This window comes from Rhinolophus ferrumequinum, chromosome 18 (genome assembly GCF_004115265.2).
Source record: "Rhinolophus ferrumequinum isolate MPI-CBG mRhiFer1 chromosome 18, mRhiFer1_v1.p, whole genome shotgun sequence".
In the NCBI taxonomy this organism is placed as follows: Eukaryota; Metazoa; Chordata; class Mammalia; order Chiroptera; family Rhinolophidae; genus Rhinolophus; species Rhinolophus ferrumequinum.
The window spans coordinates 57,491,831-57,563,919 of record NC_046301.1 but is presented as its reverse complement, the minus strand read 5'-3'; the positions used below and the strand labels follow the sequence as shown (position 1 = coordinate 57,563,919).

At 41.7% G+C, this 72,089-nt stretch overlaps 2 protein-coding genes across 4 annotated transcripts in view; both read left to right on the top strand.

Annotated features, from left to right (window-relative positions):
• Positions 1-18,830, top strand: part of ADGRE1 (adhesion G protein-coupled receptor E1) — a 67,126-nt gene extending 48,296 nt beyond the window's left edge. Inside the window, exons 17-27 of the mRNA XM_033134949.1 lie at positions 1,015-1,192; positions 2,897-3,016; positions 4,046-4,236; positions 4,663-4,833; positions 6,897-7,091; positions 8,390-8,625; positions 12,018-12,084; positions 14,701-14,792; positions 15,326-15,494; positions 15,613-15,717; positions 17,935-18,830. Of these exons, the coding sequence (XP_032990840.1) occupies positions 1,015-1,192; positions 2,897-3,016; positions 4,046-4,236; positions 4,663-4,833; positions 6,897-7,091; positions 8,390-8,625; positions 12,018-12,084; positions 14,701-14,792; positions 15,326-15,494; positions 15,613-15,717; positions 17,935-17,940 (1,530 nt within the window). The 3' untranslated portion in view covers positions 17,941-18,830. The remainder of the gene's footprint in view (positions 1-1,014; positions 1,193-2,896; positions 3,017-4,045; positions 4,237-4,662; positions 4,834-6,896; positions 7,092-8,389; positions 8,626-12,017; positions 12,085-14,700; positions 14,793-15,325; positions 15,495-15,612; positions 15,718-17,934) is intronic.
• Positions 18,831-29,614: 10,784 nt separating this feature from the next.
• On the top strand, positions 29,615-68,694 carry LOC117038221 (adhesion G protein-coupled receptor E4-like). Of its 3 annotated transcripts, none has more exons than XM_033134946.1 (17): positions 29,615-29,696; positions 42,250-42,340; positions 45,671-45,721; positions 47,475-47,597; positions 51,267-51,419; positions 54,011-54,039; positions 54,851-54,986; positions 55,481-55,588; positions 55,764-55,948; positions 56,518-56,685; positions 58,214-58,408; positions 60,150-60,385; positions 62,304-62,370; positions 62,968-63,059; positions 64,139-64,319; positions 66,320-66,415; positions 68,278-68,694. In XM_033134946.1, the coding sequence occupies exons 2-17, from the start codon at positions 42,310-42,312 to the stop codon at positions 68,386-68,388; spliced, it is 1,962 nt and encodes a 653-aa protein (XP_032990837.1). In that variant the 5' UTR covers positions 29,615-29,696; positions 42,250-42,309; the 3' UTR covers positions 68,389-68,694. The 3 variants fall into 3 exon arrangements, with proteins under 3 accessions (XP_032990837.1, XP_032990839.1, XP_032990838.1); XM_033134948.1 differs by having other exon boundaries at positions 68,275-68,412; XM_033134947.1 differs by lacking the exon at positions 64,139-64,319 and having other exon boundaries at positions 68,275-68,694.
• Positions 68,695-72,089: the final 3,395 nt, after the last annotated feature.

Sequence of the window (72,089 nt, the reverse complement as noted above, 5' to 3'; positions counted from 1 at the left end):
CCCCTTCCCCTCTGGTAACCGCTGAACTATTGTCTGTGTCTATGAGTTTTTGTTTCTTTCTTTGTTTGTCTTGTTCCTTTGTTGCTTTCAGTTTTATATCCCACATATCAGTGAAATCATATGGTTCTTGACTTTTTCTGTCTGACTTCTTTCTTTTTTTTTCTTTAAATTAAAGTTTCTTGGGGCGACTATTTTTAGTAAAGTTACATAGATTTTAGGTGTATAATTCTGTAATACATTATCTATATCTCACACTGTGTATTCACCCCCAAGAGTCAGTTCTCTTTCCATCACCATATATTAGACCCTGTTTACCCTCTTCTAGAGCCCCTCTCTCGTCTCCCCCTTACCCTCTGGTAATCCCTAAACTATTGTCCATGTCTATGAGTTTTTGTTCTTTCAGTTGTTTGTCTTGTTCTTTTGTTGTTTTTGGTTTATATACCACATATCAGTGAAATCATATGGTTCTCTACTTTTTCTGTCTGACTTATTTCACTTAGCATAATAATCTCAAGATCCATCCATGTTGTTGGAAATGGTCCTATTTTATCTTTTCTTATGGCAGAATAGTATTCCATTGTGTATATATACCACATCTTCTTTATCTAATCATCTATCAAAGAACACTTTGGTTGTTTCCCGTCTTGGCCACTGTAAATAAAGCTGCAATGACCATCAGAGCACATATATTTTAACGGATAAATGTTTTCAGATTTGGGGGGTAAATATCCGGGCGAGGGATTGCTGGGTCATATGGTAATTCTATTCTTAACTTTTGAGGAGCCTCCACACTGCCTTCCATAGTGGCTGTGCCAATCTGCATTCAGGATGCCCTTTTAATTCTTCATTTGTCTAGACCGTCAACACACTCTCTTGATGAAAGAGAGAGGACAGCTACTATTTCACTGATGAGAGACAGAGAAGAAGAAAGAGAGAGAGGGGGAGAAAGACAGAGAGAGAGAGAGAGATAGAAAGTGAGAGCAAGTGTGCATGCAAACACCACTTTCCTTGCAGAGTATGGCTGAGAGATTTGCCTCTGTGCTTGAACAAATATCCACGTGGTCCAACCTCACCAAAAACGAGACATCCACCTTGGTCACAGTCTTACTGGAGAGCGTGGAGAGCACCACGCTGGCAGCTCTTCTGAAATCCTCAGCGAATGGCAGTCAGATTATTCAGACGGAACACTTGGGTAGGCTGTATCCTTCATGGCAAGGTCACACCTGGGTGCTGATTCTGAGGGGTGACTTTAGCAATGTGATTCTCCATGGTTTTCCCATCTACCATTACCCCAACTGTTTCAAACCTCTGAACTCACAGCGAAGCAAGTCTAATCATATTAACAACATCTCCTATGTATTGCGAGTCATTTGCTGTGTTCAAATATTTCCAGCTCTCTCTTCTGGGCACATTGTGGAATGGTACTTCCTGGCTTGGAGTTAGGTGGGATTTTGTGATAGTTCTGAGTTGTGAATGGAATAGTTGCCAGTGTGAGACCTTCCAGAGCTTTCTTTCCCTTTGCTCTGGTGGCAGGCCATGTTTCAGGTCACAATTTCTCCATCTTTGCAGGTCCCAGATAATACAGAGCACAGTCCCAAGTCAGTGTGTTAATGAGAAATACTTGTTATTTTTAATTCACTAAGATTCGGGGTTGTTACTGCTGCATGACCGATACTTTCCTGACTAATATAGCTTGGCTTTACCACCCCGAACATGCCTGATCTGTGACCACTTGGGGATCCTGGGTGCTATAGACCTTTTACAGCAGCACCCTATTCCTGGTACTAGTTCCAGTATCAGTCACATAACCTAAGAAATTCCATCTTGATGGGTTCCCAGGAGGCCAAGAGGTGGAAATAGAGTATTTGGTGGACTGCCTCCAGCAGTGAACAAGGCTGGCCTCGTGAGTCTTATATTTTAGGGAGTTGAGTCAGATAATAAACAGACATCTGGTATACCAGATAGAGCTAGTGCTACTGAGAAAAATAAAGCAGGCTGAGGGGACTACAGAGCGTCAGGATTAGGGGGAGCATTGCTGTCTTACACAGGGTGGCTAAAGGAAGGCTTATTGGGGCAGGGACCTGAGGGAAGGGAGCCCTGTAGATAATTTGGAGAAAAAGCAAGTTCAGGAATACTTGGTGAGTTCGGGGAACACTGAGAAGGCCAGTGTGGCTGAAGTGGAGTAGAGGACTGTAAAAGCTGTAAGGGGAAGGAATCAGAAAAACAGGGAGAGGAGATTTTGTAGACAAATACAGGGACACAGGATTTTATTTGAAATAAGAAGCGGAGGGCAGAATTGGAGAGTCAGAATAGGCATGGCATTTTCTGGCTTACATTTTTAAAAAGTACCTCTGGTTCCATTATCTATTACGTTTTCACAAAGAGTCCTGTAATGAAGGCCATGATACAGGCGAGAAGTCTGGGGCTCAAAGAGGTTAAGACATTGCTCAAGTTTACACAGCTGGTGAGAAACAGAGCATGTGGGCATCCTAGGTAGTGTCACTGCAGAACCCGAGCCCTTGTCCACTATGCTGGGCTTGTCACAGTCCCTTTCTATTTCCTTTGGCTTTGGAAAACGTGTCCAAATTTGGAGTTGCCAAAGGGCCACAGCTCTATTGCCTTCCATCACTGTTGGCTTCAACCCCATTTTTCCCTGGTGTTTCTCCTAAGATGTGAGAGTTCACTCATTAAGCTCCTCCAATTGGGTTTCTCATTTATTAAATGCTACCATCCGTCTATCATTCATGAAGGGGCTCAAGGTCATTCCAAGGATGAATTGGTCTTTCCATCCTTTCCTTGGCTTGCAACCGGGGATGTGAACCTGTGTCAGAGAGAAACCAAATTCACAACCCACTTTCTGGGTGACATCATGCAAAGTCTCCCTTTCTCCTTTTAGACATCGAGAGCAAAGTTATCAAGGACGAATGCACTGAAGAGAATGTGGCCTTTAACTTGAAAGCCAAAGGGGATAGGATGAACATTGGCTGTTCTATAATTGAAGCATCTGAATCCACAGGTACAGACCAGCTCATGAGACTCAAGGAGGGTAGTCTGGGTGCATTCAACCAGCAAATCACCTCTTAGGTTTCAAGACATGTGCCAGGTGGTGAAAGAATCAGTGATGGTAGAGGCGGAAAGAGCCCATACCCTCAGAGATTTCCATCTGCTAGGGAGGTCAGATGCTGCATAAACAATATCATAATACTGGAGTATCAAGCCCTTCACTCTCCGATACAGTAGCTACCGGCCATCTTTGATCATTGAGCTCTTGAAATGTGGCTAGGCCGTGAGTGTAAATACATACCAGATCCCAAAGGCTTGGTACAAAAAACAAAGCATGTAAGGTATCTCATTAATAATTTTTTATATTTATTACATGTTGAAATGATAATATTTTGCATGTGAGTTAAAAATTATTAAAATTAATTTTACCGGTTTCTTACTTTTCTAAAATGTGGCTATTACAAAATTTAAAATTATATATGTGGCCCATACTATGCTTCTATCGGACAGTGCTATTCTGTATCGCGGTTGGCAAGCTTTTCCTGTAGAGGGCTGGTTAGTAAATATTTCAGGCATTGAGCGCAGTACAATCTGTCACAACTATTCAACTCTGTCGTCATAATGCAAAAGCATTCATAGATAATCGGTAAGTGAATGCATGTGGCTGTGTTATAATACAACTTTTATTCACAAAACAAACCAAAAAACCAGACACTGGCCCGATTGGCCCGTAGACTGTTAAATGTGGAAACTTTGTTCCCACCGCTGAGTCAAACTGTCCTTTAGAAATGCACATTCAAATTTATTTTTAAATGTAGCCTAGATTTCTCCAGGTGATAATACCTCAGGCTCTTTTTTTTTTTTTTTTTTTTTATGATTCTGTTGAGGGTCACTGACCTGAAGTCACTGGTGTTTCAATTTTCAGTGCAGAGATGCATGCGATATTAAAGTGTGTACATGTGTGTATATGTTGGGTCATCTGTAATACCTGCTGAGCAGATGATTTTTTTTTTTTTTTTTTTTGCACTTGGGGAATTTGCAGGGGCTACTGGAGTGGCTTTTGTCTCCTTTGTGGGTATGGAGTCTGTTCTAGATAAGAGCCTCTTCCAAGACCCGTTGGCCGACTCCAAGATGGAGCTGAAGATGAATTCTCACGTCGTTGCGGGCATCATGACAGGGGAGAAGAAAGACGGGTTCTCTGACCAAATCATCTACACTCTGGAGAATCTCCAGGTTTGTGATGATGTCTCCACTGGGCCCCCACTACCTATCCCCACTGGGCTTAATTCTCATTTCTGATGGGGACCCTTTAAGGCAGCAAGCGTCCACAATTTCTAGTGACTCGAGCCAATCCTAGAAGAATGAGCTCTTGTATTTGTATGTGGCATTCTTCCACTCCTCAACAGGCAAGACTTAGGTTAGATTAAGTAACACTGATGCACGGGCAGATACATGGATTTTATTTACACTAGCTATGACCAAGTAAGTAGTAGAGACAGGTCTGGCATCCAAGACATTTCTTTTCATCACTACACATCGAAATATCAGCATCTTTCTCCATCCCCAACAGAATATACCTGTATCTTTGTATCCCATGAGTGGTCATCTTGACTCCATTTGAGAGGGATTCTCAGGTGACCAGGGCCTTTCAATTTTCAGCCAAAGCAGAAGTTTGAAAGGCCCATCTGTGTGTCCTGGAGCACAGACTTGGGCGTTGGTAGGTGGACGTCGTCTGGCTGCGTGGTCCTGGAAGCCTCCGAGATGCATACCGTCTGCAGCTGTAATCGAATGGCAAACTTAGCCATCATCATGGCTTCTGGGGAACTCACGGTCAGTATTGATACTCTGTGCTCGGGTTCCCCAAATTCAATGGGAAAATACTGACTAAACGTCCATGTGTGCCTCTCATGATGTTGTGTATTATAGGGGGCGGGGTGGGAGTCATGGGGACAGAAGGTAGTGTGCCGTGCCTCTGCCCTTGGGGAATTCATGGTCTGGTTGGGAAGCCATGACACTCATACATCAAATGAGGAATGACTCTAAATAGGTACAGGCACAATACCAATCACAGATCCTATTTAATGAACATCCTACTATATTCTGGACTCTTTATTTTAAAATGTTTTTTAAGGCCCTTTTTATAGAATGGGAGGCTCGGTAGTCTGCCAAACCATGAAGCTAGTAATTGATGGAGGTGAGATTTGAACCCAGGATAGTCTGGCTCCAGAGGTCACTTTCCACTAAACCAGAGGTTATGCTGTGGGAATTCAGAGGTGTTTCCGTGAGAGCTGGTGCTAGATCAGGAAGGAAATAGAGTATGAAATGAACGTTGGTGAGTGGGTGGACTTGGTAGAGAGGAAATACATCCTCATTTGTGCTGTTGTGAGTATCCTTGCCTATCACACCAGATCTGAGGTTCAGTTTTCCGGCAGGAGGACCAAAGTGCTATTTAGAGGAATATAAGGCTTAGGACTTAGAATTGGATCCAGAGCAAGACTGACCTAGTTTCAAGTCCCATCTCAATCACTTCTTAGCTGTGTTTCCTTGGGCAAGTCACTCAACCTCTCTGAGCCTGAGCCCAGTTCTTTCATCTCAAAAATGAGAACAAGAAAAAAAATGGTGATGACAACTAACATTTCTATAGCATGTAATATGTTTCTGACACAGTTGTGAGTACTTTAAGTATTTTAGTAAAATCCTCCTAAAATCCTAAAACAATCCTATAAGGTAGTTACTATTAGTCTCCTCTTCTGAACAGATGAGGAAAGTGAGGCACAGAGCAGTTAAGTGTCTTGTCCAAGCTCGTATAGCTAGAAACCGGTAGAACTGTAGTCACTTTTCTTAACCACTATGTCACAATATCGTAGTGAGGAGCTCATGAGATGGTATCTTGCATATCTTTAACATATCTTTGTTTAAAATGTTTTTTTTTTAATTGGGGAATATTGGGGACCAGTGTGTTTCTCCAGGGCCCATCAGCTCCAAGTCGTTGTCCTTCAATCTAGTTGTGGAGGGCACAGCTCAGCTCCAAGTCCAGTTGCCATGGTTTTCAATCTTTAGTTGCAGGGGGCACAGCCCACCATCCCATGCAGGAATCGAACTGGCAACCTTGTTGCTGAGAGCTCGCGCTCTAACCAGCTGAGCCATCCGGCCACCCAGGTTAACATATCTTTAACACAGAGGTTCAAATAAGTTTAGAATTAATTAAAAATTAACTATGAATAATGGTACAGGGGAAGTGCTCAGCTCATCATACTACTCCCAGAAGCTGAGGCGTCTCTGAATACCTGTGTATCAGGCCTGATTCAGTACAGGAAATAGGAGCTGCTCTAGGTGTTTCAAGCAGGAAGGAATTCAACACATGGAATGGAGTACTCCCAAAATTGCTGGAAGGAATAGAAGAGTTGAAGTCAGGGGGCTGCCTCTTGAATTTTGCCTTCAAGATCATCTGTCTGCAGTTTGATACAGAGGTCAGAAATTGCTACTGTCAGGTCACCCCACATCCATGGAATTAAAGATCGGACAGTTGGAATGTGGAGTCCAGCCACAGCTCACTTCTGTTTGCAGAAAGTTGGTATCTGCCTTCCCAAACTTTCATCTTCTTAGAGAATTTAAATGATATCCAGGAACTTAGCCTCAAGAGATTCTGGGAAATGTAGTTTGTAGATATCCTGCCTTAGGAATACATGGGGTGGGGTGTAGGACAGGGTGCTGATGGATGCCAATAGAAGCCAAAGAATGATGATGGATAATATCTAGTGTACTCTGAGTGTCAGAGGGAGGAAAGGTCCCCAGGCTCTTTCTGCCCAAGTCAGTAAGAAGTCTGGATAATTCCTTTTCCTGCTTGGAGGAATGTTGGTCTCTGTCTGAATGGCGTATCTCTTTCCTGACAGATGGAGTTCTCCTTGTATATCATTAGCCACGTGGGCATGATCATCTCCCTGGTGTGTCTCGTCTTGGCCATCGCCACCTTCCTGCTGTGTCGAGCCATCCGTAACCACAACACTTACCTCCACCTGCATCTCTGCGTGTGCCTCTTCTTGGCTAAGATTCTCTTTCTCACCAGTGTAGACAAGACGGACAACCAGGTCTCACATCCCTCAGACTATGCCCCCGTCCAGCCCCATCATCTCCACATCTGCCTCTGCTCATCCCTACCCAACACCTTCTATAGTAGTCCCCGCCTCAGGACCTTTGAACGTGCTATGCCCTCTTTTCATAATAGTCATCCTCCAGCACCTCACCTGGTTGACTCCTTCTTGTCATAGGTCTCAGTTTAAAATCGTCTACTGTGGCGGTCCCTCCTATTACTCTTTAAACCATTGGTTCTCACTTGGGATGATTCTGCCCCCTAGGGGACACTTGGCCCTATTTGAAGACATTATTGGTTGTCACCACTAGGTGGGGGTGCTGCTGGCATTTAGTGGGTGCAGGCCAGGGATGCTGCTAAACATCCTGTAGTACACAGGACAAGCCCCCACAACAGAAAATAATCTGGCGATAATGTTACAACTGTCACTACTGCTACAGCGGAGAAGCTCTACTTATCACTTTATTCTGCTTTCTTTCCCAGCACTTACTTGAAACCATATCGATTATTTGTTGTTTTACTTGTGTACCTACTTTTGCCACTAGACTGTGTGCCCCACGAGAGCAAGAATTTTGGCCAGTTTACCTCCAGAAGTGTGCCAGAAACATGCTAGGCTCTCGGGGTTTTCCCAAAGGAGCACTGCTAACGTGTTGGGTGCCGCCCCATTCTCTGGGCACAGCTTCCCCTCTCACTGTGGGGTGTTTAGCGTCCCAGCCCTTTGAGAACTAAATGCTAGTGGGATACCCCACTCCCATCGTGTGACCAAGGGTGGGCAAACTTTTTCTATGAAGACACAGATATAAGTATTTGCGGCTTTGTAGATCCTACAGTCTTTGTCATAACTACTCAACTCTGCTGTTATAGCGTGAAAATAGCCATAGAGAATACATAGACGGGCGTGGCTGTGTGGCCATGAAACATTACTTACAAAACAGGCAGCCAGCCCAATGGCTGTAGTTTGCAGGACCCACCCCCGCCCCCACATATTCAAACGTCTCCTAAAGTAGGGTGATCGTCTACTCGTTTCTCCCCCAAAATTCTCCCAGCTTTAGCTTTGACAGTCACGTGTCCTGGGATAACTCAGTCCCAGGCAAACCAGGACCATCAGTCACCCTACCAAAGGGATGGTGCCACCTGTGGTAAAGAATATCTCTATAAATATTTGTCGAATGAATGCATGGGCAGTGTTTAGGGGAATGCCAATCACAGAAGGCCCTCCCCTGCCCTCTTCCTCTGAACCTGCTCCTTGGAGGCAGGGAGGTGAGGATCCTGAGTGCGCATGCTTCTCCTCTCCAGGTGGGCTGCGCCATCATCGCGGGCTTTCTGCACTACCTTTTCCTCGCCTGCTTCTTCTGGATGCTGATAGAAGCCATGATGCTCTTCCTTATGGTCAGGAACCTGAAGGTGGTGAATTACTTCAGCTCACGCAACATCAAGATGCTGTACCTCTGTGCCTTTGCCTATGGGGTCCCAGGGCTGGTGGTGCTCATCTCCGCCAGCGTACAGCCACAGGGCTACGGGATGCATAATCTGTGAGTGACACCCCCCTCTCTCCTGGAAGACCCTGCTGCCAGGGTTCCTGATGATATGTACATGAACCACAAGAAGAGCAATGATAATATGAGTTGTGTGGCTACCATTTATTGAGCTCTTTATGTACTGTTGGTCTCGGGGCTGCCATGTACAGTAACACAGTTGTGCACTGCACAATTTCAGGAGCCACTGTTTTCATTATAGATGAATGGTGGTGATGTAAACAGTGGACTTGATTGTAAAGTTTTAAAATCATGGACTTTGGAGCCAACCTGCTTGGGTTTGAGTCCTGGCTCCACTTACTTTCTAGCTGTGCTATCTTGGGTAAGTTACTTAACCTCTGCATGCTTCCATGTTCTCATCTATAAAATGGGCGCAAATAACAATGCTTACATCATAGTGTCGTTGTGAGGGTTAAATTAGTTATTATCAGCAAAACATCTAGAACAGTGTCTGGCGCAGAGTAAAGCCTTACTCTTGCCATTATTATAACCATTATTATTACTGTTGTTTGTTTTAAAGCAAAATATGTTTGTTACATGGTTCCGTGCGAGATGCCGGTAAGTACTAATTTTAAAAAAATTGTTTTTGTATTTATTTCATAGGGCATTAGAAAAAAGTTGCCGGCATACCAAACTCATGATTTCACAGACATAATTCCATTGTATAAGTAACAAAAGTGAGTCAGTTTTGAGGGGGAAAGATTAGGTAAATAATAGGACAAGCAGTATGTGGATAGGGCAGAGACTCACTGTGTTATTTCATTTAATCCTATGACATACCCTTCAGACAGTGTTGCTGCTCTAATTTACAGATGAGGAAACTGAGGCTCAGAGAGATGAAAGACTTTCTCACCAGGACAATAAGAAAGGCACAGCATGGAAACATGAATCTGGTTCTTTCTAATCCCAGGGCCCCCATTTATCACCCCATGCTATAGGAACTTTGCTGTGCTGTGTTCGGGCATTAAATGTCCAGGTTTCCTCCCTGTCTGCCAATACTTCAAGAAAGGTCATGAGATAAGGGGTAAGAGAAAGGAATTCAAACTAAGTGATCACCCATCATAACCTAAATCCTGTAAGCTTTACAACCATATTATCTCTGTTACTTCTCAACAACAATCCTGTGTTAAGACTAGGAGTCTTCACTGTGTACAGTATAAATACTGTCCCCTGGATTTGTGCAGTGCACAACCGGTGCTGTTGTACATGGTGGCCCTGAGATCAATAGTACGTAAAATAACAGCTTAATAAATGGGAGCTACAGAGGAAATTGAGGCTCAGCCTAGTTACAGAACTTGCCAGGGTCACATAGCTAGGAAGTGTCCAAGCTGAATTCAGGTCTGACTGCCTGGTCAGGAGATGGTGGTGACAACGCAAGGCTGCTGTGATGACGTGGCATGTGGGAACCGGGACGTTCACAGAACGCTTCCTGGAGGAGGGAGAACTTGAGAGGGCCTTGAGCTCTATTGAAACGTACACAGGCAAAGAGGAAAGGGAGTGGCAACAGAGGTGAGGACACAGGTGAGGGGGAGCTCGAGCTGTGTTTGGAGAACAGATGGACTGGACTGGAAGGAGGGGAAACTAGGGGGACATGACATTTGAAGAATACCTTGTTGGCAGAGGGAAACAGTTTTAGAAGAGAACAGCATTGACAAGGATTTGAGATGACCTTCGGAAGCACTAGGAAAGTAGTGGGGAAGTGAGACAGCGAAGACCGGGAGCAAGTGCGAGGTGCATTCATGAGCAGGCCTTGCTGTGAGTAACGGGGGTCAATGCCCTGGGTACCAACGGGAGACAGTGTAGAGTGTGCACCACCGTTATCCCGTCTAAGAGGTGGGGGAGCTGGTGTATTTATCCGCCAACTTCCTCTCACCGGCCAATGGTTGAGAGCTATACCCAGGAAAACAAACTTTCAAGCACTTTTATTCTGATGCCCCCAAGCAGAGAGCTAGACACTGATAGGGAACTGGCCAGCATTTGCTGGAGTGGTCATTCCCGAAAGGGTAAGGACAGTGTCTTCTCATATTGCAAACCTTTTGTCGCCATGTGTCACTCCACTACGGGAGATTCACATGCCAAGGAGAGAAAATGCGGTTGGCCAAACTTGATTATTTTCCTTCTTTTGTGGAGGGAGGAGTACTTCTGCTAAAGGAATATTGGGGTGCCATTACTGAAAGTAGTGGAACGGTTGCTGGGTGGTGAAAACAGCAAATACCTTACTAGAGGCATGATGGAAAGAGGCAGTACACTCTTCCTTTTTTCCTTCCTTCCCCCCACTCCTCCTTCATTTTTTTATATTTATTTTTTAAAGTTTTTGTTATATAATTGACATACAACAGTATATTAGTTTCAGGTGCACAACATGATTCGCTATTTTATACATATTGCAAAATGGTCACATCACCACAATAAGTCTGATCTGTCGTCTCACCTAGCTACAGAATGTTTCTTGTGATCAGAAATTTTCAGATTTACTTTTTTTAGCAACTGTAAAATATGCACTATAGTGTTATAATAATATGTATAGTTGCCATGCTGTAATTACACCCCCAGGACTTATTAATTTTATAACTGGAAGTTTGTAGCTCTTGACCCCCTTCACCCATTTTGCCCACTCCCACTCCCCACCTTTGGCAACCGCTCATCTGTTCTCTGTATCTATGTGCTCGGTTTTTGGTTTTTTAAGATTCCACATATAAGTGAGATCATGTAGTATTTGTCTTCCTCTGACTATCTCACTTAGCATAACACCCTCAAGGGCCATCCATATTGTGGCAAATGGCAAGCTCGTTCCTTTCAAGTATGGAATGCCTTGACCACGCAAGGCTTCGTACCGAATGCTGGGTCTTCAGAGATAACAAAGCATTCAACGTCCACATTCTTGTGCAGCTCATAGTCTAGTAGGGGAAGATGGACAATTGACTAGTAAACGAAAAACTGAACAAGATATTTGTGATACTGATAGATGCTATAAAAAAAAACACAAAAGGCAGCAAGCTCTGCTAGATAAGGGCCAGGAGTTAGGGACAGGATACTTAGCTAGGGAGAGTCAGGAGTGGCTTTTCAGAGGAGGAGACATTTGAGTTGAGATTTGAATGACAAAGTGTGCCAGTGGAAAGTTCTGGAAAGAGGGAAATGGGATTATAAAGGTTATAAATTGAGCATGGGCTCTACCTGGGGTACTAAGTGAATCTTTCAGGAATATTTATGGCAGGAGGGTCAGAAAGGATTTGCCAGGTTCCAAGAAAACTGAAATGTGACCTGTCCCATCGTGAGCGTTTTCATCTCCCAATATTCTCTTCCATCAGTGCGTTTGGCAGGGCATGCGTAATTAATTCTAAGGTCAAGACTCTGAGACAAGCACAGACTTCTTCTGTTTCTCTCCATAGCTGCTGGCTGAATACGGAGACAGGGTTTATCTGGAGTTTCCTGGGGCCAGTTTGCGCAATCATACTGGTAAGCAAGTTGCTTGATGCCATGGGTTCTGGAGGCGGGACCTGACCCAAGGGATCAGGAAGCGCCAATGGAAGTTGCAGAGCCGAAGTCACTTATTCCTCTGTCATGTTCTCCCTTTTGATCCTTCATTCTTGAGATTTCCAAGTTCAAGCATAATTTCTTTGACGCATGATTCTTTCTATGCAACAGATAAATCCCCTGGGAGGGACCACAGTCTTCTTTGTCCTCTGTTTCAGTAAGAAGGGGTCTATCAATCTCTTCTGAGCACAGATGTTGAATGAGAGAAAAGGTAGAAAGATTTTCCCCCCAGCTTTTTTGAGGTATAATTGCAAATAAAAATTGTATATGTTTAAGGTGAACAACTTGATGTTTTGATATAGGTACCCATCGTTAAATGATCAGCACCGTCAAGCTAATTAACATTTCCATCATCTCATATAGTTACCTTTTTTTTTTAAGATAAATTTATTGAGGTAACATTGGTTAGTAGCGTTATACAAATTTCAGGTATACAACATTATAATATGACATCTGTTGCTCACCACCAAAAGTCTAGTTTCCTTCCATTACCATATATTTGACCCCCTTTACCCAATTCGCCCTGCCTCTACCCACCCACTGCCCCTCTGGTAACCACCATTCTGTTGTCTGTGTCTATTTAGTTTGTTTTTGTTTTGTTTTGTTAGTTTGTTACTTTTTGTTTCATTTTCTGCCTATGACTGAAACATGGTTTTTGTCCTTTTCCATCTGACTTATTTCATTAGCATAATACCCTCAAGATCCATCATGTAGGAAAATGGCAGGTAGAACACTTAAAATCTACCCCTTTAGCCAATTCTAACAATACGACAAAATGTTAACTATAGTCACCATGCTTTGCATTAGCTCTCCAGAACTTACTCGTCTTGCATAACTGAAACTTTGTAACTTTAGACCAACGTCCCCCATTGCTCTCCCCCCAGCCCCTGGCAACCACCAGTCTCCTCTGGGAAGCCTGAGCACTGTCTCCTTGCCTCCTTGCCTCCAGTCCAGATTCTGCAGTCCTGCAAGATGATGTTTCTTCTGACTCATGGTGTCTTGTTTCCTTGTGTCACTTGTAATTGTTGATTGTGAGTTCATATTTGACCATTCTAAGTCTTGGGAATTCTTGTAGTTGTATTCTTTCAGAGGGTTTTTCTCTGACCTCTATCAGATTTGGATGGGTATGTATTAGTTTCCCAGGGCTGTCAGAACAAAGTATCACAAGCTGGGTAGCTTAGAACAACAGACTTTTATTGTTTCAGTTCTGGAGGCCAGATGTCTGAAATCAAGGAGTCGGCAGGGCCAGAATCTCTCTGAAGATCTTAGAGAAGCTTCTGTTCCAGTCTTCTCTCCAACTGCTAGGCTTAGGCTTGTAGAGGTCTGTCTTTTCCCTGCGTCTCTTCATCATCTTCTTTCTGTGCATGTCTGTCTCTGTGTCCAAATTTCCCTGTTTCAGAAGGACATTGTATGGATAAGTCATATGGATAAGGGCCCACCCTTATGACCTTGTTTTAATTTGATAACCTCTGTAAAGATCCGATCTTCAAGTAAGGTCACATTGTGGTCCTGGGGGTTAGGGACTCCACATATCATTTTGGGGGACACAATTTAACCCATAACAGGGCACTGATCTTGATTCTAACTTCCCAGTTGCATCCAGTGGAAATAAATGAATATCACCCAAATGAGAACAAGCAAAGGCTATTTATTTGGAGATTGCTATAGTAAGGGAGCCAGCCACCATGACTTGCATTTGTTAGAGACTCAAAAGCAGGCAAAGGAGTGAGAAAGCTTTACAGAGGAAAAAAGGGGAAGCTTCAGGTGTGCCCTGATTGGAGGCTGTAGGGAACCCTATAGGTGGGCTAACTAAAAGCAGGGCATCCTGTGTAATTGGTTAGGCATATTGGCTTTCTCCTAAGTTGGAAGCAGGGACAGAAAGTAGAGAGGCTATCAATAGGCTATCAATGGCTTAATCAAGTCCCAGCCATTTGGGGTTAGGTGCTATAGGAGTTATTGCTGGGCTCCCTGGAGTGGTTACTACAGGCCGTGGGTCAGACTTCTGCTTTTAAAGATGGTCTGGCCATTGTCTGTTTGCTGACCAAAATTAATTTTAGATTGTAATTAAAAATAAAAAGCATTTATTTGAACAAAAGGAACTGCAGCCCAGGAGATACAGATTCAGGTAGCAACCTGGGGAAGAACAAGGAAAGGCAGGGTTTATAAAGGTAAAAACCAGAAAGTGTAATTCTTTTCTGCGAATGAAGGGTTGGTTGCTGGCTAGGTTAACAAGGTTTGGTTAGTTCCAATACACAAACAAGGAGGGTGAAAACTACAAGGAGGAGGTCAAGTCCGTAGGTGTCCAGGCAGCAGTTGTTGTTCCAGCATGTTTATTGTCTCAGCCTTGAGCTGAGTTTAGCAACAGGTTAGCAACAGAAGAGCAGCTCTGAGAATTGAGGCTCAAGATATGCAGAGGCCCCACTTCCAGAATAGCGTCCCAACTGTAATTTAAATGGGTCTCTTAGCAATGCTTGTTCCGTTTTTTCCCCTTTAAGTTTGTATATCCAGTCTCTCAATCCTTTCTGCTTCACTTTGTAGATCAATTCCATCCTTCTGTCTTGGACGTTATGTATACTGAAGCAGAAGCTTTCCAGTGTCAATGCTGAAGTCTCAACTCTCAAAAACACCAGGTGCACGCTCCCGTATTTCTTTCCTCTCCTTTTCCAGCCTCCCTTCCTTCTTCCCACAAATGTTCACTGAGTACCTTTTGTATGCCTGGTCCTGTGCCTAAGACAGAACAGCACAGTATCTACATCTGGGGACTCAAACTCCAGGTCTGCCACTGACATGCTGTGTGACCTTAGGCAAGTTATATAACCTCTCTGAAACTCAGTTTCCTCACCTGTAGAATGGGGATATTAATATTGTGCACTTTATGTGGCTTATGCAGCATTTACCACAGTTACTAGGGAGAGTGAGTGTTTTCATATATTGAACCTATTAATACATTTTCTAGTTCTTCTGTGCATACTTATGTGTGTATACTTTTAATGCCTGTAAGATTCACTTTCCCTACCTCTAGGCTTGGAGACTCTGCCCCATTTTTATTCCCACCCAGGTGGTGGGTCACAGGGTGGCAGCCTCGGACCATTCTTGGGAGCGTGGCCCCTAAGGACAACAGCCACCTCTCAGCACCTTATTCTCTGCAAATCTTCTCCCCCAGGTTGCTGACATTCAAGGCCTTTGCCCAGCTCTTCATCTTGGGGTGCTCCTGGGTGTTGGGCATTTTCCAGATCGGACCTGTGGCCAGTGTCATGGCCTACCTGTTCACCATCATCAACAGCCTGCAGGGAGCCTTCATCTTTCTCATTCACTGTCTGCTCAGCCGCCAGGTACAAAGCTATTGTCCCCCCGCCACTAACTCCCCCTCCTTCCAGGGGATGTGCCTGTGCCCACACACATCCTGCATCTGGGAGTGACTCATCTCCTGTGTTCTGTGACCACCTCCAGGTACGGGAAGAATACTGGAGATGGATTACCAGGAAGACCAAAGCCAGGTCGCAGTCCCAGACCTCAGGGATCTTACTGTTGTCCATCCCCTCCACTTCCAAGACGGTGAGAGACAGCGTTTGATGCATGTTCTGATTGAACAGAATGCCTGCTGCTTCGCAGTGTCAGACATGGCTGTGCATTGAGTACCTACTGTGAGCTAAGCATATCCATGTGCATTAGCTCATGTATTAGTGTGTGGTTCGGGAACCAGGCTGCTTGGGTTTAAATCCCAGCTCTTCCCCCTTAGTAGCTATGTGACCTAAAAAACATAAAATAATGACTCATACAGATATAAAATGAACATACGTTAAGAATCTTCTTCTATTCATTAATCAGTGAGGGAACCTGCCCCCTCTCCTGAGTTCTAGACACATATGAAAAGGTCAGACAATTAAATTCGCGAACTTTCCACCATGTACTTACACAGTAGAAAGTTCACGAAGTTAATTGTCCAAGCTTCACATAACCAACCACCTACCAGATACCCCCACTTAAATGTCTACCAGATGTCACAAATGTAACGTGTTCAAAATTGAGCTTCATCCCCTCACCTCCCATTTCCAAGGAGGGTCCTCTCTCCTTCTGTTGCTCAGCATGAAGCCGTGGAGTTGTTCTTAACTCTGCTTTGCTTCTCACCCTCCGTCTCCAACCCATCAGTAAGTCCTGTTGACTCTTCTTCAAAATGTATCCAGAATCTGACCACTTCTCTTTTCCTTTACTGCTTCTATTCTAGTGCAAGTCCTATTATCTCCTGCCAGGATTATGGAAATAGTCTCATAAGGAGTCTCCCTGCTTCCCTCTTGCCTTTTTTCCCTTTCCCACCTTTGGTCTGTTCTCCCTGCAGCCACCAGAGGGCGCATGTGAGCCCCTGAGTCTGGTCACCTCATTTCTCTGCCTATAAGATTCCATGGCTCTCACTTACTCAGAGTAAAAGCCAAAGTCCTCCTGAGGGCCCGCAAAGCCCTGCCTGATCTGACTGTCTTTTCCTCCCTGACCTCGTCTTCTATTAATCCACCCTTCACTTCGCTCCATCCATACCAGCCTACTCAGGATTCTTCAAACATGCCAGGCTCACTTCCTTCTTAGAAACTTTGAACTGGAAGCTCATTCTGTCTTGAATGTTGTTGTCCTGGTACTCACTTGGCCAACTCCCCCACTTCCCTCATCTCCTTCAAATCTTTGTTCCAATCATTTCTTATCAATGGTGTTTCCTCTGACAACTCTTATTTTATACTGCTTCCTCCTCTTGTACCCTGCCCTCTTGTCCTGACTTTCTTTTCATAGAACTTTCCACTTTCTAGCATACTATAACTTTCTTATTTTATTATTCATGGTCTTCTATCCCCTACTAGAATGTCTTATTTTTTTCACTAATATATTCCAAGCACAAGTAACTAAGATCCAGTGGCTTAAATAAATAGAGAATTCTTCTTCTTCTAAGAATCAAAGCCCAGAGTTAGGTTGCTGGGAGTGGTATTATAAAAGATCTAGACTCTCCCTGATTTTCCATTCCACTAGCAGCATGTTGGCCTTTCATCAAATTATTTTCATGGTTTCAAGAGGGCTGCTATAGCCCCAGCAATCACAACCACGTTCAAGGCTGGAAGAAAAGGGGTGGAGCAGAAGTGGCAGACTCTCCTTTCATTCCTCTCCCGTTAACAGGAAATAAAACCTTTGCTGGAAACCCTTCAGCAGATTTCCCTTTCACCTAATTGGTCAGAATTTCATCACGGGACCACCCATAATTACAAAAGAATTTGACAAATCAAGTATTTGACTTTCTAGTTTCTAGAGCAGGAGTTATCATTGGTGAAGAGATTGAGAATGGCTCTTGACACAGACAATAGTTTAGTGGTTACCAGAGGGTAAAGGGGGTAGGGGGTGGTAGATGAGGGTTAAAGGGGATCAAATACATGGTGATGGAAGGAGAACTGACTCTGGGTGGTGAACACACAATGGGATTTATAGATGATGTAATACAGAATTGTACACCTGAAATCTATGTAACTTTACTAACAATTGTCACCCCAATAAGCTTAATTTTTAATTAATTAATTAATTAATTAATTTTAAAAAGAGAGAGAGAATGGCTCTTGAGTTTGTCAATGGTGCCCGACCCGCTAGGGATAATCACTGTTAACATTTTAATGTTTATCCTTATAGTCTTTGTTGCCGTATTTATCTCTCTCTGAATTTATAAGACCCATGCCCCTTATGGATATGACCCCTGAAATCATATTTGTACTACTGCTGCCGCTGATTCTGACTTCTCTCTCACAGGGTTAAAGTCCTTTCTTTTCAAATACGCTGTGGAGCAACATTCAAGGAAAGCAGGTGTCTACCCTGAAGTTTCCCCTTCCCCGCCTAATGCAGAAATACAGGACCTCGTCAGCCCCAGAACTCTGTAGGCAATTCAGAGCGTGGATGGGTGGGGAAGTCTTCCCATGGTTTCGTGTACTAGTGAGAAATTAGTTTCTCTTCCGGATGACTATTTCATCTTTCATGGTTTTGCAACTCTGACTTTCCAGAGTTTTGTGGAAATAAGAGATCTCAGTGCAATGGCATGAGCAAGATAACCTGGTTACTATTTTGTTTTCTCCTGAGATCGTTGGTGCGTGTTCCCAAGGGTGCCTCTCCAGCACCTGTCATGTGCCAGACACAGCGGCCCTCACTCAGTGATGTGCTGACTGACTGACTAACCCTTCGACAAAGACTCCTGATTTTAAGGAAATAGTCAGTAAAACTGTAATGACAAGCCCAGGGCATAAATAAAGCACATAGACCTAGAGGCTACTTTGGCACAAACACTTGAAAGTTATGCTGGTGAGTAGGCGTGGTCGATCGAGCAGAACTCTAGCATTTAATGGAAGGTTGAAGTATTTGATAACAACAGCCTTTGGAAAGAGTTTTGGTTTTCTGGGATCTTTCAGGGAAGACATCTCCCTTCCTCCCAGAAACTCTTTTATGACTTGACTAGGATTCACCCTATTAACAAAGTTATTGCCATCCTGCCTTGCTCTCTATCCTCCATAAAATCTTGAGTGCCAGGGAGAGAAGGAGATGAAAATTTTGAACGTCGATTCTTCCTCTCCATGGCCACTCTAGTTCCTCTCTACTCAAAGTGTGGTCTGTGGCCCAGAAGTGTCAGCATCACCTCGTTAGAAAAGCAGGATCTCAAGCCCCACCCCAGATCTGCTGAACCAGAACTTGCTTTTTAACAACATTCCTAGGGAACTTGTATTGTACGCGTGAATGAATGTTCTAGAATATTCTTTTTGCCTTTCTGATAGCCTAGCTTGTCTTTAAAACTAGAAAGGAAATGTTGAATTTGGGACTTTGCACCTGCCATTCCCTCTTTGTAGGACACCTTTCCTGAAAATTCGACGAATTTCTACCCTTTCTTTGAGTCTCAGCGTAGTCAATCACTTCAACCAGAAAGTATTCTTTGAATCTACTGAAGAAGGATTGGATGTCACCTTTGTGTGTCCCCTAAGTCTTCATGCTTTCTACCCTATATTATAATTTCTTTTTTTCTTGGGTGTCTCCAACTTAGACTGTACAGAGAACTAAGTACAGAGAATTGTATTTAGTAGATTCTCCATAAATATGTTGAATAAAAGAGTGAATGAGTGATTACTCTCCACTTTGAAGACAAGAAAACTGAGGCTCAGAGTGGTTAAGTAACTTCCCCAGCCTCACACAACCATAGGTGGCTGAACTGGGTTTTGAGCTCTTAACTGGGGAGCTCCTCTTCCAGACCCTTTGCCCATACCCAGGCTAACCTTCTAGAAGGATGTGAGAAACGAATGCAGGAGAGCTAAGTCATCTCATTATAGCAGCTGAGCCTGCCCTTAACCAGCTACCTAGATAACTTATAGCTGACTGTAGTCACATGAGAGGGCCCAGCCACGATCAGCTCCTGCCCAGCCAACCCACAGACCCCAGCTCAATAATCAAGTATCATTGTTTTAAGGCACTGAGTTTCAGGAGTGGTTTGCTCTGAAGCATTTTTTGGTGGCAAATGCTCAGTGATATGGAGGGCAATGGGTTGTCAACATTTTGCATTTGATTGCAACAACTTGGAATATACAAAGAAAAGGGTTTGGTTCTTCACTTCCTCTTAGCTACCAGGATCTGTAAATCTACAATGTTTGAATAAAGTTCTTTCCACAGAAGACTGGCAGAAGGTTTTGTCTCTCAATAGTGTTACATGTTGGTCTAAAATACAGTCTCCTTAAGGAACCCTATATTTCTAAGGTAAGCGGATGAGGTTGTGAGCTCCACTATAGGAATTTTTCTTTCTTCAACGTCGAGCTACACTTAGTGAGTTCCTTTCCCCTGTGGTCTCACATGCCTCCAATGGAAGGAGAAAAGAGACGCAGAATAAAAACTGCATGGTTCTCAAACTCCATAAATATAAAGTGAAATAACTTTGCCCTCTTATAATCTAAATAATTTATTGTGTCCAAAAAAAATACAGCTCTGTTCTCTCAAGAGATAGTTATTGACAACCTACAATGTGCTTTCCACGCCAAACATTAAAATAGTTGAAAAAAAATATTGAAAAATGGAAAAGTAACAATATTAGAATTTAAAACATTATTTTATACTTAAATATTTTATTTGCCCCCAAATCAGAATTTATTAAAACTTGACTTTCTTGGTTTGCATGGAAGCAAACTCATCAATAATTTCAAAATCAACTTCAAGAAAACAATTAACCATTAAAAACATATTTAGGACCGGCCTGGTGGCTCAGGCAGTTGGAGCTCCGTGCTCCTAACTCTGAAGGCTGCCGGTTCGATTCCCACATGGGCCAGTGGGCTCTCAACCACAAGATTGCCGGTTCAACTCCTCGAGTCCCGTAAGGGATGGTGGACTCTGTCCCCTGCAACTAAGATTGAACGCGGCACCTTGAGCTGTGCTGCCTACCAGATGGCTCAGTTGGTTGGAGCACGGGCTCTCAACCACAAGGTTGCCAGTTCGATTCCTCGAACTGGGGGATGGTGGGCTGCGCCCCCTGCAACTAGCAAGGGCAACTGGACCTGGAGCTGAGCTGCACCCTCCACAACTATGATTGAAAGGACAACAACTTGACTTGGAAAAAAAATATATGACAATAAAATGAATTGATTAAAATATATATATATATATATATATATTTAAAAAGTGGTCGTAGGTTCCATTTGACCTGGCATAGCACTGTTACCTCTTGGGTTTGGATAATTTACTTATGGATTTTCTTACATCGATTTTGGTTGTTTTAAAATGTTGCATTGACATCGTGTTAATTACTTCATTTTCGGTGACTCCCTAAGTTTTGTGCCTGTCTTCAGGCACAAAAACTTCTCTCCCCTCACCCTAGTCCTGGCCCTGATCATGAACTTTTAGGAGCATCTTTAGAGCTGGCTTTTCAGGAACTGGATCAATATCCTTGGTATTCCTTGCTTTAAAACACTTGATTATTAATAATAATCCATGAGTCACATCTACCTACAGGTATAGCGAAAACCATAACATGACAGTGCCAGATGTCTCATGCCCACATAGGAAATTGTCATGAGGGTGACCTGCAACAGGTACGCCTATGTTATTTTGAAATATTTGTTTTCCCCTCTTGTCACGCTATGAACAACTTTTCAACTCATCAGACCTTTCAGAACTTTATTTTTCCCCATGGTGATCTATGGTATGCGTGTGCCATTATGTATTTAACCTGAGTTTGCATAATTTCTAACTTTTCAGTACCTTAAACAATACTGTAATGAACATCTTCGAGTAAATTTCAAACATAGACTATTCAAATGCTTCTAAACTTACTAGTAGTTTTCAGTGGGAGGAAGCTTACATTTCTTCCTTAATGTTTGGTTGAAAAAAACAACATAACTGCACAAAAGCTGTCAAACTTTCCCAAACTGTCAAAAGTAACCCATTAGAAAAGCAATAACTTAAAGATAAGATCTACTCATAAAAAAGCTTTCCATCGTCAGCTCTAAGTCATCTAGTTGCCTCCTAGTCTTAACATTTCTGTTCCATTGTACCTAAAGTTATCAATCTTTTATTTGTAATACTCAGCATGTTTGAATATAATCAGATATTCATGTGTTTTGTCTCCAGCTTTCCTATGAGTTCCTTGTCTGATTTATCTCTATGCCTGTGACCTAGTAGATTCAGTTCACTGATTGACTCAATCGTGTTTGTTAATTGAATGTGACAAGGAAAGAGAGTGTGTCAATCTACTGCACGGTAGCAGGACACTATTCTGATATTCTAACCCCTGAAGGACGACTCTTGGTTTTACAAATACAGTCTTCGTCGCTTAATGACAGGGATACATTCTGAGAAACATAGGCGATTTTGTTGTTGTGGGAACACCACAGAGTGCACTCACAGAGCTGTAATAGATGGCGTCGCCTCCTAACACCGAGGTGATACGGTGTAATCTTACGGACCACCAGTGTACATGCAATTTATCGGTGACCAAAACATCGTTATGAGGCAGCACGTGGCTGTAAAGTCCTGTTCCTGCAGAGTCACCCAAATGCCCTTTTGCTTAAGTTTCCACTGACAATACTCTGTAGTACTTTCATTATGAGCACTACTCTTTCTCAGATGACAATGGGCGACTCAGGTCAGGTTCCCTGAGAGCAGAGCCTGAGACAAGGATTTTGGTGCCCAGGACTCATTGAAGAGAAGAGAGAAAGTGAGGGAAGTCACAGGAGTGACTTCCTCCTGTCACAGGAGGTCCCAGGAGGTCATGGGGTCACAGGAGGATATGGGTTCAGCCTGATCCCACGGAGATCTCTGGAGCGTGGATTGTACTCAACACGCGTCCCATTTGGAGGCAAGGGGCCTTTTTAATCCCTATGCCAGTCAGTTCCTGGCTGTGTCCAGCCCTCCTAGTGGTGGGGATGTGATAAGAGCTCCTGTTTGGCTGAGGCCAATTTTCTGGGGAAGGGACAGCTGGCCCCCACAGGGAATTAAGGATGGACATCAATAATATCGACCACGCTGCCCATCCTCATGACCACCAAATATGAAAAAACAAAGCCATATTCATCACTTAGATACTTGTTTGAAGCTCTTCGTAATGAGATTTTGAGCTGCATTAAAGAAATGTTTGTTTCAAATGAAACTACAAACTTCTTAGACATTCTGGTAAAGGTTTCCTCTTCCTAAAAGATCTTAGAGCTTGTTTACTACTTGGCTTTATTGAGCCTCGAATGCAGTGGCTTTTCTATTTACAAATACACCTTTAATAAAGTGCTTTCATCTTCAAAAAATATGAAAAGCGTCAGAAGGAGACATTTCTAATGCTTATCCTGGGAGGGGGTGACTTCTCTTTTGAAACTCTATAATGTACAACACCCGATAGCACTTGCCGTTTCCCCCGACTATGACATCACTTTATAATCAATATTTAATCTTTGTTATGTCCCATTTCTGCGACCTTCATGAATAATTCCCAATGTTGATAAAATTATCCACTTTATGTGTAATTTTAAATTCTCAAGCTGCATCTGACTGCTATAAATATGGGCTGGCTCAGTTTACATGGCTAGGTTTTTGACCCCAGATTTCAGATTGTCTTCTTCCTCTTCCCTATTTCTCAGAAAAATTCCTTGTCAGGAGTCTGTGGGCATTGCTGAGATAGCATCTGGTCTCTGACTCAGTATCTGTTTCTGCCATCTTTTCCTACCTTCTCATCCGAGTCCCTTCCCCAGGGGTCTGTCCAGCTCAGCACAGCACTCTCCATCCACGGCCAGGTCAAGTCCACAAAATGCTGAGATTCATCCTGACCTGTGCTTTGAGAAGCAGGTTTGCTCCCCAGCTTGGGGCTGCCATTGCCTCCTGGGCCCCAACGCTGCTGTCCTTGGGCACAGTCACTTCTGACTCATAAACACCTTGGCGCCATCTCTCATTCTCCCCCCTTCACTTTAGGGACCCCCTAGTAACCACTTAGGGCTGGACACACGGACTCACTATCCTTCTGGGTTATCTCTCTCTTTCAGTGGAGTCTTCTCTCAAAACCTCCATGCATATCAACTCATGCAGGTAGGTGTTTTAGAGGTGTCATAAGGGTGCATCCCAGTTGTTTGCCAGACAAATCTAAAAGCCACCTCTGGTCCAGCCCAAACATCCTGCAACACATAGATGAGAAAATCCAGGAGGCTTGGAAATTTTAAGGAATTGTCACAAAGTCACTTACTCATCCTACAAATATTTACTAAGTATCTACTTTCTAGAAACTGGGGCTATGATACTATATAAGACATACACTGTTTTTCCTGTCATGGAACTTACATTCTAATGGTGGGGCAGACCCAACAAACAAGTAAATGAATGAGTGGGCTGGAGGTCCAAATCCATGCAGATGTCTGCCTAGCACACTGACACCTTTGAGTATAACTATGGAGTTTGTTGGCCTCTGGCTTCCAGTTGGTTTTGGCCAATGGGAAACACAAACAGAATATTAGAAAAAGGGAAAAGAGTGAAGGCAGAGTATTTGTTCTCTTAGCTCCTTCCCTACAGGCCACCATGGGCTGTCTGTCCCTTGAATAAAGGCCACAGCTCCATAATATGGTACTCCTAGTCTTATCAACTACAAGTTCTTATTCCTTGTTCATTCTGATGTTTTCTCAATAACATTGCATGTAATTCCTAAATATCTTTAGCCTATCCTGTGATTTTATTTCCACATAAAATAAAAATAAAATTTAGAAAGCTTCAGTTATGAAATTTTTGGAATTAATATACATTTATTTTCATGAATTATGACACATCCTGCTCTCTCCATCAGCATTTTGCTTGTCATGATAACTACATGATTGCCACAGAGATAAGACAAAAAGCCAGTGTTATCTGGATTTTATGGAAAATAACATCCAGCAAAGTCCATGGGTAAGGGATAGGATTTTACCCAAATCCAAACAGGTAAACCAGGTTCTGTATGGGATCAGTAATTTCTTTATTATTTCTTTATTTTTTTATTGAGATGAAAGTCATATGGGGAAAAAGGAAAAAGGGTTAGAAAGTACAAATTAGTAGTCACAATATAGCCATGGGGATATGAAATACGGTATGGGGAATATAATCAATAATGTTGTAAAGATTATGTAAGGTGCCAGATGGGCATTGGACTTATCAGGGAGACCACTTCATAGATTGTGTAAATGCCTGACCACTGCACTGTACACCTGAAGCTGAATAATACTGAATGCCATTTATAATTAATAAATCATCATGGGATGTGGAGTACAGCATAGGGAATATAGTCAATGGAATTTTAACAGCTATATATACGATGTCAGAAGGGTACCCCTAGATTGGAGGGGTTATCACTTTATGAGGGGTGTAAATGTCTAACTAGTACATTGTTTTGTACACCTGAAGCTAAAAACAAAACAAACAAAAAAGCACTAAAAAATCACATAGCATAGAATTCACCATTTTTAAATCTATAATTCAGTGGATTTTAGAAGAGTCAAAATGTGCAGGAGGTGGCCGGGTGGCTCAGTTGGTTAGAGCACCACGCTCTCAACAACAAAGTTGCCAGTTCAATTCCTTCATAGGACGGTGGGCTGCACCCCCTACAACTAAAGATTGAAAACGGTGACTGGATTTGAGCTGTGCCCTCCACCACTAGATTGACGGACAACAACTTGGAGCTGATGGGCCCTGGAAAAACACATTGTTCCCCAATATTCCCCAATAAAAATTTTAAAAAATGTGCAACCAGCACTTTGTTTAAAATTAAACTTACTGTGCAGTATTAGTAATAACATTGTGTAATTTGACATCTGTGCATTCTATCGCATGCTCCCCACCCGAAGTCTAGTCTCCGTCTGGCATCATGTATTTGACCCCTATTACTCACTTCACCCTCCCTCCACCCCCTTTCTCCTTTGGGAACCACCATGCTGTTGTCTGTATCCATGAGTTTAGTTTTGTTTGTTTTGTTACTTTTTGTTTTATATCCCATGTAGGAGTGAAATCATATGGGTCTTGTCCTTTTCCATCTGACTTATTTCGTTTAGCATGATACTCTCAAGATTCGTCCATGCTGTTACAAATGGCAGTATTTCCTACTTTTTATGGCTGAGTATCATTCCATTGTATATATATACCTCCTCTTCTTTATCCATCGTCTGTGAATGCACACTTAGGTTTTTCCCATGTCTTGGCTATTGTGAATAATGCTGCAGTGAACATAGGGTTACATATATCTTTATGGATAAGTGGTTTCAAATTTTTTTGGTGACTACCCAGGAGAGGAATTGCTGGGTCATGTGGTAGTTCTATCCTTAACTTTTTAATGAAAGTTTTGCATAGTGGTTGCAGTAATTTACATTCAGTGGCGTCATGTGTTAAACCACCTCACGTACCGAGGACATTTGGCCTGAGAAGTTTGTTTGAAACAAAAGTGACCATATCTTTTAAGAGCAAGTGTCAGCTGCTTTCCAGTGAACCAGTGGGTGAGACAGAACACTGGTATGAACTACTTACTAGGACTGGTTCGGCATCAAGTCGAGGCTACATTTCGATAATGCTGCATTGCAAATACTTGGCTCTGCCGGACTCTTGTGTCCTGTTCTAACAGGGTAGAACACCTTCACCACGTTTCCAGCCAATCCTCCTGTGGAACACCACAATTTCAAGGCATGGAAAATTTGTTTAGAAACAATTGTTTTCTAATTGACCGGCAAAGGAGGAAGTGGCATTGGTATTTTTTACTTCATGTCCACAGCCTGGTAGAGGATGACGTTTCCTTCTATTTTTGAGATGTGGCTTCCTCTTCCGTGATAGTTAATACGAAAGGGTTGGCTTCTGGTTAGAGTGGGTAGGGCTGCTTATAATGCCAGGGTGTGTATTAGTTGTCAGCTTGGCTAGAAGCAGCTGGCCCAGACAAATGCGTTAAATGAAGATACTCTTTCTATAAGTGTGGGCAGATAAAAGCGGTTCTGAACTCAATTCCAATGTGTGTGGGGGGGTTTTCTAAACCACCAAGCAATTCTCCAACATACACCGGGTGTCCTACAATTCAACTCAATTCAGACACTATCTACCTGGATACAGCATTAGATTCCACAGGTGAAGGGCTCGGTCCCACAATACTGCTTCCCCCGCCACTTCAGACACCAATCACAAGTTGGTTCCCACGACTCCTTCCCTGAGTTCCATTAATTTGCTAAAGTAGCTCACAGAAGTCAAAGAAACATGTTACTTACTAGACCACCAGTTTCCTATGAAAGGAACAACCAGATGGAAGAAATGCATAGAGCAAGGTATGTGGGAAAGGGTTCGGACATTCCATGCCCTCTCTGGGCACCACTCTTGATTAAATCATTGGCCATTGATGATTGATTCAACCCCCTCCCCTCCAGGGAAATGGGGGTGGGGCAGGGGGACTGAAAGTTCCAAACCTCTATTCTATTCATGGTTGGTTCCCAAGGCAACCAGCCCCATCCTTAGGCGTTTCCCAAAAGTCACCTCATTAACACAAACCCAGCAGTGGTGAAAAGGGGATTATTATGAATCAGAAGACACCCATTTCACATTTATGGCTCTGAAGTGATATCAGGAACTGAAGACAAGAGACCAAAACAAATATGATAACAAAAGATGCTCCCTTTGCTCTTAACACTCGGGAAATTCCAAGGGTTTTAGGATCTCTGTGCCACAAACAGGACAAGAGTGAGGATATATTTCCTGCTATAAATCACAATATCAGAGCAGAGCTTAGAGAAACCAACAAAGGATTCTGGGAGTAGCAATGGTGGGGGAACTTTTATCAATCCTTGGCCTGGAGAGGGCCTTAGCCTGGGATAGAAGAGTCCAATTACCATCCAAATTGGAGGGTAGGAAGAGCTGGGAAAATAAATATCCCCATCTCTCTCTTTTCCCGTCCTCTTCTCTCCTTCCACGGCTACCATTGGTTAAACTCAGCTAAAGACAGAGCACAAGAGTGTTCTAATGATGCAGTCCATACAGGACAACCTTCCAGTGCACAGAGCAGGGTAGAGAAGCATGGAGAGCAGTTTCTTTCAACAGTCGCCCAAAGTGAGTTCTTACATGCTTGATACAGTTTGAGAGGTGCCACACCTTTGGAACTGTTCCTCAGACTGAGTCAGAGCATTTGCTCTTGTGTTTTATGAAATGGACTGGAATCCTCTGATGGTGACAGCCTACTGCTCTACCAAGGGAAATAGGAATAAAAGAAGAAGGTCACGAACAGATTCTCTTGTCTGATGGCTAATTTTGTTGGTTTTCATTTGTTCGTGGGCTACTCTACTGTATGTATGTATGCCTCTTTGGGGCTTTACATTCAAAATTTTCCAAGAGAGACGTAAGCTGGATGGATTGGTCAGCCAACATCCAATAGAGAGAACTGCTCTAAGGTAGACTTCTCTGCTGGGCCACCTCATAGGTTGTTGGTTGCCATATGGACCAATCCGCGGTCCAATCAGCTGTGACTGGGAGTTGAAGTCATATGGTACCAGGTCTGACAATACATGTGTAAAGTACTCCTTCCAGTCTACTTTGTGAAGTGTATCAGTTAGCCTTGGCTGTGCAACAAACCAACCCCTAATTTCTTTTGCTTAAAACAACAGCTATATTTTTCAGTTCATGATTTCGTGGGTTGGCTAGATATTTATTCTGGTCTAGGCGAGCTTGGCTGGTCTCCGATGGGCTCATTCATGCATTTTTGGTCAATTAGTGGGTCACCTGGTGGCTGGATGATCTAGCATGGCCGCACTCCTACATTTGGTAGTTTGCATGTTGGCAACCAGAGTGATGGATTATTGACTAGTGAGACTTGGTTCTCTTCCACATGACCTCTCCTCCAGAAGGCTAGCTTAGGCTCATTCACATGGTGATCCCAGGGTTTCAAGGGCAGCAAAAAAGGGCAAGCACTTTTCAAATCTCTGCTTGCATGCTGTTAGCTGTTGTTTCATTGGCCCAAGCCAGCCACATGGCCAAGTTTAGAGTCAGCATGGGAGGACCACACATGAAGAAGGGGAATTCTGGCATATGTGTGTTCAAATAACCTGTCACATGCAGAATCTCAGGGGCTTCTGGTTCAGGCATTTCAGTTTAATATTCAGACAATTCAATATCCTTCAGCTCAGCTGACAAGGATAGACCTAAACACTCTTCCCTTTGCCATGAAAAAGAAACATTTTGAGTTTCACGTACAGCAAGTATTTTGAGTCGTACATGGAGAAGCTGACTGCAAGCCCACCTAGACAGCTATATCAAGGTAATTATTTGAATATTTTATTACATTGGCTCTAATTATAAAAATAAATGGGAAACTAAAGAGGAAGATATTCATATTAGAGATCATAAGGCTATGATCTTTCAGAAATGTAATAAAACCAAGATAAGATGTGTATTTGGACTTGTCAAACTAGGGAATATTTGCCATATTTTTGCTGGATTTTACAAAGATTCTTCTAATATGAATGAGAAGAAAATTTCAGGACGCCATGCTAACCAGTCAAACATTTTACTAGCCATGTTGCTGACTGGGTTATGTTGGGTGACCCTGTCTCAAAGACCAAGTATATGGACACATCATTCTCTCAAAGCGGTAAACCGATAACGGAATACGATAATAGGAAACTGGGTAATGCATAGATACACTGACTCTCTCACACTCTGGCCTTCAACTCTCTCACTAAGAAGGTCACCACCTTAAAGGAGCCTCCTCAGAGGTGGACCCATTTCCTTGGTGTGGATGGAGGTTGGCGCCACCCTCCGTTACCTGGTTTTCCTCATTGGACACTATCACCATTTCCAAATTCCTTTTCTGAGACACTTTTATGTACTGCTGGTAATGTACTACTAAAGTCAATGAAAAGAGAACTAATGGACCATGCATTATGCAAACTCCCCACCCAACACCCTCGGCTTTCTCCTCCACCCACAAGACTCCTTGAGAAACTAGAGCTCAAGATAATAAGCGATGTACTTCCTTTTTTTCTTAGCTCTGAGAAGCTGCCAGACTGGGTGAGAATCAAGGGCTTTTCGTTTTGTGGGTAAGTAGGAACTTGTTCAGTGTCTTTCTGTAGCAAATAGAAAATGTGTCTTCTGTGATCTTGGGTCTAGAAAAATGTCTGCCACTGGAAAGAAAATCCACGAAGACCTCATTACATGTCCTGTTGCTTTATTTCTTGAAAGCTGCTGTAGGGGCATCTCTGTCGTGCTCATTTGCCCACTTCTGCTTGGGTAAGGAATGTGTGCATTAGGTGGTAGTGTAGGACAACCTGAAATGGTTTACTACATTCCAAAGAGATGGCAGGTTGTGTATTACCTGGCTTAAGGGAAACTAAAATAAGAAAGATGCAAGACACAGAGTCTAAATCAGATGCAGCAGATAACCAATTTGCTATTAAAAACAGAAAAAAGATCTGAAAGTATGAGTGAGTTTACCGACGGTCCATAGTGGTTTACCAAGCCTTTTCACACGCCACTCACCTGGCCCCCATCATAAACACACCAGCACAGTTAATGCCAGGCTCACAGTGAAAGGCTTGTATATTTTATTTATGGCCAACGTATCTACAGGTCAGAGTTTTTTCAACCAGCTACTTGTGAGCAATGGTAGAGTAGGGCCATGGAACCAATTTAGTGGGTACCAACCAGCATTTTAAAAGGAATGAAAGGACTGTAGTTATAAAATATCAGATGCTGCCTGTCGTGAATATTGATTCATGAAACTTGGTTCGGTTCTCTTTCTTTCTCTCTCTGTCTCTCTGGTGTAAAACGTTACTTCCTACAGTGGGTCATGGCCAAAATTCTCTGCAAATCAGCATTGATATATATGTGAAATCAGCCAGATACAGAATAACAAACACTGTATGAGCTCACTTACATGTAGAAGCTACCGTAGTCAAACTCATAAAAACAGAGAGTAGAATGGTGAGTGCCAGGGACTGGGGAGAGGGTAAAACAGGAGGTGATGGACAAAGGTATAAAGTTTCAATTATGCAAGATGGAAAAGCTCTGGAGAGCTCCTGTATAGATAATGTCCATAGCTAACAATACTGTATTGTGTACTTAAAATTTGCTAAGACAGTAGATCTTATGTGTTCTTATGTGTGCATCTGTGTACACGTGCACACACACACACACACACACACACACACACACATCATAAAGAGGACAGGAGGAACCTTTGAGAGGTAACAGATATGTTTATGGCCTTAATGGTGGTGACAGTTTCACAGGTGCATTATCTCCAAACTCATCAAGTTGTATACATTCAATACGTACAGCTTTTTACAATGCCAATCGTACCTCAGTAAAGTGGTTAGCCACCACCACTCCAAAAAATGCACAAATCAGCATTACTAGAGGGCTCTGCTCTTCTGAAAAACATTATCACCTCTTTCACGTAAAATACTCACTCTAGCTAAACTGGTTTCAATTGAGGCCTCAAAAAAGAATTGTCCTCATCTAGACAGGGAGTTTCCAGTCTATTTTACAGTATGTTTTGGAAGGAAAGAGAAAAATGAATCAAAAAGGGAAACAAATGTTGAGAGAAGGGAAGACATCTAGGAAGTGACCAAGTATGTCCTTGAAGATTGGACAGAATTTGATTTTTCAGTCCAGAGGTATTGTCTACAGCAGACGTTGCAAGCTGGGGCCCACTGTTTTTGTATTTAAGGAAAAAGTGGATTTGAATGTCTTTAGGTAGACAGCCCATGATATCCAGTTCTCCAAAGTCCCCATTGCTCCCCCAAAATGGCCTCACTTATTTATATTCCATGTTTAGCTCTTAGGAGCCATTGGGGTTTGGGATCTTGGTGTGAACGTTAAACAATGGCTTTGGATTGTTTGTCCAAACTTTGTCCAAGTTTAGTTTTGCGTTTTTGTAGCAGCCTTACCTTGAACAAATGATAGAATCTCAGTTTCTTCATCTGAGAAGTGGGAAATCATGATAAGGTCTTTGTCATAGCTTTGTTGTGAGCTTTCAGTGAGATGATAGCATGAAAGCTCTTAGTAAGCTCTTGACCTGTCGTAGAAGTTTCATAAGTGTTTTTAGGAAGTTGTAATGGAGGAACTAAGAGAAGTATCTGCAGCAAAATTTGATTTATGTACTGGATGCCATTGTATAATGTGTGACTAACCTGTTCAGGGTCATCAAGAATAAGAGGTTTTTCTGGGATGGGCCTTCTCATAACACTACTTTGTTCCCGTGGAGGCTTCACAGGGCCATGTTTATTCTCATCGTCCCTGGGAAATGGATCAGTCCTGAGCGTGCAAAGTCATGGTTATAACTGGAGTCCTGGAAAGGGAGTGAGAGATCTCCATGACTACCATTGTCGCTACCTCCACCATCACCACCGTGGGCAGCACCGCCATCACCATTACTATCACATCCACCATCATCACCACCATCACTGTCATCAGCAAAACCACTCCCTCCACTGTCACTACTACCACATACTCCGTTTTCATTCATCAGTGTCATCATCATATTATCACCACATCAACATAAGAACGTCCAAACCTGTAGAGAAGGTTTAAGAATTGATTTGGGCCAAACAGAGGACACACCTGGAAGCAAGATCTCAACAGAATGAGAAAAATCCTTCCCAGAATGACAGTTTTTCAGTTTCTTTTATACATTTGGAATTAAGGAGAGAACATAACGAAGATGACATGAAAGTGGGAGAAAGCAAGGCAGGGTAATCTCTATGATTGGACTACACGATAGTTAACAAGATTATGTGCTTTCTTGAGGGTGGTTATTCTAAAAAAGAAGCATTTCTAAGGTGTGTTAACCTAGAGGCACAAAAACAATGGACAGGGCTTGCTTAAGGCAAAGATAAACCTTTTATAGGCCTGGGGCATGACTATCCACCATGACTTACCGAGTTATGAATTTATGATCAGATCACCCTGTGCGGCCGACCAGCAGCCACGAATCAACGCGGATCCTGAAAGGGGGAGTGGGAATGAAAAGACACTCACAATGATGATGATGCGGCCGGTCTCCAGTGATACTGAAGCACGGAGTTTACTTTCCTTTACCAATATATACCACCTGTGTACGTGCAGCTTAACAATCACGAGTGAGCATTTTCTCATTGAAAGTAAAATTTGCAACTTTTACATATGAACTACAGACTCACTGAAACTCTCCCAAAGTCATTATCTCAATGACAAAGCCCACCAATTACCCTGATAATCATCAGTGATCTGTGTCCGGGAACTGGTTCCCACCTCATTCCTCAGCAGCTTGCAAGCACCCTCCAGGTGTAAGCAGAGACAACGCCTTAAGAGCTAAAACTGAGCCAGTCTGCAAGGTTACAGAATAAACAAGAAATCATGGCTCCCCACAACCCTGTGAGGTTATTTTGGTTAGATTTATTACAGAGCCCTCTTTTCATATACAGTCACCGCTTCCACCATCACCACCACCACCATCATCACCTTCATCACCATTATCAGTATCACCATCACCAACCACCAGCGTCACCACCATCATTACATCCCGTCCTTATCACAGTTCACTTTATTTAGCACTTTCCATGGGCCAGGCAGGGGCCACATGCTATGAACTGTATCACTACAACCATTCTATGAAGTATATACTTTTCCGTAGCTCCATTTTGCATATGAAAAAACTGAGGCTCAGAGGCAATGTCATCACCTCAGAGTCACTGAATTAGTCACTGCAGATTTACAATTCAAATTCAGGTTGTCTTGGGCACTGAGTTACGATGTCATCTAACTGCCTATGGCCAGCACCTAATTATGGATGAGGCACTGAGAGAGAATTGTTCCACAGGCCGTCCCTAGAGGGTTCCAAACTCAAAGACAAAGCAGAATGGACATATAGGGCAGGATGGAGCTGCCAAGTGGAACCAAATTTTTTACCGTTCTATTAAAATATTTCATTAGTATTTTCTTATTGTTAAAGTAATGTGTAAAATTTAGAATTACAGTTAAAGAAATTTAAAATCACCCACAATGCCATTCTCTTATTAACATTTATAATTCCTTTAAATGTGATATTCTATATTTTGCTCTATTACCTGCTTTTATTCTAATGCTATATCACAATTGCTTTCTATGTTATTTGAATAGCCTCCTACAATATTATTTTATTTATAATTTAATAATATTATATTTATAATTTATTTGCATTACACATATTTAAATACTGCCTTTCTTTTTGCTGGCATTTTATAAAACGATTTCTTCCAACTCTTTTGATATATCTCCCTCCTCAGCGCCTTTATCGTCACTGTTTGGGTTGCTTAACTGATTTGCAGAGCCTGTTATCTTTGCTGATGTGTACTGGAACTATTATCTTAAACCTTAATTGCCCGTCGGCATTATTTCACAACAGTGCTTTTTACATTTAAAAATGGTATTCATATGACAAGTTCTGCTATGTTGTGTTATTTTTAATTTTCATTTTTTATTAGTGTCAGGTGTATAAAACAATATAGTGATTAGACATTTACATACCTCACAAAGTGATCACCCTAATAAATCTATTACCCACCAGACACTGTATGTAGTTATTATAATATTAATGACTATATTCCCTATCAATGTACTACATTGTGTGTGTTTTTTTTAAAGATTTTATTGGGGAAGGGGAACAGGACTTTATTGGGGAACAGTGTGTACTTCCAGGCCTTTTTTCCAAGTCAAGTTGTTGTCCTTTCAGTCTTAGTTGTGGAGGGTGCAGCTCAGCTCCAGGTCCAGTTGCCGTTTTCTAGTTGCAGGGGGCGCAGCCCACCATCCCTTGCAGGAGTCGAACCGGTTGAGAGCCCACTGGCCCATGTGAGAATCGAACTGGCAGCCTTCAGAGTTAGGAGCATGGAGCTCTAACCACCTGAGCCACCGGGCCAGCCCCTACATTGTGTTTTAAAGTCTTCTTTGAAAGGCTCATTTGTAGAGATGTCTTGTACTTTCATTATTTTCTCCTGTTGAACAACTTCTAAATAGGATGGATGTAATGGAAGTATTCCAGTTTAGATCATTCGGAGTAAATAAACGTTTTTGCACAATTCTTCTATTTCAACAAATGTTAGGTTATTGGGGAAAAAAAGAAGTGATTTTTTTTTTTTTAATATGAAATACCTTCACTTGGCTCAAAATTCAAATTTTGTAAGGGTGAAATGTGAGAAGTCTTGCTCCTGGAGATTTTTTCCCCCAGCCACTCAGTTTTCAAAGGCAACAAGTGTTATGAATTTCATAGGCGTCTTTCAGGAATATTTTGTGCAAATGCAAACTTGTAATACACATATACATGCATTTGATGCATTTATGTTTGTACACAGGCATGTATGTCTAGGTACACACACACGTATGTAATGGTATAGAGAATAGCTAACATTTGTGTAAAATAGAGGAGATAGTTTGCCCCCTATGTTGCACTAATATTATAAATATGTGTGTAGACATTTCTAACTGTGTATAACATGCTGACGTTTTCCTTTCTATGTCCCTTATTTCACACAAATGTTAGTATACATATTTCTGCGCTTTGGTATCTATCTATCTGTTACTGGTATCCATGTATCTGCTACAAAGTCCATGTGCCCGAGGCTTCAAAAGGCCAAAACTCAAAACGTTCGAGTTTGGAGTAAGAAAATGTTTATTGATCGAGAAGGCACCAGCTGAGAAGATGGGAGGAGGCCGAATGATTCCTTAGATCCATCTTACCAAGTACAAAGTTTAGGCTTCTTTTCTGTCAAGGGAAGGGGACATGGGAAGGGTTGTTTTTGTAAAACTCGAGGCAAAAGGAGAATTCCTATAATGATTTGCCTGTCTTGCTGGACTAAACAGAAGCTATTAGTCTGACTGCCATGGGTACAATGCAGACTTGTACAAGATGGACTTAGAGAGAGACCAAACATTCCACTCTGTTATAGTTACCTTTTTGTTGTTTGTTTGTTTATTCCTGAATCTTGAGGGAAATATGGCAACCTGGTCCGGGTTCAATTAACAAGAAGAATTAGCTTTTAAGATGGAGTCAGATTAGTCTACCTGTTGTACCCCTCTTGTCTGGCTTTTAATCTCATACCCACCTCTTTCTTCCATGGTGGTCCCTGAGCCATAGAGGGCGAGTTCTGGGTGTTCAATTTACAAGAGACCACAGCAACGGTAGAAGAAGCAGCAGGCCAGGGTACTTGTACGCTAGTATGAGACAAAAAATAAAGAATAACTTTTGTTATTATGTCCCCCAAGACCCAAACCATGATGAGTCGGCCACTGTGCAAACACTTCCATGTTCAGCAAACAAGTAATCTAAAGTGATCTATTGTTTAGTGGTCTGTTGGAGTCTTAGAGCTTGAGCTGTAGAATGTGCCAAATGGCTGACTACAGGTTAAATTCCGTAACACCAGCATTTGGTAAGATTTATGAAAACAAAAGAAAAATAAAGGTTCATGATCAGAGATAATTATAAACCAGTTGTCTGAGTCTGTAAGGCTGTCAGTCAAGAAAGACAATTTCTAGATGTAAAACTCAAAGCTTCGCCTTCGCTGGAATGAAAGTAGGCAGTGACAATCTGATAGATTCTCCTTGTTTCAATATCTCTGATGATGCCATCAGGTTCTCAGATAAACTCTCTGCATGGCTTATACAGCATCAGTCACTGAGATTGTGTAAGCATGAGCTGTTGTGATGATTTCTCTCAAGTTTACACCATGTTGTCTGGCTACAGTTTGTAATTGCAAGGCTCAGAAAAACAACAACAACAAACAAACCAGTTTTGTCCTTAATAATTCAAGTCAAAGGATAGGAGAAAAATGAAATGTTAGTTTGGAGGGTTGTAGTTAAATATTTAAGAAAACTAGAAAAATTCAGGATCCAGTCCAGTTTACAGGTGAAAAATAACTTTAAAGACAATTAGCTGAACTAGAATCTAATATCCACAAGTGTGTAGTAAGCTTCTAATGAAACACATTTTTTTCTCTAAAATCATCTTCATCTTTATCAAAGATTGCCCAATTAAGACTAATTTTCTGCATAAATCTAGTTTCAATAAATTTGGTTTGATTATTTGTATAAATACAATAAGAATAACAATTGGTCACATAGGCTTTTAAAAATCTGCTTTGCTGGGCTTTCATTAGGAATCTCCAGATTGAACTTCAATTAGCCTCTCAGGGTGAAGAAGCCAGGCTATGTCACTGCCATCAGAGCTTGCCTGCAATACCTACTGTGTTTCCCCAAAAATAAGACCGGGTCTTATATTAATTTTTGCTCCAAAGGACGTATTAGGGCTTGTGTTCAGGAGATGTCATCCTGAAAACTCATGCTAAGGCTTATTTTCCTGTTAGGTCTTATTTTCGGGGAAACACGGTATAGAATTGGGTGAGTTCCTCAGGTCCTTGAGGTCCCCAAAAACATCTTGAGGTTATTTCTTTGCATCTCCCAGGAAAGCAACCTTTGTTCCTTACCAGGAAAGACTGCTGTGAGCCTTATAAGCAAGTTAAAAAGGTGTTTTTCCAAGAGGCTTTTATTGGCTTCCAGAGTCAATCTTAATTCCTTAAAGTTTTCTGGTTGACATGCAGAGTCTGTGCACGTCTCTCTCAGACATGACATTCCAGTCAAAGCCTTACCCCAGGAGTTTCCAATTGTCCTATTATAAAGAGAACAGATTCTTTCTGAATGCATGCAAACAACCATATTGCCATGAAAATAATAATACTCATTAAGAGTCTCCAAATCCTGCAGGGATCACATAGGGATCTACTTACAAAAGTATATAATTTACCGAATTTCTCTAAAAAACACACAAGTTTCCTTATATCTGGAAAACAGAAAGATTAAAAAATCAACAATATTTCGAACAAAAAATGATAAAAATTATAATTATCCTCAGTTAATTCAGTCCCACACAATCAATTCTTGTTTATCTTGATCACCTGCCAGCATTTTATGAATCCAGTTATTCCTTAGAGTTCTATAAATTTTCATCAGGTTTAAAGGTATAATCTGACAATTTATTCTCAAAAACCTATATTTTAGAATAAGCCAGAGTCTTCTCCATGGAATCTTAATATGAAACATATTTGTAAAAACATCAGAGTAAAACAATGACTGTTTGTAAATGACAAAAAAACTTAAAATGACACATTTACAGATCTGATTATAATGCAGTTGACAAAGAAATTTGCTTTTCTATAACAACATTTTAAGATAACAATTAGAATTATGAATGAAATTATATCAGAACTTTGTACACTCTTGGAGATTTTTATATAATCTCTAGAACGTTCACTTTAGTAATGAGAATATATGCATATAAATACTGTATAAGTATCTCTTTATTTGACAAAGCTTCCCATGTAATTTCAACACACCAAAACAAGCCTAATTAGTTTAATGTTTCTCTTTTGTAAGAAGGGAAAACAAATCTTTTGAGGTGCTCCAGGGACCCTTCTGAAATATCTGTTATTCCTAGGTCAAGACTCTATTTATAATTTAAATTTTGGGAAATTTGTCAAAATATATCAAAAGGTTCAGACAATATTCCGAACTTAATTATTCATTTAACAAAAGTGGCAACAGAAAACTTCAAACACAAAATATAGAAATTTACACAAAAACTTTGTTCTGATTATTGGGAATATTAGGTCTTCTAAGTAATCAAGGACCTAATTAAGACAACATAAAACAGAGAAATTATTTTGATAAAGCACAGAATCTTTGCTTTCTAGGCAGAAATCTTTTTAATAGGTATCAGTAGCAGACCAATAGTCCTAGAAACTTTGTCCTTTTTAGCAGAGAAAGAAAACCAAACGCTAATTTTGCATTAGCTACTTTTGATATTTAAATTCATTTACTTGATTAAATTTAATTTAATCTTAATAAGTTAGACCACACACAAAACTTTCTTTCTCAGGATTCTTATTTGGTAATGACTTAGATAATTCAATGAATATCCATCATTTAATTTAGCTAACAAAACTTTAAAGTTCCAAATTACCAAAGAGATTTAGAAAACCATTTTAAACCTGAAAGAAACTTTTTATCCTATTTACACGTCTTTAATTCATTTGCTTCTAATAATTAACTTTCGATTACTTATGAAAATTTTATCACACCAAGTTATTTTTCTTTCTGATAGATTTTGCAACACAGATAACATGAACTTATTTGACCAATAAACCCAGGTAGAATAAGAGTATTATTTAATGCTGATGATTCTAAAGATGTGCCAATCTAACCAAACCAAACTCAAAACAGCTTTAATATAAAATATTTTCCCAGATTACATGATTCTGAAAAGCATTTGAGTTAGTTTCTGTTGTGTTTTTGAGAATTCTTATATCAGTGTTTGTTTGTTTAAGTCAATTTAATATTAAAAATTAGCAATGCCATTTGGCTGTAGAAATATGCCATATATATATAAACATACAGATAAACATAGACAGAAATCTCAGCTTTCTTTTCTTCTTTCATTTATTTTTTACTCTAAAAATATTTGTAAAATTTAGATTTGCACAATATATCATTAGAGAAACAACCATAATTATATACTTTGGGACATTTCTGAAAAGAAAATTTTAGGAGACAGCAATAAAAAATGTGCTTTCTACTATTTTTTGCCTTACTCATTTCATTTGATTTGTATTTCTGTCATACATCACTGAGAAAAATTAGTAGATAAAAGAAATGTACAAAATATTATCAACATTATGAATATATATTTTTTTAATTTATTGGGGTGACAATTGTTAGTAAAATTACATAGATTTTAGGTGTACAATTCTGTATTACATCATCTATAAATCCCATTGTGTGTTCACTACCCAGAGTCAGTTCTTCCATCACCATATATTTGATCCCCCTTACCCTCATCTCCCACCCCCCACCCCCACTTACTCTCTGGTAACCACTAAATTATTGCCTGTGTCTATCAGTTTTTGTTTCTCATTTGTTTGTCTCGTTCTTTTGTTGTTTTTGGTTTATATACCACATATCAGTGAAATCATATGGTTCTCTGCTTTTTCTGTCTGACTTATTTCGCTTAGCATTATACTCTCAAGATCCATCCATGTTGTCACAAATGTTCCTATTTCATCTTTTCTTACAGCCGAATAGTATTCCATTGTGTATATATACCACAACTTCTTTATCCATTCATCTATCGAAGGACATTTTGGTTGTTTCCATGTCTTGGCCACTGGAAATAAAGCTGCAATGAACATTGGAGCACACGTGTCTTTACACATAAATAAATGTTTTCAGATTTTTTGGGTAGATACCCAGGAGAGGGATTGCTGGGTCATATGGTAATTCTATTCGTAATTTTTTGAGGAACCTCCACACTGCCTTCCATAACGGCTGCACCAGTCTGCATTCGCCAATATTCCCCAATAAAAAAATAAAAATAAAATAAGCCACTCATCCTTTAAAAAAAAAAAAGAAGTAGAAATTGGTAGTTACAAAATAGTCAGGGGGGTGTAAAGTACAGCATAGGGAATATATCAATAATATTGTAATAACTATGTATAGTGCCAGGTGAGTACTAGACTAACCGGGGGGATCACTGAATAAATTATATAAATGTGTAACCCCTATGTTGTACACCTGAAACTAATATAAAATAATATTGAATGTCAACTATGATTGAAAAAATTAAATTAAAAAAAATGTTAAACTCTTTCTTAACAATCCAAGAAAAAAATCCCCAAAATGCAGATGGCTTTGTCCCAGGGAGAGAAACTCCAGACAGGAAGGATTCCCAGCTGTGCACACCAGAGTGACAAAACCGAAGATAGACTGAAATCCAAAGACATTTCCTTATTCCAAACAAGCCATGAGCCAAGGGGGTGGGGGGGCAGGAGGGAACGGATGGGTGGGGGGAAAGTCCTTCCCAAGGCCCCAGTGCAAATAGCATTGGCAGCTGCTTGGGACTCACAGAGGGGAACCTCAGCCATGGTTGGTCTCCCACAGACACTAGCTCCTGGCTAAAGCTCGCCAAATTGTGACTGGTCCAAAATCCATGTCCCTGACACTTCAAAAGGCCCAAACTCAGTATGGTAGAGGTTGATTGATTGAGAAGGCACCAACCAAGAAGATGGGAACCCTAGTGGTTCCTCAAATCCATTTTACCAAGTACAGAGTTCAGGTTTCTTTCCTGTCAAGGGAAGGGGACATGGGAGGGCTTATTTTTGTAATACTCAAGCTGAAAGCAAAATCCCTGTAATGAATTGCATGTCTATACGTGCGAGGACAGAGCCAGGAGTGCAGTTTCCAGGCTCTCGGCCTCATGTGGAAAGGTGCTCACTCGGGTAGTAAATGGCCATCAACTGTGATTGGATGGCCATCAGATGTGGCTAGTTGGCCGTCAGCTGTAACCAGTGAGCCATTGGCCACTAATATAACTGCCGTGGCTACGCTAGCAGAAAATGGGGGCTAGCAAGAAGATGGTGGCTGAGCTAGTAAGAGCGGATTGCAGTTAGTACGGTGGATTGCAGCTAGCAAGTGAGGTTGGTTGTCAGAGACAAGTGGACAGTGGGTTGTGGATCGTGTGGCTCCTGCTTCCTGTGTCTCCAACCCAGCCACCAGCGAGACTATAGTGGTGTGACTCCCATTGGTGTTCCTTTTTGGCCTCACCGTGTCCTGCGTTCTTATGTGGGGAGCGGGACCAGAGACCCCGCATGACACCCGGCGTGACAATACGCCAGACTAAACAGAAGCTAGTAGCATGAAGGCCAATGGGAACAAAGCAGGCGTGAATAAGATGAGTCAGAGGAAGACCAAGTATTCCACTCTGTTACCTATCTATTTAACAGTACACCTTTAAGACAATATTTTCTCTCTCTTTTTATTAGGGAACTTTTCAAATATACAAATATAGAGACAATAACATCACAAACTCTACAGACCATTCACCCAGCTTTAAAAATGACCACCTTTTGGCCAATCTCGTTTCATCTTTACTTTCACTTGCTCCTCAAACCACTCCCCCCGCAATTATCTAGACACAGATTCTACACATCACATTACGTCACCTGCAAAATTTTTGGTATATATCTCCAAAAGATCAGGACTCTTTAAACATGGCCCTTGTATCATACCTATAGCTTCCTTTTTGAGCAGACATCTGAGTTGACGAGTGAGGAAACTAAGAGTGAATTATATCTATAAAAAATGAAGAATCTCTCTTTAATGTCACCACATGTCCAATCTATAACCTATTAAAATTGTTTGTTTGATTTGGGATCCAGTAAGCACTGCAATTGGTTGATATGTTTCTAAGTCTCTTTTTTTTTTTTTTTTTTTTTTTTTTGGCTAGTCTGTCCTGTGCCATTTCCCACAGTTTGGATGTTACTGATTGCAATAGATCAGGATTTTAAATTCCAGCAGGATAGTCCATTGGGTGCATCTTGTGTTCCCCATTTGTTGGGTTGTAAGTGTGTTTCCTATAAGCTACTCTACTCTGAGCATCCTTGAAGGATCTTTTCCTTGAGATAGTTTCCCAGAAGTGGAATTGTTGGGTCAAAGGATGGGCAGAAATCAAAGGGCTTTGATAAATATTGGCCACCCATCTTCCAAACTCTGTGACCATCAGAAAGTGATTTGCACGGGGCTTCTTCATTCCAGGAACCCTTGCTGAATCCTGCTGGAGAGCGTTTCTCAGATTGTTCCTGGTATCTCAGTGCCATGGAAACCAGGTGCCTGCTCCTGCTCTCAGGTGAGTGGAACAAAGAATTCCCCACTCCTCTCCCTAGGGCCCTGTATCCTAGCTTTGGTTGCTTCCCCAAATTTAGCACTTTCTCCAGAAATCACTGTGTGTGCCTGTCGTATCAGAAACTCTAGAGTCTCTTAGTTATTTTCCCCTAAAGGAGAACTGAGACAAAGACGTGGGTGTAGATGTTTTCTTTGGGGGCAGATCCCAGGAGGCACAAGGGATGTGGGGGTGGGTTGGGGAGTGGGGGGGATGTCAGGGAGGGAAGGGGGAAGAGTGAAGGAAGAGCGTGCTAATGAGGGGTAACAGCTGTGGGTAACGGACACTCAGTCCTGCTGTGGACCCTCCAAGGGGCTTTAGGATATGTGCCTTCGAAAGACAAGGATTCTAACTAGTACATTGTTTTGTGCACCTGAAACTAATAGAAAAAATGTTTAAAAAAAGAAAGAAAGAAAGGCAAGGAGTCTGGGCTAATTAACCTCATGGCTCACAGCTTGACAGCCACGCCTAGTGTAACTTCCGAACACCTCTGGCCTGCTCCCCACAAGCTGTAGGAAAATGCCCTTTTACCGAGAGATACAGTAAGTTATGTGCATGCATAGGAACCCCCTCTGGGGTAGGATAAGGGGACACTTCAGGCATTTGCTACACGGACGACCACCTAGAGAGTCCATGCTCAGAGTAACTTAACATGTGTGTCACAGTGACCTGGACCTAGCCACCCTTCTGTTCCGGGCTTTAGCGTCATCAAAGTAATAAAATACCATCAGACGAGTCAAACACAGCCTCGAGGGTTTGTAAGAAGATCTTCTAAGTAAACATGTGAAGTTCGATACTCTTGTGTCAGGAGTGAGCAGTTTTTCTGCCAAGGGCCAGATAATTACTAGTCTCGCTTTGTGGGCCATTTGGTTCTGTCTTCACTCCTCAACTCTACGTTACAAAAGCAGCCACAGACCTTACATGAACCGATGGACAGCGCCGTGTTCCAAGAAAGCCTGATGTATAGACATGGAAATTTGAATTTCATATAATTTTCATGTGTGGTGATATATTCTTCTTGATTTTTAAAAACCATTTAAAAACTGTAAAAACCATTCTTAGCACAAAAACAAACAGTGGTCTGGATTTGCCCAAAAGGCCATAGTTTGCTCATTGGGAATCAAGTTACATTTCTTTTTTGTGAAAAAAAGCATTCAGAGGGAAATTGCTAAGGTTTGAGTGTTTTTTGACTCCCAGAAGTGTCCATGTCATGTGATTCAGCCTAAGATTATGAATCCTTAAATATGTTTTTGTTAGTACCTATGATATAGAACAGAGGAGATAAGAAGAGCAAATGTTGACCTTATCTTGTCCAGCAGGACTTGCCTTGTTCTGTGATAATCCTATTGGGCCGGTTCCTTTTTCCTTTCCCTTCCATATGACATAAATCCAAATTACCTAGATTTTATTTGTTCCACTTAAACCCTTCGGGGGGGCTGGTGTTGGCCACGGAAACAGATGCCTCCAGAATTTAGCAAAGGGTTCCAACCCAGCCCACTTGCAATGAAAGGGATTAGGGAAAATCCGTTTTCCGGGGCCTGATTATTTCCAGCCCAACTACCATGCCAGAGTGATGTTTGGAAATTTGTGGCAAAGTTGTCTGCATTTCTGAGTTCATCTCCAACTTCGATATGAAGCTCTGTCTAGTCTTATGGTGGATATTTTTAGGTCATCCTCAAAATGAATCATCCTGAAAACATCCTTACAAATCTGTCACAGTCTTTGACTCCTGGGATTCTTATGGTCTATGCTATTCAGATCTCCCCTCATTCCGGAGAAAGCACTGGTTACTAAGAGGTTAGGCCCGTGCTGTCCGCTACCACAGCCACTAGCCATGCGTAGGTACTGAGCACGCAAAATGAGGCCAGTCAAAAGGCACATTGGATCTCAAAGACTTACTACACACGGCAAAGAATGTAAAATACTTTAGGAATAATTTGTTTTATAGTGATTGCATGTTGAAATTTCTTGGCTATAGTGAGTTAAATAAAATGTGTTACTAAAATTAATTTCACCTGTTTCTCTTTGCCTTTTGAAAATGAATGGACCCAGAGGTATTATACTAAGTGAAATAAGTCAGACAGAGAAAGACAAATACCATATGATTTCACTTATATGTGGAATCTAAAAAAAACAAAACAAATGCATAAACAAGACAGAAACAGACCCATAGATACAGAGAACAAGAGCAAGTGGGGAAATGAGAATAAAAATATCTGTTTAGTGGAAAATTTTAAAGGAACTACGTGGCTTGCATTATATTTCTATCGAACAGTGTGGGGTTAGAGATATGGACTGGTCTGGTTAGACTGTTGCAAACTTGGCCTTTTGGTGCTAGACTTGGAGAAAAAGCTTTATGAGCTGCTGGATTTTCAGAAATTGGGACATATAGTTTGTGATATTGTGATTTATGATAAGAAATATATATTTAATCTTTGTCAATTTCTGGCACAGAGCTCCTAAATCCTTGGAATTTCCTGTAATGAGGCCATAAAAGTTGTCTTTTGTTATATTAATGAGGTGACTTTTGGAACTCACCTAAGGATGGGGGCTGGTTGACCCTTGAGGCAACCAACTTGGAACTTTCACTTTCACCCCTGATTTCCAGGGACTAGAGAGGGGCTGGAGGTTGAATCAATCAATGGCCAATTAGTTAATCAATCATGCTTATGTAACGAAACCTCCATAAAAACCCAAAAGGATGGATGGGGTTCAGAGAACTTCCAGGTGAGTGAACACCTGGAGATTCAGGGAGAGTAGTGCCCAGAGAAAGCATGGAAGCTCTGTACCTTTTCCCACCTACCTGGTCCTACACATCTCTTTCATCTGCCCGTTCCCGAGTAGTATCTTTTTGCAATGAACTGGTGATCTAGTAAGTAAAGTGTTTCTTTGGGTTCTGTGAGCCACTCTAGCAAATTAATCAAACCCAAGGAGCAGATCGTTGGAACTTCCACTCTAGAGCCCTTAACCTATGGACTCTGATGCTGTCTCTGGGTACATAGTGTCAGAATTGAGTTGAATCGTAAATCAGTTGATGTCCAAGAATTGCTCATTGGTATGGGAATCCCCCCACACACACACACACGTTAGAATTGGGTGTAGGACCTCTTACAGCTGCAATCAGCGGTACCTCTCATCCTTCAGTAATGTATGACACCCGTTGTCACCCTCATGGTTACGGTCTACCTGGACGAGTCTACAGTGAAGTCAGCATGTGTATGACTGATCAGTGAGAGACGAAGCCCCTAACTCATCCAGACTTTAGCCAAGCAAAGTTCCCTTTTCTCTCTGTTCCAGGTCTCAGTGTCCTGCTGGCTCTGTCAGGCTCAGAAGTGAAGAATTCTGGAGGTGAGTCTAAGATTGTCAAAAGCCCCGGGGAAAGGAAATTGGGGTCTGCAGCCTGCCTCCAGGGGAGGGAAAGAGTCCATTGCAAGGGAGAGAATATTCATCCCTGATGCCTTCTGCCGACTCCTTGGAGCTTTCAAGGACTGTTCCCCTTTCTCCACCATCACCATTATCACCCCCTTTTATTTAGCTCTTACATTGCACCCAGCTCAGTGCTAAGCAAATTGCACACTCTGTCTCATTAACTCCTCATGACATTTTATGCAAAGGAGGTCCCCACTTGACTAATGGCCCTCTAGAGAAGTAGCTGGCTCAAGGTCACACAGCTAGCAGGCACTGGACTCTTCCCTTCTTATCCCAAAAGCCCGTGTCCCCAAGTCACGCCTAGAGATATTGTTGCTTTTGCTCCATGTCTTGGGTTGGGTCCCCCGCAGAAGGAGACCCTGAGACAAAGACTTGAGAGCAAGTCATTCACGTGGGAGGTGATCCCAGGAAGCACCAGCCAAGAGTGGGAAAGCAAGGAGCCAATATCCAGCAAGTTACATGTTGGCAGCTGGAGCTTGATATTCTGGGGACTGTTGGACATAGTAAGAAGCATGCCCTTTGGAGCTATTCCCCCCGGTGGGGAAGGAAACGGTTTTCTTCCATTTATTATTTGAAATTGTGGTAAAATATACATAATAAAATTATGATCTTAACCATTTTTAAAGATTACAGTTTCTCCACATCCTACCAACACTTGGCATTCTCTTTTTATTAAGTGTATTCACATTGTCGCGTAACCATCATCATCATCCATTCATAGAACATCTTTCTTCTTGCAAAACTGAAACCCTGTCTCCATTAAACGATAAGTTCCCGTTCTCCCTCCCACTAGCCCCTGAAAACCATCATTCTACTCTCTGTCTCTCTAGGAATTTGACCACCCTAGGGACCTCATATGAGTGGAACCATGTAACATTTGTCCTTTTGTGATGAGCTTGTTTACTTATCAGGATGTCTTCAAGGTTCATCTACGTTATAGCATGTGTTGGAGTTTCCTTCTTTTTTAAAAGCTGAATAATATTCTATTGTTTGGAGGGACCACATTTTGTGTATCCATTCATCCACTGATGGACACTTGGGTGGCTTCCATCTTTTGGCTGTTGTGAATAAGGCTGTTATGAACATAGGTATACAAATATCTCTTCAATACCCTGCTTTCATTTCTTTTGGGGTATATACTCATGAACGGAATTGCTGGCTCATATGGTAATTCCAATTTTTATTTTAAAAATTGCCATACTGTTTTCACAACAGCGATACCATTCTACATTCCTATCAGCAATGTACTGGGATTACAATTTCTCCACATCTACCAACACTTGTTATTCTCTGATTATTTTTGATAATAAGTGAGCTGGGTTTGTTAATGCACTGACTCTTGTCAGTCACTTGGGGGAGAAAGCATTGCTTATCTGTCACGTGGTGAGCAAAGAGGACTCTGGTGGCCAAAGAAAGCCCTTAAGTAAGCCCTGACAGTTAGAGAAGTTCTACTGTCAGGCAAAAGTGGTGTTGATGGCAGAGGTGGGACATGGAGAGGGCACTTGGAGCTTCTGGGTTCAGTAGTGGGATGGGTGCAGAAAGGATGCCAACAGAGCTGGTCCCTAGAGGGCATTCTTTTGACCACAGCGTCTGGTACATCATAGGTGCTCAATGAATATTTCTTAAATAAATGAATAAGCAAATGAATGAAAGGATCTTGTGTTCCCTGCAGCTTCCTGTCTTCCATGCCCTGAGCATGCAAGCTGCTCCAACAGCACCCACTGTGCTTGTAAAGATGGGTTTCAGTCCGTGTCTGGGAGGAGGTACTTCCCCGATCTGAGTGAGACATGTGAAGGTAGGATGTAACCCACATTCATTTTGGAGTTTGGAAGCGGGCAAGAGTATCCTTGTATGCCTTAAACACTGTGATTTGTAGGGGTGGTAGCCATGCAAAGATGCAAGAATGTTACAAGATGGAACATGTCAGGGCTGTCTCAACGCGCTTAGAGAAGTCCTGACCCCTGTGCCCCTCCCACTCTCATTCTGATGCTGGCTTGATGCTTGGTTTTTCTTTCGAGGAAGATAGATTTCCCAGGATCCTGGGCTGTTGACGGTAAAGCACTGGTATTTTCGTTTGTTGGTTTGCCTGAGAACTTCACAAGGAAAGGGATCATCTCTGTTTTGTCCATTGCTGGATGCCTAGGACAGAGAATAATGTTGTCACATAGCAGTTGCCCAATGAAAACGTGTTGTCCAAGAGAAGAAATGAACACAGGAACATCTTGACATTTGATATCTTCCATAGTCTCGCCTCAACTTGGTTTTCCAGTTCCACTTTTCACTACTCCCATCTGCTCCAGCCAAAATCCTTTCTCGTTTCCACACATTCTAAGGTCAATTTGAACACCCAGAGAAAAATAGCACTCCTGAATATCTGATTGGTGGAATTAAATATTTTATTGATGGAGTTGTAATGTCAATTCAGAAGATGAAGCAGAAAATGGTAGATTAGTTAGGATTCATTTTATTTTATTGTGACAAAATATAAGGTAAAATTTACCATTTTCACCATTTTTAGGTGTATCTTTCAGTGGTATTAAATATTTACATTGTTGTGCAACCGTCACCACCATCCATCCACAGAACTTTTTCATCTTTTCAAACTGAAATTCTATCCCTATTAAACACTAATTCTCCCCATCTCCCCCAACTCCTGACCCCCACCATCTACTTTCTATCTGCTAATTTGACTCCTCTAGGAAACTCCTATGAGTGGACTCATGCAATAGTATTTTGTATGTATCTATTTTTTTAAACTTTTTATTTTAAAATGGTTTTAGATCTAAAGAAAAATTGCAAAATTAGCACAGTGAATTCTTTATTTCCTTCACCCAGTTCCCGTAAGGTTAACCAAGGACATGACCACAGCACAATGATCTAAAGCAGGAAATGATATTTATTGAACTACTTCATTCAAATTTCACTAGTTGTCCCCCTAATGACCTTTTTTTCTGTTCCAAGAACCATTTCAGTATCCCGCATTGCTTTTAATTGTCACGATCCTTAGTGACAGATCCATCTTTCCTTACCTTCTGTGACTTTTGACACTTTTGATAGGACATCATAGATGCCCTGTAACGCTTTGTGGTTTTTGCTTAAGTTTATCCCAGAAATTTCTCCAAATTGGTTCATAGAGATCTTCCCCATTCTCTTTTTTACAGCTGTGGGATGCACCATAGTTTATTCAACCCTCTCCTATGTATGGGCATTTAAATTGTTCCCAATATTTATGTTGTTTCCACTATTTGTGGAGCTGTGTTTTTAGGGTACAGTCCTAGAATTGAGATGTCTGAGTCAAGAGGTAAATCCTTATGTATCTTGATTAGATATTCCAAATTTAGTTCCAGAAAAGCTGTACCAGTTTGCATTCCCAACAGCAATGCACAAGAGCACCTGTCTTCCCACGGTCTTGCCCACACAACCTGTCCAGTGATTTGACATACCATCATTATGAGATGGTAAAGTTCCATGTGTATTGGGTCTATTTCTGGACCTGTAGTCTGTTCCACTAGTCTATTTATTTATTCATGCACCAGCATCTCATTGTTTTTTTGTTTGTTTTTGAGGCTTTGTGGTATGTTTTAATGTCTGGTGAGGCTAGTCCCCACCTCGTAGGTTTTCTGGCCATTCTATTTTTTGGCTTTGTGTTTATTTTTCAATTAAATAACATTCTCGAAATTCCAGCAGGAGTTTCTATACACCAAAGCCAAACTTACTGACCAAACTGCCCCCCAGAGGCCTCCAGTCCTCTTCCACCTTTGGGTGTGGGTTTTTTCACTCTGAGGGGACACGGCGTGTCCCTGATGGGAGGCAGCAGGCAAAGCAGTTTCCCCACAGTCATCCCACCCGCACTGCCGGCTTCCCTGCGGAGTTAGGAGTCATTTTATTTGTATTTATTTATTTATTTAAATAAAATAATAACATGTGTTTTAATATTACTATGTATCAAATACATGCATTGCACATATTATCTTATTTCTTTGAATGTACACAAAAATGGTATACATTGTACAGTGGAGGAAACTGTGGATCAGATAAATTAGGAAATGCAACTCATAAGCAGAGGAACTTGGATTCGAACTCAGGTCTGTCTGACTCCAAAACCTGTAGTTTGAATCACTACACTGTACTGACTGTTATGGGAGGAAAAAATCCAGAAATCTGAATTAAAAACCTATTGGAATCAGATGAAAAAGAATTGTAAATAAGTAGGTGTGGGAGAAAGTTTATAAACCTCTCCAATCTAGGGAAAAGCAACATCAGAAATATATTTTTCTCTTTAAAAGTGAAATCAGCCATAACAAAGTTCTTACCAGCCATAAAAAACTTATCAGTTTAAAAACTGATGAAAATTCTTAAGACAAATGAATTTTTGCTTTGATTGAACTTATGGTTTTCAAGTTTTCTGACACTGAAAGAGACAAACATAGGAATTCTGAAATGACATAGTTAAGTTTTCTATAATACATGTTTTATTTTTTAGGAATTTCGGATTTTATTTTATTTTTTTAACATTTTTTTATTAGTTTCAGGTGCACAAAACAACGTAATAGTTAGACACTTATCATTTATATCCCTCACACAGTGACAGCCCCCTTTGCCCCATCCACTACGCCTCTGATTGCCACGGGGAGACGAAAGTCCATTTGGAGAATGTAATCAACAATGTGGTCAAGATCTTGTAGGAGTCATTTTAATCATGGCTGTTTCCCCGGAAAGACACGGATTTCACTATTCTCCTTCCCAAAGTGAAAACCCACACTATTTTGGAAAACGCTGGGTTAAATGCTCCATTACTAGAAAGAGGGAGATTGCTCGAGATGACAACAGGCTGGGGAGGGTCGCCTTGGCCGCACCCCCTCAGCGGTGCCACAGACCCCACACCCTGACCCTACTGCCAGGTCCTCACCTCGCTCCCTGGCCGGTACACCCGCACCCCTGTCCGAGCCCCCAACCCTGTATCCCCGGACCCTCCTCCCACAACCCGCTCCAGGCCCCGGACTCCCGCCCTGCAGGTGCGCACCCCCTGCCCCCGCGGGACCCCTGCCCCCCGCAGGCCAGGTCCGCCGCCCAGGCCACTCACAGTTGCAGATGTCTGAGATGAAGACCGCTCCGGCATCCCGTCCCCCTTCAACACGGCGGGCATCTTCAGACCCCTGGGACCAGGAGGAGAGGCGGGGAGCGGGGACTCCGCGGGGGAGCCGCCTCAGTCGGAGCCCTTCTGGCCATTCTTGCACAATAATACCAACTCATCTCACTCCACAAAATACATGTAGATATTTTTTATTGGGGTCGTATTGGATTTATAAATTCACTGAAGGAGAACTATCATCATATCGAGTCATCGTATCCAAGAGTGGGTGTTGTTCTCGGTACATTCAGGAAGGATGGTGAGATTCCATGGGCCATGGAAAATGGTATCGTTCTACGACACTGAAAAGCGGTATTTTCTCTTGGTTCCCAGATATTGATGAGTGTAACGCCGGGCTGGCAAAGTGCAAGCTGCAATCATATTGCGTAAATGACATCGGAAGATACTACTGCGTCTGTGTCTCAAATATTCCTGTCATCAACTGGCTGGCTAGTTTGTTTAAATTGAATCGTTCAGAGTGCTACGGTAAGAACCTCCACTACTCTTTCCACTAAGCTGGAGCAGGGGGTGGGAAGATTGAGAGTCCCACCAGTGTCAGGCCAGGGGAGGAGAGCAGAGATCCCACCCTCCCCTGGTCCTTCACCCCCTTGTTGTCCTTAGTAATCTTTTCCCAGGAGATCTTATTCAAGCCCATGGGATCAATCACCATCTCTACGGCACTGCCTCTTTCCCTGACTTCCAAAGTGACATCTTTGATTTTCTACTGGACTTCTCTACTTGATTCTCTCACTCACTGTAAATTCCATTTCTACGTCTATCTGTCTCTCTATATACTAAACCCCATGAGTTCTTATCAATAGCTCCAATTCAAATCCAACACCAGGGTTTGATCTAGCCTTCCCTCTTTCCTTATTTGTGACTTCTTTCTTCAACATTGAAAAACTTGATTCTCACTTTCCACAACCTATTGACTTATTTGTTCATCCCTCGTATAATTCCATGTTTTGAGTTAGACAGTTGGATTTGAGTTCAGCACTACCACTTACCAGTTGACTTTTGGGTAATGACCAGCTTCTATATGCCTCATCTGTAAGTGGGAGGTATAGTAGCACTGACCGGATTAGTTATGTGTTGTCGCATAACAAATAACCCCAATGTAAGTGACTTAAAACAACACATATTTATTATCTCGTGGTCTGTGTAGGCCAGGAATTGAGGCATGGCTTACCTGGTCCTCTGCTGCAGGGTTTCTTACAGCTATAATCAAAGTGCTGGTCAGGGGTGCAGTTTTAGCTGAAGGCTCATCTGCTTCCAAGCTCGCTCACGTGATGGCTGGCAGGATTCAGCTCTTTGAAAGCTATTGGACTGAAGGCCTCATTTCCTTTCTGGTGACTCATGAGAGGCTGCCCTCCCTTCTTAGCTATGTCGGCCTCTAGATTGCTTTATTATACCAAGTGTTGAGTGAAAAATAATATCAATTAGGTGTTTTGTCACCAAAAAGGATTTATTTGGGGAAAAGAAAAGGTTGCAACCCAGTGCAGGTAGACATGGCAAGTCACGTACACACTCTGGGCTGTGTGCCAAGACGGAGGGGTATTTATAGAATAGAAAAGGAAGTGAGAACCATAGTCTTTATTATAACAGAGAGTTCTTTCTGTTGGGTTCCCACATGTAGGATTCTCATGATTATGCAGAACGTGAGAACTCCCATGAGCCCTAGCTCCTCCTATAGACCCTCCTGGCTGATTATGTTTGCTTATAGTTCCAGCTCACCTTTATCACAAGCACATGAGAATAGCCAGAAAGAGAGTGTGAACAAAACAGAAATCATAGAACTTCATAACCTAGCCTCAGAAGTGACATCCTTTCACTTCTGCTGTATTCTATTGACTGGAAATGAGTCGCTGAGTCCAGTCAGGGGGAGGAATGAATTCACACACAAGGGAGTGAATAAAGGGAGGTGAGGCAGGGATCACTGACAGTCATTTCAGAAACCTGCTTACCTCACCTACTGGGTGCAGCATCCAGTGCACCAGATTCATGTCCACTCATGGAACCTGTGGATGTGATCTTATTTGGAAATAGAGTCTTTGCAGATATAATCAAATCAAGATCAGGACATGTTAGATTAGGGTGGGTCCTCAATCCAATATGACTGGTGTCCTTATAAGAAGAGGGGAATTTGGACATAGGGACACACACACAGAGGGACATGTAAAGATAGAAACATAGATTGGAGTCATGCTGCCATAAGCCAAGGGACATCAAAGAAGCTAGAAGCAGAAGGATCTTCCCTGAGGCCTTCAGAGGGACCATGGCCCTGCTGACAACTTGATTTTGGACTTTTAGTTTCCAGAACCATGAGAGAATAAATTCCCATTGTTTTAAGCCACGCAGTTTGTGGAACTTTGTTACAGCAGCCTGAGGAAACTGACATGCTTTAACTATGATTATTAAGCCATGCAAAATGTTTGGTGCAATGCTAGGCACCTAGGAAGGCTAAATTAATATTAGCTATTATGATACGTAACTCTGTTCTAGAAACTTCTGTGTTCCTGTAAATGAGATAATGTTATATAAAAGCATTTTGTATATTGTGCTACGTAAACAATGGCAGGTATTATTGCTGTTTCTATATTATGAGCTCAATTAATGCCTATTATTTTGGGGAGCCTTCTCTGCACCCCTGGTATGCTGCGGCCTCTTCTGTATACTCCTAAGTCATCTTGTTCTATTTATTAACATCTTGGAAACTTGCAATCACTTAATTATTTATTTGTCATTATTGGCTTAGTGATTTTCCCACCAGACTGCAAACTCTACAAGGGAATTCCCTTTGTTTCTTTGTCAACCTCTACGCATTAGGTTTAGCATTGTGTCTGGCTTTTAGTAGCTGCTCAATAATTCAGCTACTATTGGCTGAATGACTAAACTGGAAGCCCCATCCTGGTTCCTTTTATTCTCCTGTAGGAGACATTTGGGACTTCTTAGCGGGAAACTAGGATAGGATGTGGAAGCACCAGGGAAGGACCCAATATGAGGGTGCTTGGAAGATAAGACATGAACCAGGGTGCATTGTCTCCCACATTCGATTAAACAACTCCTTTTCTTTCCAGAGAACACTGGTGAGCAGACACAGATTTGGGTGAGTAAGGTGAAGCCAGGTTTGGGAAATAGATGATTAGTCTCAGCATGTCGTTCTCCTGTTCAAATACGACCACAGCTCCCTGTGACTTTTAGAATATAGCAGTTCTGATGAGGGAGTGATTTTTGTCCTCTGTCCCAGGGCACGATGTCTGGGGACATTTTTGGTTGGCACAACTAAGGTGCTACTGGCATCTAGTGCATAGAGACCAGGGATGCTGCTAAACATCTTATAAAGCCCAGGACGGCCTCCCACAACCATTATCTGGTGTCAAATGTCATTTAAGAAAATTAAGAAACCCTGAGAAAAGGTTTAATGCCTCAGCGGTCATTCAAACACTTGCATCAAGCATTTAGAGCTTCATTCCACCCACTCACCACCTCCGACTCCCTGTCTGCCTCCGTAAGGCACTCTGTAGCTGCCAGATAGCCCATCGTTTAAGCCTTCACTTAGCATAATATCCTCTAGTTCAGTGCATGTTGTCACAAATGGTAAGATTTTATTCTTTTTATGGCCAAGTAATATTCCATTGTATGTACGGATCCCATATTCTTTATCCATTCATCTTTTGGTTGGAGCATTTAATCCATTTACATTTATAAATATGTTCTCATAAATACAATGGAGCTAAGGGTACACCTTTACAGGGATGTGTGTGATAAATGAGAAAATGTGTATCAGGCTGATAGCACAGAGCCTAGTAGCACCTTAATAAATGATATTGTCTCCTGGGTTCACCAAACCACTTATGTATATTCCTGCTTCCTTAAGTTTTCATAAGTCTACCTAATTAGCTTTATTTCTTTGAAAGATAACTCTAAAGAACAATGGAAGCAAAGAGTACATTGCAAAAAAGGCTACCCAACTACTTCAAAGCTTGGAGTCAAGCATTTTGAATGAGAGTTTTGTTTCTCCAGGAAAGCGTGAAGATCCTGTGCTTGATATAGGTAAGAAACAGTGAGTATTTTCCTTATGACCAAGGAATTTTATGAGGGTTATCTTTTGTCAGACTTTGTGTTTATATAACATGGAGAGAGTTCACTTAAGGGATTCTTCCCAAATACAGAAGATCTGCTCCCAGGTGACTATTTCCTTGGGAATCTTTTAAATGTTAAGCTTCTCCAGCATGTACTATTTAAATTAGTTTGCCCTTTAAATATTCTACGGTAAAGGTTGAGTTTGCTTGCCCTAGTTCCAGCTCTAGAAAGCATGACTGTCTCCTCTCTCCCTCTGAGTTGGGCGGCCAGTGTGTGTTGCTCAGGACATTTTGACCATTTCATCCTCACCAGGAAGAGACATGGAAGGGAGTACCATCTGGTCTACCTTGCATGCAGAAAATGAAATCACCACTAGGGGGTCTTTCAAAGAAGGGAGAACCTCAGCCAAGTTCTTTAGGTATAAGAAGTCAGGCAAGCAGGACTCACTTTCTCAATGTTTCCAGTCTATGAAACCAAGAAGTGCGACAAGACAAGTGAGAAGACTGTTCTGGAAGCTGGAAATAACACAATGGATTTGAACTGCACTGATGCTTTCAAAGGAAACACAGGAGGTACTGTGTGTAAGATAGAGTCTCTTCACCTTCAAATTCTAGGTTCTGTTGCCTCATTTCTAGGTGACTGGGCCAAGGGGTGGGGACTTGCAAAGTTTTCAATTCCAATTCATCAAACTGTAGACCCCCTATAAAATGATTTTTCTTTTTTTTTTCTTTTTTCTTTTTTTTTCAGATAAGAGTGCGGTTGCACTTATCACTTATCGGTCCCTTGGGGATATTCTGAATGGATCCTTTTTTAGTAATACAAGAGGAGCAGTGGAAGTGAAGATGAACTCTCATGTTGTGAGTGGCACCATTGGTATGAAGGAAAAAGTTTATCTGTCTAATCCTGTATTCCTGACCTTCAAACATACTCAGGTGAGCAAAACCCAGGGCTGGTTCTGTATGCATTACCTTAAAGGGCAGTATTATCAGGGTCCTGGCAGGGAACCAAATCCAGCTCTGATCATTCAGGATTAAGAGAATCTACAAGAAATATTGAGGCATCCAGAGAAGCTATTATCACAGTTAAGCCTTAAAAGGCAGTGGAGGGATGAGCATTATCAAGTCCAGTGAAGGCTGGAGGGGTGGAGGAGGGATTGCCCTACTGGAGATGGAAATAGCCAGCAGCAGAAAAGGTGTCTGGAAGAAACACCTGGCCTCCATCTGTTCTCATCCAATGATATCTCGCCTGTTCCTCTCATTGGTTCTACCAGTGGCAAGCAGCTGGGTAAAGCATTTCATAAAGGTCAATTCTGACCAGAGCAGGTCAGAATCAATAAAGAATAAAGCCCATGGCAGGTGTGGTATAAAACTCTTCCCCATAAGTGTTCCAGACGATGGGGTTTTCTTTCCCCAGTTTCCAACCCTGTGCATCCTTGACCAACTTATGAAGTTGAAATAATAAAACCAGAAAGAGAACCACTTTCATGCTATTCTCTTTTCAGCCTGTTGGTGTCAGAGCAAAACATTTGTGTGTCCACTGGGAAGGATCGGAGGAGGGAGGCAGCTGGTCAACAGAGGGCTGCACTCATGTGGCCAGCAATGATTCGTACACCAAATGCAAGTGCTTCCACCTTTCCAGCTTTGCCGTCCTCATGGCTCTTGCTCCTAAGGTACCAAGATTCATGGTCCCCTCTTGTGAATCTGAGTGTGTCCCGGAAACTGTGAGGTCATCCTCTCCATGTCTTAGAAAAAGACTCAAGATATGGAGTCAAGTGGGAGTAGCTTACTCTAGGAAGCACCAGCAGGGGGCTAGGGAAGTGAAATGGGAAAAGGACAGGAGCTATGCAGAAAGCGTTATCAAGCCAGTTACCCCTGTGTGTAACTGGAGCTTAATTCCCTCCGAAGGATTCTGAGAGTCAGTGTAGTTCATTCTAACTGAATAGCGAGAAAGCTGGGGTATTTATACACCACCTCCCTTTAGTCATTAGTTGAAAGCTGCATGCAGGGGACAATCAATTCTCTGACACTTCCATGGGCATGGGCAGAGTGCGCTCAAGCTAGTGGAGGAAGCCCTCAGACATTGGGAAGTTGGGTTATCAACCCCTATAGTGGAAAGGTCCAAGGTGATCTGGATCAAAAGCATTTGTCCCTCTGTAAAAGAGAGTTACAGCTAAAGCTTCTGGTCAGACCAGAGGAAAGCAACTGACTGACACCAATGAAAAGGCACAGCCCCCGAACCTCCCAAGTCCTGACCACATCTAGGATGATTCAATTTAAAACAACAAAATTATCTACCTTTCCCCCCTTTCTGGTTCCCATTTATTGAATATTTACTGTATGACAACCACTGTGTTGCACACTTAAATGTGTGGCCTCATTTTAATCATTCAAACTGAGTGCTTCCGTTTGTCAGGTACTATTCTAGGCACTGCAAACGCATCAGGGAACAACAAGGCAGATAAAGAAATCCTAGCATTCCTGGAGACTAATTCTGAGAGCTGTGTCATCCAACAGGATCACCAGCCACATATGGCTGGCTATTGAGCATTTGAAATGTGGCTAGTGTGACTGAAAAACAAAATTCTTAATTTTATTTAATTTTAATTTATTTAAGTGAAGAAGCAGTGTAAAACAGTTTCCTATCAAATACAACTTTATTTTTCAGTAGGACTACATTTCACTTTCACCACTGAAAATACAGCATCTGAATTGAGATGTGTTATAAATGTAAAATACCCACTGGATTTCAAAGGCTTAATATGGAAAAAAAGAATATCGTATATCTCATTGATAATTGTTTTACATTTATTGTAATTTGAATAGATTACATTTTTATTATGTTATTATGTTGACTATATTATATTCAACATGGTGAACTAAAAATACTTTGAACATATACTATGAAAATAATTTGACCCGTTTCTTTTTACATTTTAGAAATATGGCTACTAGAAAATTTAAATTACACATGGCTCGCATATTTCTATTGGGCAGCACTAATCTAGTGGTTTCAGTTTTTCAACAGCCCTGTGTGGTAAATGAGCTTATGTTCCCATGTTGAAGATGGGGACACCACATCTCAGAGAGGTTAAGTCCCTGATCGGAGGGGCTGAACTGGGAAGCCCATCTGACTCCCCATCAGGAGCGTAAGTGCACAGTTGGAGACTCTGACAGATTCCTCCCTTTGGTGGCTCACAGGCAGATGGCGCCCTGGCTGCGATCACCTACGTGGGGCTGAGCTTGTCTCTGCTGTGCCTCCTCCTGGCGGCCCTCACCTTCCTCCTGTGCCGACCCATCCAGAACACCGGCACCTCCCTCCACCTGCAGCTCTCCATCTGCCTCTTCCTGGCTGACCTGGTCTTCCTCACGGGGTTTAAGCAAACTGAACCTAAGGTAGGTGACTTAACTAAATTACCTCATTGTCATAAACAAATCTACCCCTTTTGTCTGGAGGAAAGATGGGGAAAGAGACCGTAATTAGCAGGAAGAAACAGCAAGAGTTCTCGTGTCAGCTCTCCTCCTGTATAACTTTGACAAGACCCCTACTTTCTGAGAGGCAAGTTAGCAAAGCAATTAAGAGTCAGCCTGACGGTACTAGGTGGGGTTACCATGGCTACTGTAACAAATGAATTCCAAAATGTCAGTGGCTCATCACACGAACAGTTAGCTTTTCCTTATATATCAGTAGAGGATGAGAAAACAGGTTTAAAGAGTGTCTATCTTCCAACCTCAGGCTGATGGAAGGTCTTCTGTCTCCCATCTACAGCTTCCAAGGTCCTCCTGGGGTCCATTTGATTTTAGTCAACTGGAAAGGGAAAAAAAGCATGGTGGAGTCCCCTGAGGGAGGTTTACATGGGCCACCTCAGGAAGTGGTGCTTATTACTTCCTCTCACATTCCATTGGCTAGAACTCCCATCACATGGTCACACCCAACTGCAAGAGTGCCAGAACATGTAATCTCTGGCTGGGAAGTCATGTCCTTGTCCAAATCTATATTCTAGACTTGAGGCATGGAGGGAGGTTTGAGTTTTTGGTGGACGGTGTCTTTGCTACATAATCTGCACTTGAATCTCAATTCTCCATCCTACTCATTATATGATCTTGTTGAAGTGACTCCCTCTTTTTAAACTTCTTCTCTAAAACAGGGGCATCATTAAGGGCTCTAGTAAGGACTTAGCAAGATCAAACATAGTCTGGATTAATCGCAGAGAACAATGTGAGCTTTTCTCTTCATCATGATCATGATCGTCATCACATCCAGGAATAATTGCAACTAGATGTTCTCCAAAGCTCCTTTTAACCCTAAAACACTACGATCTCACAACCAGTGGGTTATGAAAACACTATTATTTTTCCTAAAATGCAGTAGAGTGCTATGGTTAAGAGTAAGTATGGTCTCTGCAGACATTTTGGGTTTCAAATCCATTTTTATTCTTTATTAACTCTGTGATCTTGGGTGACATTTTAACCTCTCTGGGCCACAGTTTCCTCATTTTAAAATGGGCTGCTGTTGGCTAACTACAGCGCTCAGGCCAATTCTGACTCACCATCTGTTTCTGTAAATAAAATTTTTTTGGAACGATGACTGCTGATGTCCGAGGGCTGCAGAAGATGGATATCCCAGCTCAAGCAGAGAGAAAATTCTTTCTTCCTCCATCTTTTTGTTCTATTCAGGCTCTTCATGGATTGGATTATGCCCATCCTTATTGGTGAGGGCTGTCTTCTTTACTCATCTACTAATTCAAATGCCAATCCCTTCCAGAAACACACCCAGACGTAAGGTTTCACTTGCTATCTGGGCATCCTTTAGCCCAGTCAAGTTGACACATAAAATTAACCATCACACTCACCCAAAGGGCAAGAGCAATGAAGTATTTATTTACCAACACTTATCCATCATGGATTTGAGGGCTGCTCCCCTGGCATTCATTCCTTGGCATGTCTAGCCTGCCCCCTGCATTGGGTAAGCCAACTTCCATAGCTAGTAAAAGCCCCCAGAAAAGGTGTTTCCCCAGGCAAAATGTTACAAGTATTAGAATTGAAATTCCAGCATCCAGGAAATGGTAAATGCTGAGGATAGAATCAGTTATAAACGACATCAGCACTACCTTTCTAACTCTTCTCTCCCCTGCAGGTGCTGTGCGCCATCATCGCAGGTGTGCTTCACTACCTCTACCTGGCTGCCTTCACCTGGATGTTCCTCGAAGGGCTGCACCTCTTCCTCACCGTCAGGAACCTCAGGGTGGCCAACTACACCAGCACAGGCAAATTCAAGAAGAGGTTCATGTACCCTTTGGGCTATGGGATTCCAGCTCTGATTGTGGCTGTGTCTGCATCAGTAGGACACAAAAATTACGGAACACATTCTCAGTAAGCATGATGAGTGCATTGAAGGTGGAAGCGGTGTCCATGCCAACACATGATTTGAAATCAAAATACGTTTGTTTAAAAACCCATTTTTCGACTGTGAACAATACTTCAAACCAGTCATTCCTTAAGCCTGAATTCTATTTTCTCTTAGGAATGCCTAGAGCTGTGGTTCTCAGCATTCTGGGGGTTGGGTCTCTTTGAGTATTTTGGTGACATCCAGGGCCTATTTCCCCAGACAAATGTATGTGCACACAAAATTTTGAACACAACTTCATGAAATTCAGGGACAAAAAAGCAAATCCATGACCCCACATTAAACACATATGGGCTCTATGTTCTGCAGGATTCTGAAAGAGTAGGTTGAGCAGGTTGAGGTTAATCTTCAAAATGTAAAGGATAACAATAGCAACAAATCTCGAAGGCCTGTGATGCATCAGAGATAGTGCTTTCTATATGCAATATCTCATCTCTCTTCAAGTGGGCATTGTTTATCACCTCATGCACAGGACATCTGGGCCTTGGTGCATCTAATAAACTCTCTCAAGGTCACATCTGAAAAGAGAGTAAGTCAGAATTCCCAAGGCAGTGTTCTTAATAGCCATGTTTCGCTGCCTCACTAAAGAAGTTTGCAAAACTCTGCAAAGTTAGTGGAAGAAGTTAGTATTTTGACAATGAGACTTGGGTTAGGAAGTAGCTGTGCGTGTGTGAAAACATCATGTAGGAGGCTGTCCTTCTTGAAGTCAAAAAGGTGCCCTGTCTCTAAATCTGAACCTATGTCCTGCCAGAATGATTCTGGAGATGATAGGGTAGATCAGGGGTTGGCAAACTGTCTATAAAGGGCCAGATAGTAACCATATTTTATCTTTGCAGGCCATGAGGTCTTTGTGGCAATGCCTCAAATTGCCCTTGTGATGTCAAAGCAGCCAAGTCATAGACAATATGTAAATGAATGAGTGTGGCTGTGTTTTAATAAAACTGTACTTATAAAAACAAGAGGTGGAGTGGATTTGTCCGGTGGGCCATAGTTTGCAACCCTTGGAATAGAACTAAGCGTGGGAGCTTTTCAGTCCACTGAGTGTTGGCGGTTGCTTGTTAGTTTTGCCAGTTTCATAGTGCCAGGTCCCCTTTCAGAATAAGTTACACTACCTCTGCCAACATAAACTATGACAGAATGCAAACTCTTTTGGCAACAGAATCCTTGCTACATGGAATATGCTTAATTAATATTGGTATTTGTATAGGTTGTTAAATTATTATTTTTACTCTCTTTCTTATTATAGTAGTTATTATTATTAGGACACCTACATTTATTGAGCCTTTACTCTTTGCCAGGAACTATATCAAAACAGGGTAAAAAAACACTGTGCACATTATGTCATTTAATCTTTTCTATGTGAGGAAAACTTTGATGAAAAAATCAAAGAAGATTCAAATAAATGGAGAGATAGTCCATGTTCATGGATAGGAAAACTCCATATTGTCAAGAAGATATTTCTTCTCAATTTGACCTAGAGGGTCAATGCATTCACAATCAAAATCCCAGGAAATTATTTTGTAGATACTGACAAACTGAGTCTAATGTCTATAGGAGAGGCACAAGACCCAGAATAGCTAACACAATATCGAAGGAGAAGGACAAAATCAGAGGATTGACCCTCTCTGGCTTCAAGACTTGGTAGACAGCCACAGTCATCATTTACTCTTTTCAACAATTCTGTTGGTCCTCTTTTATACTTGGGAAAACTGAGGCTCAGAGCACACAGCTTGTGTCAGATGAACACCCATGTCCGAACCCATTTAAAATCCAGGTCTGAACTAAATAGCTCCTGGCACTGCTCAGATCTTGCTACAGGAGCCTGAGTTAAAGTCCTTTGTCTTCTGAGAAACAAGCAGTTAATCCTTACCTTTCTCTCAACAGCTGCTGGCTCAAGCGTGATGAAGGGCTCCTCTGGAGCTTCATGGGGCCAGTGGCCATCATTATCTTGGTAGGTGACCATTGATGGTTGTTTCTTATTGTGTCTGTCCTGGGTTGGCCAAGCATAGAGAGAGTGCTTCTTATCTGTTAAAGTGGAACTGAGATAAAGATAAAAAAATATACATATAGCCTAATGTGATCAACCCCTCTTACTGGAAATATTGTCTGCATGTCTCCTTCCCTGGCATCCCCTCAGCTCATTGGTTGCTTTGGTATAATGTAACCCTCTACTGGGCATTCTTTTAAAAATTCTACATTCATTTATTCAACAAATATTTAGCAAGTATCTACTCTGCATGGAGTGACAAGTTTTCCTGCTGGCCAGGGACTTTGCACTTACATCCATTGTCCTGGTATAGATATTAATAGCACCTTTTCAATTTCAAGGTGCCCTGGTTTGAGTGATAATTATATAATCACCCTAATCAAGCACCCAGTGCCACAGGTTATATACTGTGTGCAGTTCAGACCAGAGCATATGTCCACACCATCCTTATGAAGCCTGTATCTTTGAGGAAAAGATTCTTAGATCTATGTCTAGTTGGGTTGCATGACATGGCCTCAAAAAAAAAAATTTCCAATTCAATTTTATATGTTGTTTACACAGATAAACTTGATATTCTACTTCCAAATTCTGTGGATTTTGAGAAACAAACTTTCATCCCTCAATAAAGAAGTTTCCACCATTCAGGACACCAGGTAAGAAGGTACCAGAAGCAGTGGTATTCACAGATTTTCCTACAGGACCACTCTGCCTGGGAAAGAAAAACCCACACAAAAATATGATATAAAATTTCCTGGTACTAGAGAAAGGACAACTTATAGAACAAGCAAAACTACGGTGATTTAAGGTACTCCCTCATCTCTTTATTCAACAACTATCCATTGGGTGCCTCCGTTGTACAGCATACTCTTCATATAAAATTTATTCTAAGAGTATCAACATTATCCTTTTGTCCTCTGAGAGCCCACCCACTTCTGGACTCCATTCTCCTTGGTTGTGGAAACTAAATTCTCACTGTTGCTGATCTAAATTATTAAAAAATAATGATGACAACAACTAATAATAGGAACTTAGTAGATGCTGGGCATTTCCAAGATTATTTCACTGAATGCTCATGACTCCAACCTCTGTGTGGGCACTGCTAATGTCCCCATTGACAAGAGGACAAAGTGTTCACCTTGCCCAAACGTGGATAAGAACCTTGCATTGGTGAGTCGTGTGGACAAAACTTAAAGGAATTTCTGTCCAACTTCAGACCCTGGCTTTGATCTCATCTACTTATGAGACCACCCTAACATCTCTTAACCTCAATTTCTTTGATCCTGGAAGATCAGCGTGTCACCCTTCTCGATGTTTCCCCGTACCTAGTCACCTGCGTGCACACACACACACACACACACACACACACACCCCAGCTCTCCCAGCCCATGGCCATCAACAAACCTACTCCAGACAGTTTTTGTTTGAAGAAATCCAATGCTGTGTTATGTTCTGAAATCATGATATCATCATCATCCACATTTTTCAATACAAATTTCTGGAAAGCACTTTCCAAAAAATCTTCCAATAAGTCTAGGTAAAAGACTGCAGGAAAATCATTTCCAAGAGTAGGAAAAAGTGTTATTCACAGAGGCAGTGATTGAAAACATGGATTCTGCCTCATCCTCAAGCTACGTAACTTTGTGGGAGCCACTTGGCCACATGAGGTTGTCATGAAATTTCAATGATAAATTGAAATATTAAAGTAGCTAATATTACTTTTTTTCCTTTCCAGAGTCATGACATTTAAAGCCATTGCTCAGCTGTTTATCCTGGGCTGTCCTTGGGGCCTTGGGTATTTTATGGTTGATGCAGTTGGGGAGACAGTCAGATCAATCATTGCCTACTTGTTCACCATCATCAATGTCCTGCAGGGGGTTTTTCTCTTTGTGGTATACTGTCTCCTTAATCGCCAGGTAAAGCTAATTATTTTTGTCTCTGAGCCTTATTGAATATTGTTAATTTCTCATCCTTCTCTGACCTTTTATATGTTGAGGTTGCTTTGATTCGGAGAAGACTTAGGTGCTGCTTGGGTTTGCCCTGTGTTCTGGGTTTCATTAGCATATTTCATAATAAAATTTAGCAGTTGATCATATCTCTTCAGAGCACGCATTCATCTGCTCGGGCTGCCATAACAAAATAACAGAGGCTGTGTGTGTGGCTTAGACAACAGAAATTGATCTTCTCACAATTCTGGGGGCTGGAATTCTGAGATCAGGGTGCCACTACGGTCGGGTTCAGACGAGGGTTCTCATGTTACCTGGCAGACAGCCACCTTCTCACTGTGTCCTCACATGGGAGAGAGAATAAGAGAGAATAAGAGAATATGTTTCTTTTTATAAAGACACTAAATCTATTGGATCAGGGTTCTACCCTATGACCTATTTAAGCTTAATTACTTGCATAAAGGTCATATTTCCAAATACAGTCACATTGGGGGGTTAGAAATTTAACATATGAATTTGGGGGGGTGGATATAATTCGGTTCATAGCATGTCAGGATAAAGTATGTTATGCTGCAGTAACAAATAGCCCCTCCTCCTCTAATTTCAGTGGCTTCCAACAATCAAGATTCATTTATTGCTCACGTTGCTAGCTGTAGTGTGAGCCACATTGTCTTCATTTTGGGATGTAGGCCGAAGGGACAGCCCCTACATATGCATAGAACATAGGTGTTCTTATGGCAGAAGGAAGGCCGATCATGGCACAGTGTAGCTTAGCTCTCTTTCATTGGCCAAAGCAAGTCAAATGGCCAAATATGAACTCATCAGAGAGAGGATGAAAAATCCTTCTGTAGTGAGGTGCAGTACATGGAGGGGCGCTGGAATATTTGGCAAAATCTACCACAAACTCAGAGAGACTTCATCTCTATTCCCAGTTTTTCCACTGAGTGGGTTGCTGTGTGGCCTTGGGCAGGCTGCTTCTCTCTCTGAGCCTTGATTTTCTCATCCAAAGATGTAGCAGTACCTGCCTCCCAGGGCTGAGAATTGAATGAGATAATTCAGTATAAACCTCCTAGCACAGTCCTCGGCATCTACCATATTTCAATGAAGGTCATTATTACAATTTTACTCTTTATAGAAGAATGCAAATGGTTTTCCTGGCTTTGTTCCTTTGCTCGTGAGTGGAAATACCAGCAATTAAGATGCAAGTGGCAAAAAGATCATCCTAACACTTGGTTAATTTCTCTTTCATCTGTTAGTGCCTCCTTCATGCTTGGTGCTCTTCACACACAGCAGTAAAATATAACCTAAGTGTTTCGGTGAATTAATGTTGAGTATTAAATATCCAAATGTCTTTTTTAGAACATGTGAAGGAGGTTAAAGGAAAGCAATGCACGGAATCACAGTGGGTAGTTCAGTGTCAGGGCTCTGGAGTAAGAGTGACACGGTGTTGAATGCTGGCTGTGTGACTTTAGATGAGTCACTATACCTCCAAGAGCCCCAATTTCTTCATCTTTAATAGAGGGTATGAGAAGTACCTTCCTGATAGGATTTATGTAGGGATTAAATGATACTTTGTGTATAAAGTGCATTGAACATAGTTAGTTTTCAATGAATGGTGAACTTCATCATCATCATCACCATCACCACCATCACCACCATCACCACCATCATCACCATCACCACCATCATCACCATCATCACCACCATCATCATCACCATCATCATTGCCATATATAGAGTCTTGACATAAATGGCCCTTGACATCTAGTAAACACCTTTTCTACAACTGAGGAAGTTGAATTTAAATAAAATAAATCAACATGAACATGGCCCAGGTTGTACAGAAAGCCAAAGAAAGAGCTGGAAAGAGCAGGGCGTGGCATTTTTATCTTTAGTCTCCTATTTTAGGGTCCTCTCTTCTGAACCAAGCTCTGGATGTAACACAAGCTCTATATACCTCAAACTTTCAGGTGCGAATGGAATACAAGAAGTGGTTTAGGAGGATGCAGAAAGGGGCTGAAACCGAAACCACTGAGGTCTCTCACTCTACTACCCACACCAAAGTGGTAAGACCAGCTTCTCTTCAATGCCGTGTACTTGTCTGAACCCAACCTCTTGTGCTGTCAGGAACTTCCTGGTTCCTTGCTCTGAAAGAAAAGAGAGATTATATTGCTCTTGTATTATGCAGCTGAAGAGAGACAAGGTATACTTTCTGTCTCTCTCTCTTTCTCATTCTGTCATCCCTCCCTCCCTTCCTTCCTTTTTCCATGCTTTACTTAGCAGCCAGAGTGGCAGTTAAATATGCAAATCAGATTATTTTACTCCATCACATTTGGAACCAAACTGAACCTCCTTATCATCCCTGAAATCTGGCCCCACACCCCACTCAGTTATGTTGGCTCCTTTTCATTCCCTGGCCTTCCCAGGCTCAGTCCTGTTTCAGAGCCACCACGCCACCTGGTTTCCTGCAGGCCTTTCTTCTCTCCCTGCCATTACAGTTCACACTTCAGGTGTAATGTCACCTCCTTAGAAAGGTTTTCCCTCACCACTCATTCTACGATAGTCTCACTCACTCTCTATCACTACATTCTATTTTCATTCTCTGTATATGTGTGTCATTGTATGATATTTAGATCAAACACTTCACATTGTTTGCTTTTGGTCAAGTGTGGCCACAGTTGGCACCCTCTCTCTGTAAGTTTCACTGTTTTGGCCACTATTGTTTTCCTTTTGCCTAGAGCAATGCCTGGCCCATGGAAACGTTGCACTTAATTTGTTGAGTGTCTAAATTTGGTGTTTAAGGATGAGAAAAACTGAAGCTGGGAAAGCTCAAATGGCTTGCTTAAAGCTTTTTAGCCAGTTAGAGGAATTCAAACCCAGGTCTGTTTTCCTCCAAAAGTTGACAACTTTCCTTGGTTGTCACCAGAATTCTCTATCCCTTCAGATCAATAACTTTTGGGACCCGCTGATCATAGGACACCCAGTTTCACATAGAGGACAGTTCTGTTTAGTGGCTGCCAACTGTGTCCTCATGTAGTATTTTTAGAGTATATGTCACTGGTCATCCCTTTGGCCAAAACCACCAATGGTCAAAGGATATGTCAACCTGAACTGTGTAAATGAACTGTCCCAACACTTGTGGTCACCAAATGTTGCATAGTAGAATCTATAGCCTGGATTCTAGGGTTCACCAGATCAGAGTTTGATTCTTGACTCTTTCAGGTTCTTTCTGGGAGATGCTGAGTGAGCAGTTATACCCTCTCTGAGCCTCAATTCATTCATACTTGAAATGTGTGATTGATTGAGGGTCAAAACAATGTCCACAAAGCACTTTGCTCTCCTCTGAACCATGTCAACACTACTTTTTATTCATTCCTAATGATCAAGAGTCAATTATATGTAATACCTCAACAATAATTATAATCCCCTATCTTTGATCAGCACTTTACATTTTAAAAAGCACGCATTCAACCTTAAAATCTTCATTAATCCACTGTAGCATTTAAGTGATCTTTCACTGTTGTGTTTAAATGGAGCCAAAGCACCTGGGTTCAAACCCTAACTCCACCACTTCCAGGCTGTGTGACCTTGCACAAGCCACTTATAATGTCTGTGCCTCAGTTTCTTCATCCGTAAACTGGGGATAATAATAGTATCTCATAATGAGAATTAAATGAGGTCATGGATGTTAAGTGCTTAGAATTTCACCTGGCACACAAGAAACACACTGCAAATGATTGTGAAAAGATAAAATTAATGAAAAGACGGTCTATAATAGTATTGGGGGGTGGAGCTGTAGAGTTAGATATTCAACTTTGGAGCTTAGAGAAATTCGAGCTTGTCAGCTCCAGGCCTTCTAGACTTTTTAGTTAGTTTCTGAGGTATTGATTTCTCATCCGCTTTTCTCCACATTGTCTCCCCCAAGTAGGAGGAACTGGGGAAGTCATCGGAAACCTTTCACAGAAGAAACATGGTGTCTGTTCATCCACAGCCTCGGACTCATCTTGTCACTGTTTTGTGGCAAAGAACAGAAAACTGAGCTGCTTATGGATGGTGCCTCTCTATATAGGGTCATGTATGAATTGGACAAATGCCACCATCTGTCATCTTTCCTGTGAAAATGAGTCCTGACTCATTCCCCTATTTTGGCTTCTAGCTCCATAGAAAGAAAGGGGCACATGGGAGACTTCTTAGACCTGGATTCCGGTATTGTATGTCACATGCAATTAATTTCTAGGAATCCTTTTTTGTTTGTTTGTTTGTCTATTTTTTCTTAGTCTCAGGTGTATAAAACAAGATAATGATTAGATATTTACATACCTCACAAAGTGGTAACCCCAACAAGTCTACTACCCATTTGATACTGTACGTAGTTATTATAATATTATTGACTATATTCCCTATGATGTAGTTTACATCCTGTGACTGTGTGTATGTGTGTGTGCATATATATATATATATATATATCCACACATATATATATATTATCGTTGAAATTCAGTATTATATTAGTTTCAGGTGTGCAGTGCAGTGGTTAGGCATTTATATAATCTATGAAGTGATCTCCCCGATAAGTCCAGTATGCATCTGACACCCTACATAATCTTTCCTATATTATTGATTATATTCCCCATACTGTATTTCACATCCCCATGAAAATTTTGTGACTATCCATTTGTACTTTCCAAGCCCTTCACCTTTCTCACCCATCCCCCAACCGCCCTCCCATCTGGCAACCATCAGTTTGTTCTCTGTATCTATGAGTCTATTTCTGTTTTGTTTGTTTGTTTATCTAGGCATCCTTTTTAATGAGGAGGGAAATGCTTGGATTTTCTTCTTCCAGATGTTGCCAACTTGCCTGACTAATTCAGCTCACAATCCCTCTCTGGCTTCTCTGTTGCATTTTATGCTTCTGAAGATCTTGCATCACTCAACATTTGCATAATTCAATAATTCCCACATAAATAGATATAAAAAGTGGATTGCATTCTTACAATGCAAAAACTCACCACCATCTCTGCTTAGCAGTGCATTGTGACCGGGAAGGAGCTTGTGGTCAAGTCACCAGTGCTTTCCTGTTTTCTTTGCCTGATGACCTTTTTAAACCTACTCATATACCCAGGTTAAAAATAATTTCCTTTTCTTAGTGTCATCTTGAAAATGTCCTAATGTGAATGCCCCTAAAACAGCATGACATATCACAGTGGTGGTTTGGCCTTATTTGTTTTGTTTTACTCTTTCTAAATTTTTTTCCAAAGTTATTGGATTTTAGGTGTGTTTTTCAGCACTAGAATTAATAAATGCATGGATGACGTTGTCACCCACCAACATTTTAAAAACAATTTAAAATTATAACAACAGTAAATGTTAAAATGGCAACCAAGGGTCACCATTTGAAGAGCTTTGAAGAGCTCTTTGGTGAGTGATTTTGAATTCATTTGAAGAGCTTTGGTGAGTGATTTTGGGTTGTGGACAAAGGATTGTCCCTTTTCTGCTTAACCAGCTCCAATGTCTCCTCCTCACAGTAGCAGTACAACCATTGTATATGATTCACTCCACCTGCTGGCTTTAAAATTGTGTGATTCCCTTTGAAAAGTTAAAATTTAGGGAGCATCACATGGCACTTTTATATCATGCAATTTCAAATTTACAGAAGTAAACTTGCATAAAATGGAGACTTTTTTTAGGAGGACAACTTGGCACTAACTATACAAATTTACTATGTGCGTAATCCTTTTATTTAAAAATTCCATTGCTAGGAATTTATCCCAGGGATATTGTGATACTTCTAATTTCTAAATACATGGTGATCTGATGTATAAATTCAGGGTGATGTGATGTATTCCATCACCCTGGATTATTGGCTGTGATGGGGTGGACAGAGGAAAAGGAGCATTTTGTATGCAAACATGTGACCTTAAACCTGTAAATACATTTACAAGTTCATTAGGCTGCCATGCTCGGAGAAGACAAGCCATCATGACTTACTCCTGCCTGCCAGCAAACACTGGAAAACAACAGCGTTAGTCTCCCTGAGTCTCTCCTGCATGTACTAGACCATTTCATGTAGGCCATGAAGTCACCATGACTCCCTTCACTGCTTAGGATAAAGAACATCCATGGGCAAAGCAGTTGGGAGCAAACAGTGGCGAGAGACCAAAAAAGACTGACCAAATCCTGGGAATAAGGTAGCACACAGCTTTTGTTCTCTCATTGCCACTTAGTGGGTCAATTCACTGATTGTTTATTAACTTGCTGAATGAGAATAAACGTGTGTGTGGCGAGCAACCAATGGCTCAGTTTTCTTGGTTGTGTCAACGTGCAGTAAAGAAGAAAACTAACTATTCAATGCAGACAGCTCAATGGTGATACAGCACAGCTGTGAGAACATGAGAATAGCGCTGCTGAGGAACAGTTCGATAGTGTTACAGCTGAATTGTGAAGCAACACAACAGTGAGGTAGCTTTACTCTGCACTGGTCTGCTCTAGTCTGCTTCCTGCTCTGCTGAAGCTTCTTTAATGTTTCCAGCCAGGAAAACACAACCTGCAGTCTTAGGGGAAAAGGGAATGTTCACTCTCAGAGCCAGAGGGGAGCTGACTTAGAGAGACAGAAGTCCCCGCCCCTGGTCCCTGGCTGGTCCATCTTCATGCAAATGAGGACTCCAAATCCTTGCAGTTTGATTGGTCCAAAAAGCACTGTCATCATTGGTCATAATGGAGCTCCTCTGATTATTCAGTGAAAATGCTGATGGGGATTTAGCTGCACAGCTCCTACTGGACAGGAAAAGTCTCGGTCCTATTATTGGTTGAAATACAACTCCAGGAACTCCTTTATAAGGGCTGCTCAGAGGGCAGGAACACAGTGCAGGCAGACAGTTCAGTGCAGGCTTCTCCCTGAAGCACAACTTGCATGAAAGGCACCTGTTTAGAAATGGCTGCTAGGCTTTTTTTCTTAATTTGATTCCAGTTAGCCACCAGGAGCCCTTCTTAATAGGTATTGTCTTTCTCAGGGTCCACACTTGCCTCTTCATATTGACATTTTGAACTGGTTCTTTGCTATCATCCGAGCCCAAACTCTAAAAAGCACGCTCACATACTAATAATTGGTATCTAGTTTAAATAAAACAGATTCATTCACAAAAGTTCATTAGCATGTTGATGCACCATTTTCCATTCCACTGTTTCTATTCCATTGTTTATAATGGGAACAAGGTATCAATCCATCAGGACGGTTTCAGTGATTTATGATATACCCATAGAATATAATAAGTAATATGCAATCAACTTTTTAAAATGAGGCATATTTTATGTGCTGTTATGAAAAGACCTCCAAGATATATGTGTCTTGTGCAAAAAGCAGTGTGCAGTTCAGTGAGTATAGAATAATCTCTTTTCTGTTAAACAGGTTTGTAAGTACTGTGTTTCCCCAAAAATAAGACCTAATCGGAAAATAAGCCCTAGCATGATTTTTCAGGATGCTTGTAATATAAAATAAGCCCAACTGTATTTCCCCACAAATAAGACTGGGTCTTATATTAATTTTTGCCCCAAAAGACACATTTAGGGCTTATTTTATATTACGAGCATCCTGGGAAATCATGCTAGGGCTTATTTTCCGGTTAGGTCTTATTTTGGGGGAAACACTGTAGACAAATGTTATAGGGTCACATCCCCAGTAAAAGGATTGAGTGAATTCAAGAGAAATCATCTCTTTTCTCCAAATGGATAAAATGACAGGAA

Bases quoted from the DNA above. Each gene is read 5' to 3' on its own strand.
- LOC117038221 (XM_033134946.1), top strand. From the start codon at position 42,310: ATGGAAACCAGGTGCCTGCTCCTGCTCTCAG. The intron at 51,420-54,010 runs GTAAGAACCTCC...TTTTCTTTCCAG, and splicing joins GAATCGTTCAGAGTGCTACG to AGAACACTGGTGAGCAGACA. The intron at 60,386-62,303 runs GTAAGCATGATG...TTCTCTCAACAG, and splicing joins AATTACGGAACACATTCTCA to CTGCTGGCTCAAGCGTGATG.